This window comes from Pygocentrus nattereri, chromosome 5 (assembly GCF_015220715.1).
Source record: "Pygocentrus nattereri isolate fPygNat1 chromosome 5, fPygNat1.pri, whole genome shotgun sequence".
Classification (NCBI taxonomy): Eukaryota; Metazoa; Chordata; class Actinopteri; order Characiformes; family Serrasalmidae; genus Pygocentrus; species Pygocentrus nattereri.
Window position 1 is genome coordinate 27818761 of NC_051215.1, and position 68700 is coordinate 27887460.

Sequence of the window (68700 nt, forward strand, 5' to 3'; positions counted from 1 at the left end):
GGGAGAGCTAGTACCCCCTCGACTCCGGCCTTAGAGCCCCCACAGCAGGGCGAATGGGTAACGTCTCGGCGGCATAGTCGAAAGGCTAAGGCTAATGCTACTGCAAAGGCCACAGCCAGCCCACCTGTACACCATGCTCCCCCAGTTCACGTGTCAAACAGGTTTGCCCCGCTCAGTGAAGCACCCGCTGAGGAGCCTGTTAAAGGTACTCTGGTGATAGGAGATTCTATCGTCCGGCACGTGAAATTAGCTACTCCTTTAGGGGCACCAGCGGCTAGAGTTATCTGCTTACCGGGAGCCAGAGCACCGGACATTAGTGGCAACCTTAGGCTGTTAGCAAATAGGAGATATTCGAGGGTAGTTATTCATGTAGGGGCCAATGATATTCGTCTGCGGCAGTCTGAAGTAACTAAGGCTAATATTAAAGAGGTGGTTAAACAGGCCCAGACGCTGTCCGAAGAGGTAATCTGTTCTGGCCCCATCCCAATGAGGCGTGGCGATGAAGCTTACAGCAGGCTTTCTTCGCTGAACCGCTGGATGTCCAAGTGGTGTACGGACAATCATGTGGGCTTTATAGACAACTGGCTAATGTTTGAGGGCAAGCCTGGTCTTTTAGGTAGGGATGGTGTCCACCCCACGCGGGATGGTGCTGCCTTACTTTCGTGCAGCATAGCACATAGTCTCTTAGTTAGTCGGCAGAGTAGCAGTAGCCTTAGAAGCTGCTGACAAACCGGAGCCGGGACCAGGCCGCAGACAGAGAGGCTTAACCGACCGTCTGTGAGCTGCAAAGAGACGTTACCTAGATACCAATGTATTCAGACTGTGTCTGTCCCCCGAGTCAAACATAAATGTCAAAAAACTCAAACAGTAAATCTAAATAACCTAACGTATATTAAACAATCATATCCAGACTGTAGCACTAGCACTTCAAAACTAAAGATTGGTTTACTTAACATAAGATCTCTAAATTCAAAAGCAGTAATAGTGAATGAAATCATAACTGATCAGAAATTTGATGTGTTGTGCCTCACTGAAACCTGGATTAGACCCGATGAATATTTAGCATTAAACGAAGCCACCCCTGCAGGCTATAATTATATACACAACCCCAGATCGTCCGGTAGAGGAGGCGGGGTCTGCATAATTTTTAGAAATTCCCTAGCTGTCAATCAGAAACACTATGATAATTTCACTTCTTTTGAGCTTCTTTACATCAATATAATTAATCCAACTACAAAACAGAATGCATTTTCTTTAATTAATATTTACAGACCACCAGGACCCTATGTAGAATTTTTAAAAGAATTTAGTGATTTCGCTGCAGATTTAGCAGTTTGTAGTGATAAAGTAATTATAGTAGGAGACTTCAACATTCATTTTGAAAAAGTTGATGACTCATTAAAAAAGGCTTTTGCATCAATTCTAGACTCAGTTGGTATTGCTCAAAATGTAACAGGACCTACGCATTACTGTAATCATACTCTGGATCTGGTTTTGACCCTGGGTGTTAGCATAGATAACCTAGATATTCTTTCTCAAACCTCAGTAATCTCAGATCATTATCTTATTTCTTTTAAACTTCATCTTAGTCATAATATACGTACATCCCCCAGCTACTCTATGAAACGTTCAATAACGCCCTTTACCGCTCAACAATTTACTGATAACCTTCCTGATTTATCAACCATAGTGTACTCTCCAGGTAACCCAGCAGAACTAGACAAACTAACTGATTGTTTAGAAAATACCTTCCGGTCTACTTTAGATGGTGTAGCACCACTTAAACACAAAAAAGAGAGACAGAAAAAACTTGCGCTGTGGTATAACGACCAAACTCGTACTTTAAAGCAATTAGTACGAAATTTTGAGCGAAAATGGCGATCAACCAAACTGGAAGTATTCCACTCTGCTTGGAAAGACAGTATTGTTGAATATAGAAGAGAAATTAATAAAGCCCGCTCAGAGTATCTGGCCTCTCAGATCGAGATTAATAAAAACAACCCTAGAGTTCTCTTTAGTGTTATTTCTAAACTGACTAAAAATCAGGCAGGTACTGATCCTCAGATTCCAGCAATCCACACTAGCAATGCTTTTATGGACTATTTTGATAATAAAATCGAAAATATTCGGGACAAAATTCAACAGATAAATAGCACATCTTGTCTGTTATCTGGTGTGGCTGATATAGAACAAAATCCAGCTACCGAAGTCAGGTTGGAAGTTTTTAACCCACTACATCATTTAGAACTGGAGAAAATTATCTCCTCATCAAACTGCACAACCTGTACACTTGATGCAGTTCCCACAAAACTATTAAAACAGGTATTACCAGACATAATTAAACCACTATTAACAATAGTAAACTCATCATTAAACCTGGGGTATGTTCCCAAAGCCTTTAAACTAGCAGTAATTAAACCTTTGATCAAGAAACCAAATCTTGATCCTAGTGTACTATCTAACTATAGACCTATTTCAAATTTACCATTTATTTCTAAGATTTTAGAAAAGGCCGTGGCCCAACAACTTGGCTCTTATCTGCAAAGAAACCAGATCTATGAAAAATTCCAATCTGGATTTAGGCCTCATCATAGCACTGAGACAGCTCTAGTTAAGATAACAAATGATCTGCTTCTTGCCGCTGACCAAGGCTGCGTTTCTTTACTGGTACTTCTTGATCTGAGCGCAGCTTTTGATACAATAGATCATAATATCCTCCTAGAAAGATTAGAGAAAATGGTCGGTATAACTGGAACTGCCTTATCATGGTTCAAATCATACTTGACCGATCGTTTTCAGTTTGTGAGGGTAAATAATATACCCTCCAATTATACAAAGGTTAGATATGGAGTTCCACAAGGCTCTATCTTAGGACCGTTATTATTTACGTTATACATGCTCCCCCTGGGCAAAGTTATTAGAAAACATAATGTTAATTTTCATTGTTATGCAGACGACACGCAGCTCTTCATATCAGCCAAACCTGATGACAAACAGAGAATAAAGAAAATGGAGGATTGCGTAAAAGATGTGAAATCATGGATGTCACACAACTTTCTTCTATTAAATAGTGATAAAACAGAAGTTCTTCTATTAGGCCCTAAAGCTGCTAGAAATAAATTATCACACCTAATGTTGAATCTGGCCGACTTCTCAGTCACACCTGGTTCAACAGCTAAAAATCTTGGCGTTATCATAGATTCAGATCTAGCATTTGATAAACACATATCTAATGTTACTAAAACAGCTTTTCTACATCTCCGTAACATCGCCAAGCTAAGAAATGCTTTATCCTTACATGACGCAGAAAAATTAGTACATGCCTTCATTACGTCAAGGCTAGACTACTGTAATGCGCTACTGTCAGGATGTTCTAGCAGTAACTTAAATAAACTTCAGCTAGTTCAAAATGCTGCAGCCAGGGTCCTTACTAAAACTAGAAAATTTGACCATATTAGTCCAGTCCTATCAGCTCTTCACTGGCTTCCAGTCAAATTCCGCATAGACTATAAAATTCTCCTGTTAACGTATAAAGCCCTACATGGGCTCGCTCCTGAGTATCTGAGAGACCTTATCTCCTATTATGAACCACCACGATTACTTAGATCACAGGGTGCTGGCTTCCTAGTAGTTCCCAAAATTCAGAGAAGCTCTGCAGGAGGAAGAGCTTTCTCTTATAAAGCGCCCCAACTCTGGAATAATCTCCCCGATAATGTTCGGGACTCAGACACAGTCTCAATCTTTAAGTCTAGACTAAAAACTTACTTGTTTAGTTTAGCTTTTGGTAGTTAATGTTAATTCCCTTTAGATAAGGCTGCAGATCCAGGGGTTCATGGACATAGTGAATTGTGGGTAAACTGAGATGCTGGTGCTGCTGTCACTCACTACATGCAGTCACTCAGGTTTGTGGACGGTGGAGTGGGTGAATGCCAGTGTCTCAGGGAGCCTCCGTGTCTATGTTACCTTCTGGCTCTCTCCCTTTAGTTAGGCTGTCATATTCAGACCTGCCGGAGTCATTAGTCACACTCTGATAATTTTTTACATTTTCTGTTCTTCATAAATCCAGTCTAAACTAATTCCTAAATCTTTCCTTCCTCCGAGTTACTGACTGTCCACCGGTCCGGCCCAATACTGATGGATGTCCCACCCTCAAGTCCCCCTGTCCCCCTGATTGACCAGACTGATGGAAGTTTCTGGAACGCAGCTTCTCCACTACAGATCACATCCAAATCTATATGAACTCTAATTGTTTCCACTGTTGATTATACACACCTGAATATATTAGAACTGCGTGGATGTAAAATTGACTTTTCAATGTTTAACTTATAAGTTGTCTGACCAGTGGTAGGATGGTCCCCCCTTTAGATGTGAGTCTTGGTCCTCCCGAGGTTTCTTCCTCCTCCAGCTCTGAGGGAGTTTTTCCTTGCCTCAGCGCTCACGGGGGTTCTGTATATTCTGTATATTATGTTCAGTGTTTTGTCTGATTCTCTGTGCTGTGATTCCCATTTTTGTAAAGCTGCTTTGTGACAACATCAGTTGTAAAAAGCGCTATATAAATAAATTTGATTTGATTTGATTTGATTATTTAGCTATGCAGCTATCATTTTGGTCCTGCTTTATACAATGTTGCTAATAACTGTGCAGTTACACATTAATTATAATGTTACTACTGGTGATGTATCGTCAGTTTTAATAGCATGTTTTCATTTATGTAATTATACATGTGTAATAAGGTGAAACTGCTGTTTTTACATGAAGACTTTTCTTACTGTCACAAAAGGGGTATAATAATCAGCATTATGTACTCACAATTACACATATTACAGTATACATACATATATCAACAAGCATATGTAAGTATATATTGATATATTCTCTCATATGACTACACATGTGTAATTGGGTGTGGGTAATTACATCTATATGAAGATGGAGCAATAATAATACATATCATTAAAACTATTTAGATTACAGTCAAAACTTTGGTTAGGTTACCATATCACCACACGTGTTCTACTACACCTAGCTTATTATTTGGACATTTGGCATTTGCTGTGCAGATGCAGTGCACATAGTCTCATAATGTAGGTAATAACATACAGGTTACAGTGAGAACAGTCTTTAAAACATCAGTTTACCCTGTTATGCATGTTTAACTACATGAGAGATAATACATTGTTACTACTATCAAGATAGACTTGTGTAACTACATGAGCAAAAGCTGAAGTTGATGCATGTGGATTTACATAAACTGTGCCTCTATAATCCATCTGTAACAGTGAGTGACATGACAGACGCTGACTTTTGAACTTTATACTGGTAACAATCTGGATGGTCCTTTACTTCTTTGGCCTGGAAAACACAATGTCTTCTATTTCCATAAATAATGTAAGAGGATGACTCATCAGACCACAGCGCATGTTTCCATCAGTCCATTTCAAGCTCAGAGAAGGTGGCATGGATGCTGTTGACATGTGACTTCCGCTGTGCGTAATACAGCCTTAACTTGCATTTGTGGATACAGTGTTTATTGACAATAGTTTTTCAAAGTGTTCCCGAGCCCATGCTGTGATAACAATCACAGAAGCTGGTGTCTAACGCAGTGGGGTCTGAGGTGTCAAAGGTCACATGTATTCATCTGTGGTTTTTGGCCTTTTCCTTTATGCACAGAGATTTCTCCAGTTTCTTTAATGGAAATGGCTGTGGTTAACACGTATTTTCAGAAGAGGGAAGAACACAGGGTGACATACAAGAGTAGAGGGAGGTGCACACAGGTGGATTATATCCTTAGCAGGAGATGCCACCTAAAGGAGATTGGAGATTGTAAGGTGGTACCAGGGGAAAGTGTAGCAAGGCAGCATAGGGTGGTTGTCTGTAGAATGAGATTAGAAACAAAGAAGAGGAAGAGAATGAAGACAAAGCCAAAGATTAGATGGTGGAAGCTGAAGGAGGAGGATGGTTGCATGCAGTTCAGGGAAAAATTGCAACAGGCCCTTGGAGGCAGTGAGGAGCTACCTGAGGACTAGGAAAATACAGCTAAGGTGATGAGAGAAACTGGCAAAAATGTGTTGGGTGTTTCGTCTGGTCAGAGGAAAGAAGACAAGGAAAGTTGGTGGTGGAATGAGGAAGTCCAGGAGAGTATTCAGAAGAAGAAGGCAGCTAAGAAAAAGTGGGATAACCAGAAAGATAAAGGAAGTAGGCAGGAGAACTGTGAGGCTAGTCGCATAGTGAAAAGAATGGTGGCAAAGGCAAAGGCTCAGGCCTAAGATGAGCTGTATGAGAGGCTGGACAGTAAAGAAGGAGTAAAGGACTTGTATTGTTTGGCTAAACAGAGAGATAGAGCTGGAAAGGATGCACAGCAGGTTAGGCTGATAAAGGACAGAGAGGGAAATGTACTAATGAGTGAACAGAGTGTTGAGTAGATGGAAGGAGTACTTTGAAGAACTAATGAATGAGGAAAACAAAAGAGAGAGGAGGACAACGGTGGGAGAGATAGTGGATCAGGAAGTGCAGAGAATTAGTAAGGTGGAAGTGAGGGCAGCTTTAAAAAGGATGAAGAATGGAAAGGCAGTTGGACCAGATGACATACCTGTGGAGGTATGGAGATGTTTAGGAGAGAAGGCAGTGGACTTTTTAACCAGGTTGTTTAACAAAATCCTGGAGAGTGAGAGGATGCCTGATGAGTGGAGAAGCAGTGTACTGGTCCCCATTTTTAAGAACAAGGGTGATGTGTAGAGCTGCAGTAACTACAGAGGTATAAAGTTGATGAGCCACACCATGAAGGTATGGGAAAGAGTTGTTGAAGCAAGGCTAAGGTGAGAGGTTCAGATCAGTGAGCAGCAGTTTGGTTTCATGCCCAGAAAGAGTACCACAGATGCAATTTTTGCATTGAGAGTGTTGGTAGAGAAGTACAGAGAAGGTCAGAAGGAGCTACATTGTGTCTTTGTGGATCTAGAGAAGGCATATGATTGGGTGCCAAGAGAGGAACTGTGGTACTGTATGAGGAAGTCAGGTGTAGCTGAAAAGTATGTTAGGGTGGTGCAGGACATGTATGAGGATAGTGAGACAGTGGTGAGGTGTGCAGTTGGAGTGACAAATGGTTTCAAGGTGAAGGTAGGGTTACATCAGGGATCAGCTTTGAGCCCCTTCTTGTTTGCAATGGTGATGGAAAGGTTGACAGATGAGGTCAGGCAGGAGGCTCCATGGACCATGATGTTGGCAGATGACATTGTAATCTGTGGTGAGAGTAGAGAGCAGGTGGAAGAGAATCTGGAGAGGTGGAGGTTTGCACTGGAGAGGAGAGGAATGAAGGTCAGTAGAGACAAGACGGAATACGTGTGTGTGAATGAGAGGGAGGCAGGTGGAAAGGTGAAGATGCAAGGAGTAGAGGTTGTAAAGGTGGATGACTTCAAATATCTTGGGTCAACCATCCAGAGCAATGGACAGTGTAGAAAAGAGGTGAAGAAGAGGGTGCAGGCAGGATGGAGTGGGTGGAGATAGTGGATATAGTGGATATATTGGTCAAAGAATGTTGGAGATGGAGCTGCCGGGTAGAAGGAGAAGAGGTTGACCTCAGAGAAGGTTTATGGATGTAGTGAAGGTGGACATGGAGATGGTTCGTGTAAAAGTAGAGGAGGCAGTGGATAGGGCAAGACGGAGGCAGATGATCCGCTGTGGGGACCCCTAAAGGGAGCAGCCGAAAGAAGAAGAAGAAGAAGATGCACTGTACAGGGTGATATACTGAAAATCCTTCAATCCCTGGCTGAGGAATATTGTTCCTTGCTCATAAAGGATTAGGCCTTTCCTGGATGCTCCTTTTCTAAACAAGCAAAATCGCATCATGTGTTTTCACCACATTCCTAGTCTTTTAGTTCTTGTTCCAATTTTGGAATGTGTTGCAGGCATTCATTTCAGAAAGAGCACATATTTACAAAAAAACAGTGAAGTTAAAACTGAATGTCTTGTCTTTGCACTGTTTTTGTTTTTAAAAAAAGCATAAGCATTTGGGCAGTTACTGCACTGAAATAAATAAAAGGACATCTCTTTGTCACACAGATGAATACAAAGCTCACATCATGGAAGGACCCACAGCTTCACAGCTTATCCTCCATTCTGTCAGGTGTGCCTTCATGTGTATCTTTTGTACCATATCTGGAGCTCCAAATTCAAAATATATTCAGTTTTTAGCACCTGCTAAAACTGAAAGCTTGAGGTAATAGCGGATAGCAACATTACGGCAGCAGGGCTTGAAATTGGTGAATCTGCACCTGTGAGCACCGTTGCAAGGGTCAGCTGTTGGAGTAACAAAACATAATAAACATACAATATTTTGCCTTGCATTCTTGTAGTCCTTTGCCTTGCAGATTTACTATACTCACAATAATGAAATACTCCGACATAAAAAAATCAGTGATTCATGACTCTTACTCCAATATTGATAACGGCCAAAGCTATATTCAATTAAAACTCAAATTTCTTGCTTTCAAAGGACTGGCTAAACAAGCTAACTAATGACAATAATGGTTACCTTTAAATGCTTCACTATAAATGATCAGTCCAGGCAACTAATACAATAAAATAAGACACGTCAACTACGTTTTGATAAGCTGTTTTATTTTGAATATACTTTTAGAACCTAATGAGCATTTTAAAACTGTATATAAAAATGGTATTTTCACAAGGACTAATAAATTCAAATAAAAAATTCTAATCAAATGAATAAATTAATTATTTTTTTAAATCTTTTAAAACTATTTTTAATTAATATTCACTCTCTAGTACTGTCAGGGAAAGAACAATCATGGACCTTTCATGTTAAGTTTTGGGTTTATTTTATTTGTACTCAGAACTGGATCTTAACATTTCCACTTTTGATGGGAATCACAGACTCTCAACAATCAATATAGAGGATATGTACCTGTTAATAAGGCATTGAAATAGTAACAAAACATTAACCTTCATTTTAATTAATGTTTGGTCTGTTATTCATACTTGATACCTGCATAGAAATATTCTTTTCTCATTCTTGCACTCAAAAAATGTGATTAGAGTGATAGAGGGTGTGCTAGTAGGATGCTGCTCAGGGTCCCAAAATGTTCAATGTTCAGGGTCTGTAGTCACAGAGTTTGGGTACAGTGGCTCAAACAACTACATTTCACATTTTATTGTCTGTAGCCCTTTCTCCACCCTCCAGTAATATATAGCTATGGGCTTCAGTAGTTATGGTTAAGGTCAGTGGCATAACCACCTGCAGGGTAGTTGCACTGGCCTCCAGAGTGTGTTGGGCCATAGCCAACAGGAGTCATATATTCCCTGTTTGAGTGGAGCAATCGATGATCTGTTCTTCTGTGACCAAGTGTGAGTGACGAGATCAGTGGCCTAACTGTACTGACCTACAGTGAACTCACCTCTTTCTGTACATCCTAACAAGCTTTAGTTGTGTTAAATCAGGTCTGCTTCTCTCAACTACAGCACTGTTACAGCACTCAACCAGTCAATTTTAGTACTAGTGCATTCCCAAGCAACATAAGTCAGGGAAAGATGTAGGTTCACGTGCCCTGATTAAAACAAAAGTAAACTGAGGATGCTGTTTGGCATTGGACAGTGAAACGCTGAAAACGCTGAAGTTATCCTCCCAGGCTAGTTGTTTTTAGCAGCTGGCTAATTTGAAGCAGGGTTCTGTCACTTGCACAACACAGCAAATTGACATCATTATAGATCATACAAGACACAAAAGCACCAATTTCAGTTTAAACATACTTAAACGGACTCCATGTCTAGTGTTAGATATATTGGGTTTACCCATCAAACTACCATAGAGAATGGATGATAGTAGAGAATAGAGATGGATGTTATAGGAGTGATGGCAGAAAGATGGTGTGATCCATCACTGACGTACTGAACCTGCTAATGTTGGCTTATTCATACTAAGTTGACGTTGCTGTGAAACTAAACAGTTTCACACCGATTTTGGCCACTTGTTTAGCACATGTAACGGGATAGCCAAGCCTCGTCACCAGACAGCTAAAATAATGTTTTCTTTCTTAAATTATGACTATTACAAAAATTGTGTTTGTGCCTTTCCAGCTGGTAAAAACAGCTAATCAGAAACTTTCTCCCACTGTCCCAAGATTTATGACTTTTTCCACTGTTTGGCAAGTGTTTGGCATCTTCTGACCATAATGGATAGTTTAAAACAGCAATTAACCACTCAGGAGCAAAAATCAGCCTTCAAACCTGAACAAAATAATGATCTGACATGTATCGTGATATGTATCGATATCGAACAATATAAATTTTGTTTATAGTGATAACATTTTTGGTGATATCACCCAGTTCTAGACCTCTAATAGTGCTTTTCAACATATCATCTATATCAGTACACTGTTCTATTGGCACACCACGTTACTGCTTTATCTATGCTATAAGGTCCAATGAGTAACTGTGTTCCTGTCACCAAACAGGGCTGGGTTTCTCAAAAGCATCTTAGCACAAAGAGGATTCTTGAACCACAGAGCAAATACTACACTGAACTCTCCCTCTATCTGTTAAGGTGATCTTTGCACTAAGATGGATTTGGGCTTTTGGGATGTTTTTTATATTTCAATTAGATTATGTGCATTTTACTCATGGTATCCAGGACCTTGCACTGGCATATATGCAATGTAACAGACTGGATACTTCAGACACTTTGAAATAAATGTTTTATCCATTGAACAGTTCCAACATCCATTCAAATGTACAAATCTGGTTTCTGTCTCAATACCACTGATAGTGATGTGTAATCTGTGTCACGGCGTTTAATATGTTTTAATGATCGCAGTTCCTTCCGCCAAATTATAGTTCCCTAACAAGCGGCTCGTTGCTACGTCACAGTAACGGGCTCCGCCCACTCGCTGTACAGCCGGGTGTTCTGTCGAGTTGTGCTACGCATCGATATTTGCTACTTTGCGCTTTTGCGCATGCGCAGACCCACAGCCTTGTCATAAGTTTCCACGCCCATTAATCTATGCTCCCTTTCTGTCGAGTATACGTTCAGGTGAGTAATTTCTTATCTTTTTTTTCTTATCCTGACCTATAAACATTTATATAGGCTCCTTAATAAATGTTTTGCATCCTGCCTGCTCTCATCGCACTTTTCTGCAGAATGTAAAAACTAACTGATAATGTCATATGCATATATGGTTTGTATACAGTAGTTATAATAAAGAAGTTATAATAAACTGCATATCCATGCTTCCCTTGTCCATATGATGCACGCAGAGTAAGTAGTGATGTAAAAAGTTATGGGTCTGTACTGGAAGCATTTTTCGATAAGGGATGCATTATTTGACATGTGATATTAGTCTATCGAGATATGCTACACATGGAAAATATTTAATAAGGAAGTTATAATGGATTTAAATCCATGCTTCCCTTGTCCATACAGTGCACGTACTTGATTTTGTAATTAAATGCGTCATAATACTGAGTTAGGCTCTATTTAATGGGAAACACACAACTGGAAGTGCAAACCGATAAGGTAGCATTTCTCGATGGAGTAGCACAGATCGATAGAGTCTGCTGACGATTAACGCTACGGTAGCATTTTTCGACAAAGCAGCACAATTCGACAGAACACCGGAACTAACTGTTGTACGGATGTTGAATAATAGTTCATTGTATAAATTAGTTTCAAAGTTTTTTGTAGTATTTTTACATGTGCAGCTACCGTTCCAACTTATAAGAAGCCAGAAAAAAATAAAGATTGTGACTTACCGTGTATCGTGAAAACGTCTTGGAGCATCGTGACATTACGTTCCTGCCATATCGATCTCCTCTAGTGTTAGTCTTAGTTTTATAGTCTTCAAGTAAGCTCGTTCTCTCTGACGCAACTTATCAAAGCTGAACGCTGTGGTACATATCGTGATATTGTACAGGGCGAGTCAAAAGTCACAGGACGCCGTTTTATTTTATTTTATATGCTGTCACAAGCCTCCACGATGCAGTGCTGAAGGTGGCGTTTGTTGCGGATTTTCTCAGCATATGCAATTTGTTTGAGATGACCCCAGAGATAAATGTCGATAATAGAATAAAAATAAAATGAAATAAAACGTGTACTGTGACTTTTGACTCACCCTGTATTTATCTGATCGACACCACACCGAAGGAGTCCAAAATCGTTTGCGCAAATGCGACGCAACCACAGTCCACACGAGTGCGAGTGCGTGGTGCGCTGCGGGCCATGCGCGCCTCTCTCTCAGTTCCACTTCCTTTACAGCGCCGCTCTGAGAAACGGGTCCGGCGGGCTGCTGCTGCTGCTGCTGATTATGCCCCTCACACGTGTTACATTTCTCCGTGTTTGTGCGTACGCGTGTGTTTTGCGAGCGATTTAAGCGCATCCCCAGTTCTCGGTGAGCCGCGCTTTTCTACGTGCTCGTCTTCGTCTCTTTGACCGGCAGAAACTCCAGCAGCAGCGTCGCCTTCCTGTGTGCTTAGCTAGCCCTGATTACAGCAGCTAGCCGGCTAAAAGTACCGGGCACACGGCGTTAGCTAGCTCTCTGACCGCTTCGACTCCGCTCTCGCTTGGCCAGTGAAATGCTCCAGAGCTGCCCTGAGCTCGAACAAACGCCGTAGCTCTGAGCTGTGTCTTCGTTTCGGATTTAAACCGGTTTCTTTTGTAGTAGGAACGCGTTGTTCTCTTCGAGCACCAACACAATAGCTCGGTGGGATCATGGGGGCATACCTGTCTCAGCCCAACACGGAGAAAACAACAGCCGACGGAGGGAACAAAAAGCTCAGCTACGGCTGTGCTGCTATGCAAGGCTGGCGCATTTCAATGGAGGTAAAATATGTGTGTACATGTACGTGTAGTTGTATGTTGACTTCCAGTTCGCCAGCTTTTTTCCCCCGAATTTTCCGTTCCACCTTAAATGGTGCAGCAGTTACATTCTGGCGCCTCAGGAGCCAGAATGTAATGGCTGCACCATTTAAGGTGGAACGGAACATTCGAACCCGCAGCTGGTGAATACGTAGCGTTAGCTGGCTTCAGCTTGGGGAATGTTATTGAAGTTAACTTGCCGGTCGTGTTATTTTAGCTTATAAGCTAACTACATGTCCGTGCTGTGCAATTTTAATGAGTTTTGAAGAGAGGGGTTCGTTCTATTGTTGCAGCGGGTTGAATGTTTTACCGAGTTGTGTTTGAATGGCCGTCTCCAAGTTTCGCGCCAGTTAGCTAACTTGGCTGGGCACGTTCTGCTCACCACATGGCTGACTGCATTGGTCTGTGGCCTTTCATTGCTAAGTCGCACCCCTCGCCCATTTTGCCCTTTCTGAAATTTCATCTACTTTCCAGGATGCCCACAACTGTATCCCAGAGCTGGATGAGGAGACTGCGATGTTCGCTGTATATGATGGCCATGGGGGTAAGGAAGTGTGACTGTGCCTAGCCACCAACAACTTCTACCTCAGTATCAGAAGGGAAAAAAAAAACATTTGGAGGCTCTTCCACTGCTTTGCTGGCATGCAGTCTGTATGGAAAGGCACATTTATCACATTTTGATTTTCTAAGAAAAAATAAGTCCCATGTTTTGCGCATGTATGTCCCTGTACAAGTGGGGAAAACGATGGAGTGGATTTCAAGAGCCGATTCTACAGTTTTGTCAGTTCTGGATTTAAAAGAATCAAGACACAAGGAAGGACATTTGACATAATGAAGAGACTTGAATAAATTGAGTAAGAATTAAATAAGAATAAAAACAGAATAAATTATGGCACTACAGAATATCTCTCATTGTGTACGTTAGTGTGGGCAAATGTGAACATCTCGAGTCTAAAGCATCTGATTCCCAAATGCCTGGAATCGGAGACTTGACTCCCTGCCCTAAGATACTATGTTTGAGTAGTATTTTAAAAGTTGGAGACTTTGGCAGTTGATGAATGTCTCCTTCCTCCCAGGTGAAGAAGTTGCTTTGTACTGCTCGAAATATTTACCTGACATCATAAAGGAGCAGAAGGCATATAAAGATGGCAAGCTGCAAAAGGTAAGCTAAGCAGTATTTTTTTGCAAGCGTAGACTGTAACAGCTGTGCAGTCAGTGTTTCTTCCAGCCACACAATCTCTTTTGACCCTCTCAAGGACAAAATGTATGGTCTCTAAACCGTTAAGTCATAGGAAACGGTCACAGAGCTGTTCGTTTTGTTTACACAGATGTTATGTAGGTTCTAAAGCAGCCGCTTTGGCTTGTGTTCCCTGTTTGCTAGGCACGCAACAGTGGTTGCTAGGATATTGCTGCTGGTTGAATAAAAAGGCTTCTGCCCTCACTGAGTGGTATTTAATTTGCAGCATTTAAATTGGCATCATTTGCTGATCTGCTAGCATGTGTTGACATGGATTGGTGTGGTACATAAATTAAATGGGGACCACAAGTGCCTCTGTTCTGATGTGACTCAGCAGTGGTTCCACACTATGATCCTCAGAGTATCAGCTCCTCTCTTGATAAACCTGAAAATTTGACTCTTCTCTTAACTTCTGTGCTGTTTGTATGTCTTCAGGCTCTAGAAGATGCCTTCCTGGCTATAGACAGTCGAATCACCATGGTGGAGGTCATCAAGGAGCTTGTTCAGATCGCCGGCCGCCCCCAAGAAGAGGCAGCCTCCGAAAAAGTAGCAGATGAAGATGATTGTGAGTAAATTGTTATGAAAATGCATGCTCACTTCAGCAAATGCAAAATAAGAGGTAAATGACATAAATAGGAAAATTCCACGTTGACTTTTCAAGCTCACATGTTACTTATTGGTGCTGTTTTAGCTGTTACACTCAGCATTTTTCAAACGGCCCTGTGAAAGATCATCCAAGCTAGGATAAGTTATGTGGGAGCTTGAAACGCCCGTGTGTGCTGTGTTCCTTCACCCGACTTTGGGACATGTACACTTTTCCACAACTTTTTGTCTCTCCCCATGAAGTGGATAATGAGGAGGCTGCTCTTCTGCATGAAGAGGCCACCATGACAATCGAGGAGCTGCTTGTCCGATATGGGCAGAACCTGAACAAATCAGCCAAGAAGCCCAGCCAGGATGTCTCCAAAGAGCCTGAGGATGGTGAGAAGTCTCATACTGAGAAGGGAATCAATGGCGAGACAGAATGCGAGGCCTCTGAAACGGACAGCAACGGAACAGCAAAGGCGAGTGAGGCTGGAGAAGCAGCTGGAGGCTCCAAAATGAGGGCTTGTAGGAGAGCAGCAGCCTCCAGTGGGGGAAGCTCTGGAGTGGGGGACTCCTCGTCCTCCTCTGGGGGAGAGAAAGCTGCAGCAACAGGAGATGCCGGCCCATCCTGTTCTTCTGCAGCACCGGCCCCAGGAAGTGCCAAGTCCAAGTTTTTCGAGGACAGTGATGAGTCTGACGATGGCGAGGATGAAGAGGAGGGCAGTGACGAGGAGGTGGGTTAGAGCAAGGATTAAAGTGCATATACAGATTGATTTAAATATAGTCAGCTAGGAATGTCTTCTCAGGATTCAGGGCCTTGTGAAGGTTTGGGGATGCATGATTGTATTTGAACCATATGAATATTGGCAGTTATTTGCTAACATATAATATCAGTATTTGATGGTTGTTTCACTTTAACCTATGTTTCAAACTGATATTTGGTTTATGTATTGTAGGCTAGTAGTGTTTAGATGATGCCAGGTTACTGTGCTAGAATGTTAGCATTTTGTTAATGCTGTATTTGCTGGTTAGAAACAGATTTGGTAATGTTTTGTTTTCACCCTTCCCTTTCTGCTGTGGTATTCATTGATTAAAAGGACTGCAGTGAGGAGGATGGTGAGGATAGCAGTGAAAATGAAGATGATACAGAGGAGGAGGAGGAGGAGGAAGACACTGATGAGGAAGAGGAAATGTGCTTGCCAGGGATGGATGGAAAAGAAGAGGTGAGATTGTCAATCTCTTGCATCTAAAGTTTCCATTTCAGTGAGTGGAAAGTAGCTTTTTAAAATCCACATGGAAGCAACTTTTTGATGCAGCAACTCATTCCTTGAAATCAGAGCCTGGAGGTCTTTAATGAGGGACCAGTGTCTGTTCATAATAGGGATGCAATTTTTTCCTACTTGTACTGATACCTGAGACTTAAGTATTGGCCAATATGGAACACTGATGAAGACTGCTGGGATAGGCTCCAGCATCCCCCCGCGACCCTGACGGAGAAGCGGCTTAGAAAATGGATGGATGGATGGATGATGCTAACCTAGCTAGCTTATAAGTTCTAAGGTTTGTTCAGAAACCTTTGCTACTGCTTCAGTCTTCCGCCCTCCCTTCCTACTACTGCTAGTGTGTTTTGCAGATGTGGAGGAGTCGAGGAGAGGAAAGGAGCAGGAGGAACTGGAGAGAACAAACTGTAATGAGGCCAATGGGACAGCTGATCCACTTAATCAATTCTAAGTCTATCACAACAATAATAAAATACACAAAACAGATTTTTTAAAAAAAACGCATAGTCAGGTATTGTCACGTTGTCCATCCTCTCTGGGTGTGTGTAGTGCAGTGATGTTGCACTTAAATTTGTAAAAGTCTTCCTGGGTAGTTTAACAGTGTGTTTAACTACTCAATGCATAAAATATTTTTGTGCATGGAGTAGTTACAAACTGAACAGTATACAGAGAAACCTGTCGTGTATTCATAAGCACGCCACAGGTCCCATGTCCCATGCACTCATGCTTGCATTTATGGCATTAGACTGCCAGTATTCGATAAATATTAGTCATTCAGTATCAGTACCAGCTGTTTCCTCGGTTTTATTCAAGCACCAGGGCATCGACAGAGGCATGTCCCAGCAAGTGGGCTGCTGTGCCAAAGGCTGAACCAAGGCTAAAGGCTACCATTACCCCAGGAGATTGGCAGTTCCTTCCATACATTTTTCTAATGTTCACTCCCTCAGTAACAACCCAGACTAACAAACTCAAGACTGTAACTGACTACACAGCAGGAGATGAGGTGTTGCTCACCCACTCAGGTAAAGGACTCTCTTTAGGGTGTTTTGCACAGTGCATACATTGTTAACTGGCTTATTTGTCATATACTGATGACATTAGCTTGAAAAGAATTCCAGCTGATGTCACCCACTACCATTGCCTTCCTACAAAATACCGGTGTTTTGCTACGATTATTTTGTATGGCTGTTTATTAACCAATGCTGACATGTCAGGTTTCATCTACTGGTGTGCATGTGTGTCAAATTGCTTCATGGTGTCAAGTTGGCATCCATGTCACAGAAGTGTAAATTGCTTAGTAAGTCATTACAGGTTATATTGACTTGTAATATAAGTACAGGTTATTCATTTTTCAAGAGATATTTCTGAGATCAGATAAGATCAAATTGCATACAAAGTTCAAAAACTATTGAGTTATTGCTCCTAACAACCGTGCAGGACCTGGTAGACCACCAAAACTGTTCCCATCAGATTAACATAACTTTAAGCTTTGATCCTTGACAGAAAGGCACTTTCCACTCTTGGTTCAGATCTGAAAAAAAAAAATCAGCAGGTGTTTCTGTTCAGTTGAACAGGCTTTTTAATTTTTATAAAGAATTGAAATTGTCTTGGAAAGTGCTTTCCTGAAATGAATGTGACCCTTGTTACATGAACACCATTAGTTTGATATTAGTTTAACTGTTAAGTCTGTTGGGAGCTAAGGTACAATGTTGTAAACAGCACAGTTCGCTCTTAGCTTATTGCCAATAAAATCAGTATTGACTGAGGTAGATTGAAGTTAAAATTGCTCCACTGACTCAATTTTTGAGAGCACTTTGTGCCGTACATGTGTTCACAGCATTATGATACCAAAACAAACTGTCAAAGTGCAAGGGCTGCACTTTAAGAGGATGAAACGTCCCTCCTGTTGTCAGAAATCACTATGTTGACCAATTTAGATGGAAGGAAAAGTACACTAACCTTTTTAAACAGTGGAAAACTCCTATGGGTAAAAATGAACTTGACTTTTATATTACTCAAATGTCTTGGCTTGTTTTAGTTTCTTAACCTAGACAAGGATTTATTGAGGTCATTATGTGCATGTAAACAAAGTAATTTACCAGCTATGATGTCGCCTTTACCTGTTACTTATCATTGTGGTGTTCTGGCTAAGGAGCTGTCAAGTTTGCTTACTCATCTGTCTTACAAACTAACTACTCTTATGAAAAATAGATGTATAAAAGTTATTAATGTGCATTTTAATGATCATTGTATAGAAGTGTTCTCCCTTTCTTTTAATTGCAGTTTAATTTAGTTTGGTACAGATGGAATGGATTTAAATTGCATGTTAAATCAGTGTTTTCTTAATCTCTATTCTGAGAAGGCAGTGTTGAATATGTTTCAGGGAAGCTTTTTTTTTTTTTTTTTTTTTTTTTTTTTTTTTTTTTTTTTTTTAAGTCATTGGCTGTGGTGTCAATCTCTCAGGTCAGCAGGTTTTTAGCCATGAACATCTTCTGGTCAACTAGTTAAGCAGTAGCCAATTCCAAAAAAATCATTCTAAATATAGATCTGCTCCAAGTCCATGTGTTTCTGTTTGTGAAACACTGTGAAAGTGACTAAATGAATGAGCCATTTTCCTTTCATCATAATTGAACACATTTTCTTGTTTGGAGGAAATTAATTGAACTTGATTTCAGAAACGTCTTTATGCACAATGTTTATTAATGTGAGTCTAATTCTAAGTTTCTCTTGTATTTTTGTCCTTTTCTCAGCCGGGCTCAGATAGTGGAACTACAGCTGTGGTGGCCCTTATCCGTGGGAAGCAGCTGATAGTAGCTAATGCTGGAGACTCTCGCTGTGTGGTCTCAGAGAGAGGAAAAGCAGTAGACATGTCCTACGACCACAAACCAGAAGATGAACTGGAGCTTGCCAGAATAAAGAACGCAGGGGGCAAGGTGACCATGGATGGCCGGGTCAATGGAGGCCTTAACCTCTCCCGAGCCATCGGTGAGTAGGTTCATCATTATTTCACTGTGATTAAATCTAAAACTTGTTAATGGTTGAAGCACTTCTTGTATACTTCTCTTTTATGTGTAGAAGACAGTTACATTAATTGTCACTATGTTGTTTTTAGGGGACCACTTTTATAAGAGGAACAAAGCCCTTCCACCTGAAGAACAGATGATCTCTGCTTTTCCGGATGTCAAAGTGCTGACTCTTAATGAAGAGCATGAATTCATGGTTGTTGCCTGTGATGGCATCTGGTGAGACTTTCAAGACTTTAAAAAAAAAATCGTTGGTCTTGTCTATATAATTACTGCAGTGCTCTCATGTTTTCGTCATTTGATTTATGCTGAGTGTTGAATGCCTGCAAACTTCAACTACAATAGTCTACCTAAATGTAGACTATTCAGAATCTTAGAAACCTGCATTGTATTAATGGTATGTTTTTGATCATACAGTAATAACTCGAACTATCTTGTAGACACCACAATGTATTTTAAGATGTCCAAGATTTTGAGTTGCCACATATGCCATAATTTTCTGTAATAGATTTGTCAAAAATCCTCTACTTTAAAACTTGCTATATTTAAAGTATGAGGCATTCTGGAGGTTAATTCTATATATACAGACTTCAGATGAACAGATCTAGTATGATGAATTAATTTTACATATTTATCTGAATCCAAATTGATTATTCATATAATGTTTGAAATCTGATTCGACACTTTTAATGGAGGAGTCTGGTTTAATTGACTTACAAGTACCCCCCCCCCCCCTTCTCCTGTAAAGTTGCCGTTTTGGAGATATGAGGTTTTCTTCCAGCAACAGCGATATGCATGTTATGTATGTACATGTGATGTCTTGTCACAAATGTAACTTATCTTACAGGAACGTAATGAGCAGTCAGGAGGTTGTGGACTTTGTAAGTGAGAGATTGAAACCTGAAGGTAGTGAAACCAAACCACTATCTGCCATTATTGAAGAGGTAAACACTAAATCAGTGCACAAAATGGACAAATGTTTTTTATTAAAAATGGTGGCAGTTGAGGTCACTGTCTTTAGTAGTTATCATTCATTAGTTATGTCAGCTGATTGATAAACATTGTTTCCTTAACCACTAAAGCAGGGGTCCCCAATTACATTTTTTATGGGCCACATTTAGCCAACACCACAAAAGCAAGGGCCAGTGCATTAGTCGCATAATGTTTCATAATTATTCAGACTGCACAGTAATTAATTTTGTTGTTATAGTGCATGTCATTAATTAGGAATGTCAACTGCAGCTGCATGATTTTACTCACCATTCAAAGAGAGAAGTGACAGCGGTGGATTAAAACGAGACCTAAAGTTTGGGCAGTGCTCTGTTGTGGCAATGCGAAGACACTGATCTAGGGGTGCACTGGAGAGCCTGTTTCTGTCCTGGCTTTTGATAATGTTCATTCAAGAAAATGATGACTCACAGATAAAGGTGGAGGGAAATACTGTGAGAAGCAGCATTGCAATCAGTCTTGCCTGGCTGAACTGGGGAATCATGTTTATCCAGAAGTCAGTCACGCTAACATCCTTGTGCTGCTCTTTGAGCAAATCTGATTTTGACATTTTCAAGATCTCCAGCTGAAGAGATGCCTCATCCAGAGATGGAAGCAATCTTTTGGCCTCAGCAGTCCACTGGTCATCTGCAGAAGCGGAAAACGGTTGACGCAAAAACGAGCATTTAGGGCCACAGGCCGCCTATTGGGGGGAAAACTGCACTAAAGGGTCATTGGAAAGGAGCGTCCCCCCCTTTAGGTTTAAATAAGAGAAAGCAAAGATAAACCAAGACCTATTCCATTCTGTACCAGACCTGGATATGCAGTAGACTGGTTCATCTGATCAGTATGTTGTTGTACTGGCTTTTTCTTCAGCAGGCCACAGCATTTCCTTAGTTTGTTTTGATCCTAATTGCCTGTATGTGTTCTATACTTTGTATTACTGAATAAGCTATAACACAGCTAAAGGAGTAATGTTTGCTTTACAAAGCTATGCTTGATGGGAAGTGCTTGTCATAAACAAAAGGCAGAATTATTTGGAAATGATTCTCTGAATCTGTTCTTTTTCTAGCTGCTTGACCACTGCTTGGCTCCAGACACATCTGGGGATGGTACAGGCTGTGACAACATGACCTGCATGATCGTCACCTTCTCCCCACATGCTGGCAGCAATGTGGCTGAGTGCACAAAGAAGCGGAAGCTTGACGAGCAGGTGCCTGAGGAGAACTGCAGTGACGACAAAAAATCCAAAACTGAATAGAGCCACTGTCCTAGAACCTGAGGTTCTTTTAACGCTCTTTTGAAGACGAAATTGGACGCTATCTTCTTCTCTGTATACAACCCTCACTGGAATTTTTTTTTTTATGGATTGATTCCCCAAGAAAGAATGTTTTAGTATTAAATCATTTGAAGTTGCAAGGAGATCGACTGTAAGCCAGCCATCTTTTTCTTGTTTTTGTAATAATTTGTTTAGGAGGCCCATGTCAACATGTCCACTTGGATGAGTACAGCTGTATCTCAGCAGAGGTGCAGCATTACACAAGTCTGTGAATCCTTATGTACTCTCTGTTCACATACCCTTGTATATAGTAGTGTTTCCAGCAGCGTATGATTTGCCGCCCCCCCCCCTTATTGTGTGTATTCGTGACTTCCTCTTGACACCCATATGTAATTGTATTCAAATACATTTTTTGTAAATTATGCGATGAATGCAATTTTTTTTATATAAATATAGATGAAGATCATATTTGTTCTATGAAGCCATTTAGCTTAAATCTTAAAAATGCAATCTGGTTTGAAACAAATTACAATGACATTCCTTTTGCTTTGGTTTTGTTTAAGAAAACATTGACTTCAAGTTAAGCTCTGCAAGCACAAGTCTCAGTAATTGATGTGGCAGTTGCAGAGTACATCGTTCCATGGTGGCTACAAATGGAGGAAAAATTATTAAAATTTGAGATTATCTGCAAATAATCATTTAGGCAGTGCAGCTATGAGATGGGGCCCCTGGTACAAAGGGATTGCCACTCATGTTTTACGTTTTCAGCCTCTCGTGTAGGTCAATAAGGTTTCTATACAAGGTATTTTGGAAAATATATTTTGGTACTTTTAAAGCATCTTTGTGAATTCTCCAAGAAAAGTTAACATTGCTGAGAATGACATCTTTTCCTGAAACAATAAACAAGTGGAGACATACTTGTCTCATGCTTTTCATTTTTACATCGAAGACATGGCAGGTGTACTTGTTTGCATAACTTACTTTTTTAAAAAGAATATTAAGGCTACATTTTGCAAATGAATACTCAAACTTTAATGAAATTCCATTCTACTTTTTTGAAAAACACACAGTAAAAGTAATTAAGTTCTTATACCACCACTGTTTTGTGAACATTTCCTATATGGCCCAAAGTCATACGTTATCATTCATTAAAGGTTCGGTTACATAAACATTTTGGAGACAGGAAGATTCGTAATGACAAATATTACTTCATAATTTACTATAAAATGCTTATAGAAAAAGACAATTCAACACTTCAGATGTATGATGGATAAATACACTGAAGTGTTCATTTTGGTAAAAGTGAAAAAGTTCACCAGAGTGGTGCTCGCCTAAACATTCCCTCCCAGTAGCATGACTCTGCCATCTGTTAAAACAGGAAAATACACATTTAAAACACTAATTCTGTCTTACCATATTAGAACTATGTTTTGAATTTGAACTGTGACTTGGCTTATGAACTCAAATAGGCACTTTCAATCAAACTGTATGTCCAAATGTGGGTGTAGACACCTGCTCATTCAGGGTGTCTTCTAAAATCAAGGATATTAATGCAGAGTTTCTTCATCTTTGCTGCAGTTACAGCCTCTGCTCATCGAGTAAGGCTTTACACTAAGTGTAGAAACATTGCTGTGATGATTTGCAGCCGCAAGAGTATTAGTGAGCTCAGGTAAAGATGTTGGATGATTAGTTCTGGATCACAAACGTCACTCATTCATCTCAAATGAATAAGCTGGTGCTAAATCATCACTCCAGAGAACACGGTTCCACTGCTCTAGAGCTCAATGCTGGGGGACTTTATGCCCCTCTAGCTGATGCTTGTCATTAGGCATGGAGACCTTACGCTTGTGTGGCTGCTCCATAGCATCCCATTCTATTGGTCGGTGCTGTTTTATGGAGATCATACAAGCAGACTGTGTGCAACAAAACCTGTGTTAGCAACAGGTGCACCTTAAAATAGCTAAATTGTGTATTTCTGTATTTCTTTGGACATACTGGGTGTCAATAGTTCAGAGATGCTAATAAGGCATATAAACACTCACCTGCATTCTTTTGTGAAGAAATATTAGCTTCTGGTTCAACAAGTCAATGTCCTGCAAAGACACTGGAATTAGACTGGAATTAACAGAAAAGTAGCTTTTTGCTACTGAATGTTAATTAGGACTCAGTTATAAGAGACTGTTATGACTGTTCTACCTTTGTCATTTTGTCATGTTGTTTTTGCTTGATTTGAGGAAGCAGTTCCTCCAGCCTTTCAATCTAAAATGACAGTGAGGACATTAAAGAGGAGTTCCACCAAACTTATTTTTCAAACTAATTATTAGCATAATTCAATGATTGAGACATAAACAAAGTCACACAGAGTGGTTCAGGGTTCATGATGTCTACAGCACACATACAGGCATTTTACTATCCAACCAATGAACCGACACATATCCTTTGAATTTAGATGTAATATATATCACAGTAAAATATTGCCAATTCTGAAAAAATATGCTTTCTTTGGGGAATATTTTACCCTACAGCACACTGCATATACCTCTCCTGCAGAAATGGATATTAAAAGATATATTTTTTTAAAGTTTTAGGCCAAAATCTTAACTCAAACCTATCATAAGACAGTGTCTCAGCTTATTAACAGATGCAATAATTGTGAGGGAGCTTTTAAGAAGCATTAAACTCTTCAGACATCTGGTTCCTATCATCACTGTTGTGATCAATTCTGTCTCTGTACGTTTCTCTAGAATGGAGCATTTCACACCAAACCACTCTGAATGATTGTTTCCATCATGACCATTTACTCATGCAGACATAAAAAAATGACCAGACTAAATCAATGGAGCATACCTTGACCTACAACTCATCTAACAACAAAGAGAGATCAGTGTCCAATAGTGATGCATGCAGTATCTAAATGAAAATTAAAAACTGTGATTTTCTTTCTTTAGAATTCAGTAAACACATACGATTTCAGGTAGTTTTCTTACCCTTCTCACAATACCCTGCAGTCTTGACTTCAAGCTTCTATGAATGACTGTCATGGCGATACTTCTGGGCCTTGCATTAACTTTATACAGAAACATCATGAGTCAGAGTCAGTTTGAATGCAGAACTGTAAAATCATTAAGCTATTACAAAACACACTGAAGAATTAAAGGGCCCATATAATTGCTGTTAAAAATGTATCCATTTTTTATTTTTTGGCATAATTTCAGAAAATCAGCTGCCCTTTACACTGTGTGAAAATTTCATGACAAGTGGACCAACAGAAATGCTCCAGAATTGCTTGAAGTAATTCCTCTCCACTTTAACTTACGTTAAAAGTAAAGAAAGTTTTTGCCTTCTCCTGTAAAGGTGCCTTTTTCGAGAAAAAAAAATTAGGTTCACCAGGAGAGGGCCCTTTAAATCTTAATTTCTTTAGCGGAAAAAACATTATACCATCATAATCATACCATGCTGGAAGTATTTAGCCACCTCCAAGACATAGGGCCTGAAGAGTAACAGATAAAAAATCTTAATGAATGGGAAAGATAATGTTATACGTAATGCAACACAAAAAGTAACATTAGAAAAAGTCTAATATCCTGATCATGTAGATAAACACAGTAACACATGATTAAAGTAAATATCATAGAGTTCTTTTTAATTAGGTTATATTCCCAAATACAAATGGACTTACATCTGCTTGCTGTTCACTGGTATGCAACTGTTCAAAGGGATTAAAAAGCCTCGGCTGTTTCGTATCTGGGAGGAGACATTTCTATCATTTAGCAAAATGTGATCCAGATATACTTTTATAGAAATAATAAAAAAAACACATGAAATAGTTCATATTAACGAGGGGTCAGTCATGTTTTTCAAAATACCTTGAATGTCACCTCAGCAATGTCCAGTCTGAACGAATGGGCTAAGATCTGTGAGGAAATTGAAATATATTTACCTCTTTCCATCTTTTTGACAGTCGAAATACAAAGTGAAAATGTATGAATACCACTTCAGACAGGAGACAGGAGAAGAAGGACAACAGCATAATGATGATGACAATGACAATGATGGTAAAGATGATGATGATGACAGTGGTGTGATGAGGATGTCCCAGTGCAAAAAAAAAAAAAACAATAAAAAATGACATTGTAATTGGCTCAATTTCTTGCAATTGTCAGGTCTCAAACAAGTAGACACTCTCAAAGCAAACCAATCCACCTACCAGCATCTAGGACTAACTATTAAAGACTAGTTATTTCAGATTTTAGAATAAAGTAATAAATATATGATGTTGCAGGTTGTGTGGGAAGGTAAAATGGTTGGCATTTATGAGCTGCATTATGATTTAAAAGGAGATAAACAGATGTCAATTCTGTGTGTGTTTTGTGATGGAAACTAACTGGTAGAATATACTAGATGGCCAAAAGTATTGATTATTGAGTCCAAGTATTTCAGGCAGACCTACTACTAACGTGTATAAGGTCAAATCTCAAACACTGGCAGCAGAACAGTTTCTACTGATTCATACTGTTTATATGACTCTAACTTTAAACATGGCACTGTTTAGGATGCCAATTTGCCACAAGTCAGATTGTGAAAGTTCTGCCCTGCTAGATCTGCCCCCTGTCAACTGGAGGTGCTTTTATTATGAAATCAAATCGAATCAAATTTTTATTATGAATCAAATTTATTATGAATCCTGCAAACTCACAGAGCAGGACCATCAAGCACTGAAGCGCATAGAACATAATCACCTATCCTCTGCTTCATCAGTCACCAAAGATTCCAAACTGCCTCTGGAAGCAACATCAGCACAAGAACTGTGCATTTGATCTGGCAAAGCAGCTGCACACAAGCCTAAGATCACTATGCACAATGCCAAGCATCAGCTGCAGCTGGTGTAAAGCATGCCACCATTGGACTCTGGAGCAGTGGAAATATGTACTCTAGCTTGACAAATCACACTATCTAGCAGTCTGATGGATGATTCTGGGGCTGACAGATGTCAGGAGAATGCTACCTACTGGGAAGTGCTAACAGTAAAGTTTGGTGGAGGTGGAATAATGGGCTAAGGCGGTTAACACTACAGCAAACAAAGATATTTTAGACAATTATATGCTGTCAACTTTGTGGCAACAGTTTTGCAAAGGCCCTTTCCTGTTCCAGCATTTCTGTACCCATGGGCACAAAGCGAGCTCCATAAAGACATGGTTTGATGAGTTTGGTGTGGAGGAACTCCAATGGTCTACACAGAGTCCTGACCTCAACCCCATGAACACATTTGGTAGAAAGTGGAACGTCAAGTGTGAGCCAGGCTTTCTCACCCATATCAGTGCCTGACTTCACAAATACTTTTTTGAGAGAATGGGCACAAATTCCGTCAGATACACTCCAAAATCTTGTGGAAAGCCTTCCCTGAAAAGCAGATGCTGTTATAGCCGACTAAGGGGAGGGCCCACTACACATAAATGTCCATGGTTTTGGAATAGGATGTCCAACAAGCTCATATAAGAGGGATGATAGGGGTCTACATACTTTTGGTCATATAGTGTATGTTATTAAAGGGGAATTCAATAGATTTTTCAAAACTGCTGCATGATTAAATTGTTGATAGCAGTGGTTTGATGTGAAATAATTAATTGTGGAGAAATGTTCCAACTCACATTTCTTTAGTGATGATGAAAGTAAGCATGGGTGGTGTTGTCTACAGTGCAAATATATTCATTTTATTTACTATCCTAAAGGACCAGTGAACCTAACGTGTCTTTTTATTTTTTTTTAAGATGTAATGTTGATATCAGTTAAATAGTCGTAACAACCCATTTCATTTATATTTTTGGGTGAAACCTCCTCAAAACTATCATAAAACAACATCTCAGACATGTCAGCATATTCATAACCATTTTATGTCAAATCTTTCTGTGAGGGAGCTTTCAGAGGCATCAAATGCCTCGGATGTCTGGTGCCTATCACCACCGCTGTCAACAATTCAGACTCTGTAAGATTTGTCTGGGGCAGAGCTTTTCTCATCAAACCACTCTGAAACGACTTTGTTTACATCTTACCAACTGAATTACACAGAAACTTTGAAAAATCTGTGAAAGAAATTAGAGCTATGAGTCGTGGGTGTATAACTGTGTCCGTACCCCATTTAAAATTTTTGTGGGACCAGTCATCATGGGTCCCCTGTGCCCCCACCCCTCTCCCTCCAAATACTTACACCACTGTATGATGAGATGACAATGATGATGATGATGACCCACCTGTCTAACTGTGGTCATTTTTGTCCCTCTGGGAATGTGGACCTCTCTCAGTGCTGTAACTCTGTCATCTACAAAACAAACCAGTAATCTCTCAATACTGGATAAATGCTCAGCCAGCTGCTTTATTGCACTGCTTCATGAAGTTTGATCAAAATTAAAATGAACTTTAGTTCAATAACATTACAAGAACAGATACAGGTGTATATGTTCTTTTTAAACACACACACACACACACACACACACACAACATTTTGTTTTTAACAAATTTTCCTGCCCATCTAGAGGTTCTATAAAGCATGTGCATATAATCAGTATAGCGCAGTAACTTTAGTTTTTTAATGTTAATGTTTAGATTCAGCTTAATAATACTACTTAACCCCTGATAAGGTCATTCAGGTTCTCTCAAAGTTCTACCTACACATTTTAATGTCAGTAGCATTTTTTGATTGAGTGATTTAGACTATCAAAGTCTCCTTCCTTTAGTTTTGCACTTCTGGTAGGCAGGGATCCAGCACACTATGTAGTTTTGTGAAAAAGATATAAAAAGATGTATCCTGCCTTCCACCCAATGACTGGGATGGGCTCCAGCTCCCCCAGTGACCTGGTAGGATAAGCAGCTTAGAAGGTGTGTGTGTATGTGTGTGTGTGTGTGTGTGTGTGTGTGTGTGTGTGTGTGTGTGTGTGTGTGTGTGAGTGAGTGCGTTTTCAGGGTTCTTTATTAAAGAGAATTGTTCTATTTAGAGCCATAAGTTCTATGCTGAACCAATTTATGCTTAAATTATTCTTTACATGCTCAGAAAAAACTATAACGTTAACTGGCACTGGGTCACTGTGGCAGTACCCCTCTTGTCACTGGGGTGGGTCCCTCAAGGGTACATGTAAGTACCTTTAGTCAGGGCACATAACTGCCTAAAAAATCCACTGAAATGATATTTTCTAAATACCAGTCTCCATTCTTTTTATTTTATTGTTCTGTTTTAAAACATTAGGTTTCCAAATATGTCCTAAAACATATTTAAGGTTCACAATTGGACCTTAAAACCACTGTCGTACATTTGAGGGAACATTTACATTAAAATTAAAAATGTATCTGCACAGAACCTTTATTTCTAACAGTGACTGTTGAAATGGTTGTGAATTGAAGGAAAATGTGCTGTATATGGTTCTATATAGAACCTTTTTTGAAAAGGGTTCTTCTATTGTTCTCAATAGACCGATTGCCTTCGCTCTGCTGGCCTGCTTTGTCAGACACACCTGTGCTCTCTCTGCTCTATTAGCTTTCAGTCAGCCACTGTTAGCCTCCAGAAACACTCAGACACACGCCGTAAGTTTCCCTAAAACGTTTCTTAAAGCTGTCGGTTGAGTTTAAGGTAAAATAAAGATGTTAAAAAAACAGAAACTGAGATTTCGGACCGACGGCTGGTTGCTACCGAAGGTTGCTATGGCAACCAGGACGTTGGGGCTTAAGCGTCTCTGTTCTCCGAAAATAAATGCAGTTAAACGATGAAAGAGATTAAAACGTTTAAGCAGCAAACTAACCGTTAAGGTCGAGCCTCTTCAGCGCCACCCAGACCGCCGCGTGTTTGTTTTCCACATTCGCCATTAAAAAGTTTTTCGCTGGGCTCTCAGGAGGTTTGTATTCGCAGCAGCAGCTCCAGAGAAACAGCGGTGTGAACTCAACTACACGAAGACCTGAGAGAGACAGACGCTCCGAGTGGTCAGTTAATTCCAAAATAAAAGCCAGGATCGAGGACAAGAGAGCGAACTAAAACCTCAGAAAAAAATAGAGTGATGTAAAATTATCGGTACTGTATTCAAATATTTAAATGGCAAAACGAAAATAAAAAAATATCCCAGCCTTTGAGATTTGTAACAAGTACTTTTGGGTGTCTAAATTGAAATGTAAGCTGTAAAAACTATGTTTTTTGGTTCTTTTAGACATGTATTTGAGTAAATGCAATGCAAATATTCAGTTTTAATAAAATACCAGTAAAGTACAAACCTGCCAAAGCACAACACTCAAGTATTTTCCTTCCCAGGTCCATATTTTAGTTGATTTGCTAATTGCTGGGATCTTAGCAAATAACAAAAAAAGGACCAATCAGCAATTATTATGATTATAAAAAACAGCAACCATCTCCCTTTCATTTGACATTGTACGTTTTGCAACCAAACTGCTGCATTTATGTTTGTGCATGTAAACCTACTGTTAATATTCAATGAATACGGAGCCCCACTGGTGACATCCTGTATAAATAAAGTGCATAAACATGCTTCAATATGGCCAAAAGCTTAATCATTGATAAAGAAATAAAAAAGTAAAGTAAAATATACATTTAAAAAGAGGTAAATACATGCAAGGAAAGATGAGAGAGAGAGAGAGAAAGAGAGAGAGAGAGAGAGAGAGAGAGAGAGATCGAGTTTGAGCTGAAGAAAGCAGTTAGATAAATGATATGTAAATCAGCTTCCTGTTTCGGATTCAGTGGGTTACAAATGGTAACTAGGGCTCTCATTAAGCTCAGTGTCAGTGTTTTACATTAATCAACAATATGAAGTCCATCTGGGTCCATCATTCCAGTGATGCTCCCAACAATTATTCTCAGTCTGGTTCAACGACTCAAATAGTTTTAACTCAAATAGTTTGAAATAGTCTCCAATGGCTTCTCCAGAAGGTCAAGAGATAGATGTCAGTTGTAACCAGTTCTTATCATTGTATCATCATGACAGGCTTCCAACAGCAGTCATTTACGTTTATATCTCGTTTTATACATCAAGGTTCTATAGAAAATATAAAGTACTATATGAATGAATCTTTACTTGACTTGAACTCACAGAGACATACAATGAAAAAATACATTAGATTTTGAACAAAAGGCCGTTATTCATCAGGGTTAGTATAAGTATATATACATTTATATGGAATAAGGAATATAGTGAATAACATAATAACCATGAGTGATTATTAAAACATTATTGTACTTCACTTAATAAGTACAGGCGTATGCAAAAGTTTAAACACTCCCAGTAAAATGACATATTTTGTTGATAAAAATAATATGTTATCACATTATAATAATGATATGTTAACACATCCCACATGCTCTAAAGGGAAAAATGTAAACATGGCAATTTCCTACAATTTTTACTGCACAAGCTTAATTTATTTATTAGAAAGAAATAAAACATGCTATTTTCACTTAAAAAATCAACAAAACATTTGACCAGGAGTGTCCTCATTTTTGTTGTAAATTGCATTTGCTCTCCCTTCATGTTTTACACACATTACGTCAAGATGACGCTTATGATTAATGCATTCTTAGCAGCAATATAAACCTGTCCCAAAGTTCAAAGTGCAGGTTTTTGTATTGTTGTGCATGTTTATGTGCTTTTAGATGTAAAAGCAGAGTCACTGCAAACACAATATAATAGCAGAATATTTTTCTTGAAGTACAGAAGTCATGACACGGTGCCAACGCCACTTTGTGAGATAGTGATGTCATCCGTACAACTCACTTTGTAGTCTGTTACAAAAACACAGTGGCAACAACTTATATTACGTTGAATGGATCCTTTCTCCCTCATTACTACTACACTAGTTTAATAAACTGCAGTAAAAAAAGTTTGAATCAATCAATGAAGTTGGACACTTATTCATCATCAACCTATATCAACTTGAGCAAGGCTGAGTCTGGCTTCTTACTCAAAGCCTTCAACATGAACACAACATTTTGAAAAGTGCAGGGGAGAAAGAAACCATAAACACTAGGCTTCACAATTAATTCTAGGTCCAAGACTGTCTTAACCTGCTGTTACCAGTCAGTGCTTTTGCCGTATGATGAAGAGCTTCATGGTCTTTATTTTTAACTGTACAGAGTGGCTGTTTTTCTGTAGGGTTTCTCCAGAAAATCAAGAGAGTCTGAAACGTTTGTTTTCAGTGGCTCAGTGGCCACCATTAACATAACGTTCATCCGTCCGTTGCTTATTAACAAGAGTTTCAGAAAACACGTTGGTGTCAACTGATGAAGTGATATACGGTCTTCACTAGAAATTCAAAGTGCACTGTGGGAGATTGCCCCACTAGAAAAACAGAATAGACTAGCATTGCTGGTCCCCAGCACAAACACCATATTTTATGTCTTGGATGCAACAACACCAGACCAGCACCAGACCAGCACCAGACCAGCACCAGACCAGCACAGACCAGCACAGAATTCATGCTGGTCTGGGCTTTTTATTTCAGCAGGGTAAATTGCTCTCAAAATCATTCATTCTATAATCATTCTGTTTTATGATTCAGACACTGAGCAAAAAATGGTCAAGGTAACCAATAGTGCAATAAAAAAAATGGTTTGGTGTGAAATGCTCCATTCACGAGTCAGACCTGTTCACAGTAGTGGTGATACGAACCAGGCATCTGAAGTATTTAATACCTCTAAAAGCTCCTAAACAGAAGTTTTTTTTACAAATGGTTATGTATATGCTCCTTGATGTCTGAGACATTGTTTTACATCAGTTTTCAGATAAGCTTTTAGCCTAAAACACATTTTTAAAACATCAGAGGCTGTATTTCATGCAGAGCCCTGTAAGACAAAAGGCCTCTTTTTTATTTTTTACTATTATATCATTTATCGAACACTACTCAATACAATACTGATAATGTTTTGACATGTTAGTTTAGGTTATTAGTTGATCAGCATTTTTTCATGAGTTATTCTGATAAGGACTTTAATTATGAAGACGGATGTACTTTTGCCCAGGGGGATATCAGATTGGGTGTGTGTCAGATATGAAATGAGCCAGTGAAGAGCTGAAGAGCTGAGGTTGGACGTGAGCTGAGGCTTAGTGCTAACTATAAGAGAAGCGTACATATGTAAAGCATAGGGGTGGCCAAGAACAGCTGGATAATAAAGCACCATGACTTGTGCTAAAGCGGTTCTCTTTTAATAGCAGTAAATGTTGCAATATTACATCTAAAAACCCAAAAGATGTGTAGGTTCACTGGTCATTTTGGATTGTAAATAAAATGGCTATATTTGTGTTATAGACACCCTGGTCCCTATTACCATTGTACATCGGTAGAATTCTCTACAATTCATTATTTTACATCAAACTACACCAGATGATCTCAACTAATGAATTATTTAGAAAGTTAAAAAAAATTGGTGGAATTCCCCTTTAGGCAAAAGTCCATATCGCGAGTGTGGGCTGTGGAACAGGCCAAAGGAAACGCGACTAGAGGAGAATTACCACTCTGTTTCTCAAACGCTAGAGGGCGCTCCAAAGCAGTCCAAAATGAATGGATTAAGATGAAGCATTTGAGAAAAATCGCAGTTTATATATGCTTAAATATGTTTAATATAAAAGACTATACAATTCACTTCCTGAACACAGAACAGCATAAAACATTTTGACACCGCTGTTATATTTTTAGAAGCTTTTTCTAACTCGAGTTATGGGAGTTTAAAATAGGTCATGTACATTAATGACATCAGGGAGCATGAACAGCCAATGAGCTGCTCCACTTGCCAACCAATCAGCACTCAGTAGCAGTTATGCCAGCACCTTGCTGCCCAAAACTCGTTTTCTGTAGAAAAAATGAAATATACAGGTATGTTTTCTTTGCTTTTTTAGTGAAATGCATTGTGGGCAAGTGACTAGAAATAATTTTTTAATTTTTCGTTTTTAGCCATTTAGCTCCTTTCTTCCCTAGACTCGCTCGCGGGCGCCCTCTGGCGTTCTACACTCGTTTTGATATAACGGGTGAAAGACGAAGAGGCCAGGCTCCTCATAAACCCGCTCTGACACGACCGCCCAACTGGGACTTTTCTTTTAAAATCGGGTTTCCATTTAACGGTTCTTCCTGCTGCCTTCAGTCTCTCACTCTGTTTAGGGTCCGTCAGGCTGCGGCGCTGAGCGCGGATGCACGGTGTCGGTGTGTTTACTCGCTCTGTAATGTAGAATAACCTGCCTATTGACACGGCGATCAGGGTGAACATACGATCAGTGACCAGCAGCGGACCAGCCTGACTTATTTCAGCATGAATGAGCCAGAAGGACTGCGGTTCCGGAGGATAAACAGACCTCAGATAATAACAGACGAGACCCATGAACCCCAATACAAAGGCACGAGGTAAGCAGCGAAACAGCGTGCTATCAGCCATAAAGCTGTTTTATACATTACGTACTTATTTAAAAGTCTTAATTATCTAAATATTGAGTAACAACGTGTAGTGTGGCTGAGGCAGGCAGGGGCTGAATTCTAACGCTAGCCTGCTTACCTCGTTATTCAGCTGCATAACACCCGTCTAATGATGATCTGTGGGGATGAAGTGGTACATATTCAGTAATAGTTCCCTCCAATTAAACATGTGAACTACTTTCTGCGCTCTCAGCACGTACAGTGGGAAGGTGTTCAGAGTTACTTTGCTCACACTGGGTGGATTCCTGCTGTTCCCGCTGCTGGTAGTCGTTTTCCTGCTGGAGTCCCCGATTCAGCCGGAGGCGTTCAGGTAAATGCTTGAGAGGAGGTGAAATATTTTAAGGGGAACTCCACCAGTTTTTCAAAATTCATCAATAAAGCAGTACTTGATATGTAAACAGAGTCTCTCAGAGTGGCTTGGCATGACATGACATGGTTCATAGCAGTGAAACTTACAGGCTCTGGTTTCTTTACAGCGCTGGTGATAGGAACCAGGGGTTATGTCTACGAGACAAACATAGCCATATTATGTCCTGTCCAAAACCACCAGTGATCCTACACGTGTCTTCTGATTTTTTTTATACTGTATGTAATGTTGACGATGGTACAGTAGTGATACATCTGAAAAAGTACGTTTTGTTTGGGGACTGTTTTGCCTTACGGTGCCGCCCTCTGCCATAAATGGGTGAAAATATATGGATTAATCTACATTTTAAGCCAAAACTGTATCAAAAGACCATGTGTCAGACATCAGGCAGCATATTCATAACTGCTTCATTTAATACTTTTTTCTTTGAGGGGGTTTCAGAGGCATTAAACTCTTCAGACGTCTGGTTCCTATCACCACCACTGTGAACAATTCTGACTCGGCAAGTTTCTCTAGAGTGGAGCTTTTCATATCGGTTCATTCTGAATCTCATCTCAGCTATGGAAAATCAGTGGAGTTCCCCTTTAAAGGAAATAAGTGAATGATTTACATGCTCCAGTATGTACGAGCAATGCGCTATTTATAGAAAGCGTACATAAAGAGCCATAAAGTGAACATAATGAGGTTTCACCGCATGCAAGTTCTGTTGACCTCATTTATTCTGCTGCAGAGAGTAGCCTAACTACAGCAAAGTAAAAGCAGTGCTACTTTTGTGAACTGATGACTCAAGTAGAAATAAAAGTAGCTACCAAAGGCCTTAAGTAAGTTTAATTTAATGTTAAAAAAGTCATCATGTATTGAGTTGCCTACAGAGCTCCAGTGGAACTTTGTGCTTGTACTGTCTGTCAGTGAAGGAACACTTTGTGATCTGACCTTGAAAGATCAAAGAACCCCCTGAGGTCCACTTAGGATGTTACTATTGTTTTATCCACCAAAAGCAGTCTTAATTAATTTGAACATTACCAGTTTCCAACCTCTCTTCATCCCTTAGAATTGCATAGGCTGTTTTTGTTTATCACAATATTAATGAATCAATAAATTGCTCACCACTATAGTCCGAATCTCAGCTTCTCATTTTAAGAGGCAGTGGTAGTTGCCTAACGGCTTCATTGCTGCACTGGCATGTCATAGACCTTCTTGCAAAATGTCAAATGGTGCACTTTCACAATGCTTCCTGTGTTTCATTACCCATCACTGTCAGCTTCCAGGTTTTCGAAAGGCTCTCAGACAGGAACATTTCTGCTAGGTGATGAATTTAAGTCTGTTGTAATGTTTGTGAGGTACACATTCTGCCTATATATCTGCAATTAATATAGAAAAACAGTTTATTTATTCTTTTCCCTGACACCATAAGGAACACCTGCATTGACTGCCTCATATGGTGAGTTCTGACCCTCTCTGTCGTTTTTGGGTCAAGCCCTGCGCCACTGCTGAATATTTAAGTACCCTTGGCGCTAAAGGCTTGCAGAACCAATCTGCAGTGATCCCTCATTTAGATTCATCTCTCAATTCTGTGTCAATGCTTAATGATTGGTCTTGCTGCTGCTGTTGAGCAGTGCAGCCTGTCTCCTCTAATTTTTCTAGTCTAAATCCAGCCTGCACTGGGATTAGATGCCCCTAAGAACCCAAGACTTAATTAATGTTATTTTTCCCTATCTCCCTTTTATGTCCTTTTCTTTTATGTCTTTTTAATCCTGCTCGTACCCGCTAGCCTCAACGAGCCACCCTTCATGACTGGCTGCTTTGAACCCAACCTAAAGCTGAGACAGGCGGAGAGACTGTTTGAGGATCAGCTCATTGGGCCTGAATCTATTGCCAATATTGGAGGTTAGTGCATAGTTCCAGTGTCCTTTTACCCAGAGAGTTTCACTCTGTCTGCGGTTGTGCAAAGAGTGGCTTAGCTAAAGTGGTAATAGCCAAGTAGGTGAAAGGTTATTTGGCTATGTTGTCTCTTTGGTTAGACTGTACTATCTGTTCTTTTGTGTTTGAAGGGAACTTCTGCCCCTAATAGTATTGCATGTGAAAATATACCTTTTATTATTGTTTTGTGGTGTTTATTAGTGCCAAAACTTTGGAAAGTAACACCTAAAAAGCTGTTCTTGTTTCCTGCAGATGTTCTTTACACTGGTACTGCGGATGGAAAGATAGTGAAAATTGACGGAAGAAAAATGAGTGTTTTGGCAACTCTTGGCAAGCCGCCATGTGGTAAACAGACTTTAAAAGAACATACTTATTTGATTCCTCACTGTCTGTGTGATGTAACCTTTCAACTGGGTCTTTGTCTATAGAGCTGTCGTTGTTAATGAACATCCTTGTAATGGCTCAGTGCTGAGAAACGACTCGTCATTCTCAGTCATACAGCGCTCAGAAGTAGTGCTGGGACGCCTCGGTCATCATTGGTTTTGCAGAATTATTTAATTTGTTAATAAATTTGTGGTTAAACTTGTGGTTTACTATATTCAAAAGTACATTATTCCCAACATATTATAGTTTATCGATCAGTACTCTGGGTCCAAGTAGGCAAAAGCAAACTAGAAAACTTTAATCTCCCATTTTACTCAAAATAATGGACGCTAATTCAAATACACGTACGCATCATGTTCAAACCAGAGATGTCCAGCAGCACTCCTGGAATTCACCTGACTCAAAATTTCATAATTATTATTTGAAAAGATTCTGCTTTAGAAAACCTGAATATTGATATAAATGAATCTGCCAAAAATACTAAATAAATCTTATCGCTGAGGTCGGAAGAAAACATTGTTTCTCTATCGTATCTCATAAAATGCTTGCTGTTCTTGATATTGTGTGTAAATGTCATGATAAATGGACCAAAAGAAATCACCCAAAATTACTTGAAAAAAAGTTTTTTTTTCTTTTCCTGTAAATTTACCGTATTGGAGATACGAGATTTTCTTCCGACAACAGCGATACGTAAAGGAAAGACACTAATGTTTCACTGCTTTTACTTGCCAATCTTAAGTTTTCAGTTAATTACTGGGATCTTTTAGAGTTTAAGTAAACCTGGTTGTGATTGCTGGTTGTTACAACTTTTCTGATGGATACACATAAATAAATGACAACTTTAGCTTGGAACGTACTAAATAAACACTACGTAAGTTGTATACAGTTTCCCAAAACTACGTTTGAGCACTGTAATTATGATTTCTCAATCAACACACCCTCAAAAATGAATCACTGAGTCATTTAGTGAGCAGGCCTGCCCTGACTGGCATGAAGATGTTGGCTTTCTCAGATCCTCATGTGCATTGTTAGTCTGTGAGCAGTGCATGTGTTCCTCCAGATCTGTGGTGTCTCACAATGCCGATGTGCTGGCAACCTGAGAAAGTCGGAGCTGTTGTAAAATATGCAGAGGATTGTGATGACTGCGCCATAAAAAACTGCAGAAACGCCCACTGCATGCAAAGCATTTTTCCAAAGGACAGTGTGAAGGACAGATCCAGCACTAGACATAGCCCGGTCGAATACCTGAGCTCATTTCCCTTTGCATGTTGGCACCCATGAAAGTAGTCAGGGTTCTCTTGGAGAAGGAGGTGGAAACACTTCTCACACAACACTAGTGTGAAGAGTAAACACAAACGACAGAAGCAACAAAGGTGGAGCTTCAGGTTATGATGTTTGACTACTCAGTGATCATCACTGTTTCTAGCTCTACCCACCCATCACATTTAGATACGCTTGGTACCCCGTCAGGAAGAGCCATCAGATTCAGCATGGGTACTCAGGTATGGCGTGGGTCACTAGGCTGTGGAAATAACAACAAAATACGTGATCACGAATTTGTAACCATACCGTTCTTTGCCCTGTTGTCCAGAGGAAAAGCGCTAGAGACATGTGTGTTCTCTAGTTGGTGGAACTGTTCTTTGCAGCATGCACTGTTAAATAAGCATCATATAAATAAAACCATTTTTGTCCTCTGCTCTAAAGGGTCTCGAGAGCAGGAGCATGTTTGTGGACGGCCTCTTGGAATCAGAGTGGGTTCCAATGGCACCTTGTTTGTAGCTGACGCCTACTTGGGGCTGTTCGAGGTTAATCCTGTCACAGGTTGGAAATCTTTCTTTTTCTGTCGTCTCTCTCTGTTTTGCTTTATTGCTGTCTGTCTGGCTTTCTCCTTTTTTTTTTTTTCTCCTTTCCGTCTTTCTCACTTTGTCATTTTCTTTTGTTCTTTTTGCTGTATTTCTTTATTTTGCAATTCCTTTCTTCCTAGTTTTGGCTGTTTCTGGTTGTCATTTTTCTGTTTCTTTCCATCCATTTCTTTCCATCCTTCTCAATTTTTTGTCATTTTCTCTATCCATTTGTCTTTCTCTCTTTCTATCCGTCTGTCTCGCTTTCTTTGCCAAGTGTTTCTTTCTTTTCTCTGTTTTTCTCACTGTGTTACTGTCTTTCTTTCTTCTTAGTTTCTTAATTTCATTATGCTTTTCTTTCTTTCTTTATCAGTTTCTTTTGTTTCTTCCTTCTCAATTTCTGTCATTTTCTCTTTCCATCTCTTTCTTTCTGGCTGTTTGTCTTTCTTTGTGCATCTTTTTTTTTTCTTTCTGTCTGTTTTTCTCACTTTGTCTTTCTCATTGTGTTAATACATTTCTCTTTTTCTTTCTTTCTCTCTTTTTTCTTTCTTTCTTTTTTCTTTCTTTCTTTTTTCACATTGCCCTAGTGTGGTTATGAAGGTGCATGTAGTAAATGGGTTATTCCTCTCTCCGGCATTCAGGCGAGTCAACCCTTCTGGTCAGCACTCGGAAGATGGTTGGGGGCCGGCGTTTATCCTTTATCAACGACATGGATGTGACTCAGGATGGGAAGAAGGTGTACTTCACTGACTCTAGCAGCAGGTGGCAGCGTAGAGACTACCTGAGCCTCATCATGGAAGCTACAGCTGATGGACGGTAAATTGGGCTTAAAAATACCTTACTGCCCACAATGCTTAATCTTGTTCACAGTCTGTTTATAAGTGTGCTATAATTGCAATTTCCAGCATTGATCTAGAAACAGAAATAGAGACATTGTTTTAGTTTTAGTTCCACTGATTCGTGCAGTTAGTATCTTTTTTTAGTGAGGCAGTTTTGGCAGTTTGACTATTGCTGTATTTACTGAATTGGTGTTTCAGGGTTCTGGAGTATGACACGGAGACCAAAGAGGTTACTGTGATGATGGAGAACTTGCGCTTTCCTAATGGAATCCAGTTGTTTCCTGATGAAGAGTCTGTTCTTGTTGCTGAAACAACAATGGCAAGAATAAGAAGGTAAAGACTCTCTTTTACTTTGTTAATTGACAGTTGAATAAAATTTTCTTTTGCAGTTTTGTCTTTTCTGGGAATTCTCATGCTGGACTTTTTAAGGGCCAAAATGACTTTGTCCTTGTTTTTCATTCTGTGCTTTAAAACATGACCTTGACTTTGATGAAGGACGTTCTTACTAGGGATAATTGATTTCATCAATTTTTATCAAGAAGTTTGAGAGAATGTTTCCAGAATTGAAAGAGCTGAAATTTTAATTATACTGTTCATTATTAAACACTGATTGAGAAATTTAACCTAATTATTTATAGTTTGTGCAGTCCTGCATGCTACACTAATTTTTTAAGCCTCAAGCCCAAAAAAAGAACATGGTGGTCTTCTTGGAGGGGAAAAAAGACATGTAGCTTAAGTTTATAGAAAATAATCACATTTCATTTGTAACTGCAATATTAGTGAGAAAAATCTCAATTAGATAATCGTTCAGCCCTAATTCTTACCAAATTCAGTCAGCACATTAAACACGATTAGTATTCCCTCTTCCTTTTTCAGCTCTTACATGCTCAGCCTGGGGTCATTTCATTGTCACAGTTAAAATTCTTCCGTCAGCCTTCCTGCTCTATTATTTCTCATGAATAAGTTCTATATGTAAATGCACTCCTCCCCCTCTCTCTGCTGTCATACTTCTCACGTCTGCTAGAGGCAATGCGAGTTCCCCCTGAGCCTCACCTGGATAAATGATGCAAGCTTGCTGTTGCCTAGGTAACCAGATCCTTCACTAGGCTTCTAGTGTTGAGAGCAGAATGGCGTGTTCGCTCTTATAGTGAAGCGAGTGTGGGCACAGCGAGGGGGAGAGTATGTAGGAAATGCTTTCATGTAGCCTCTTTGCCTGCTGAAGAGGCTAGTGTTACACTTGCCGCATGAGGAACTGGACTTAACTTGAAAGAACATCTGTTTCCATTAAGAGTGAAGGAGAATAGGAAAGAGCATCTAGGGATTGGTTTAAAAGAGTACTTTACCCAAAATTATTCCCATCCTTGTTTAAAAGATTCAGAAAAATTTTAAACATTGTATTGAAATTTAAAACTGTATGACTGATAAGCCCCTCTGTCGCTTCCATGCATCTCATTTGCATTCCTATCAGAGTAAACTAGGTGGGGTGGGGGTGGGGCTTGTGTTATGCACAAATAATTTTTATAAATTAATAATAAATACTAAGGGATGTGATTTGGGGTGATATTTTGTTGTGGCAGGCTTTGAAAAACTTCTGTTTGAGAATATTTCTTTATTTGCACCAAACCATCAGAATTGACAATTGTCCTGTAGCTGAAAATATGTGAATCATTACATTCCTATTACGCATGCATGTATGCTGTGAGCATGGTGCGTTTACATGTTGAAAGAAAGCGGTGCACAACCAACAGCGGCATGCACCCATAAAAATGTTGCCATCATTGAATTCAGAACCATCAGCCAACTGTGTTTACAAAGCATCACTGGTGAAAACAGGTGATTAACAAAGGTGAGCTTTAGCAGTGTTTACATATGAAGCTATACTATGTAAGTTTTGGGGATTTTGAGACCTCTTTGGTGTATGTAGAAGAACATTTTGTAATTAGTTATGCTTTGGACCCTGTATCACTGAACAGAAGACTGGTGAATGAAAGAATATTCAAGGAGAACTGAGAAATCGTTGTGCTTTCCAAGGATGTAAGTGAATTATCTACTATTGATTGACTGCCCACTGCCAACATGTAATTTAACTTTTTGAAAAATATATTGTATTCAGACACCACAGTAACAAATCTAATCACATTCTGCATTTTGTGTATCGCTACACCTGTATGCTGGAAAATACTGAGATCCTTGACTTTTTCAATTCTCCACAGGGTTCACGTGGCTGGACTCAATAAAGGAGGCATGGATACTTTCATAGACAATCTCCCTGGTTTTCCAGACAACATCCGGCGCAGCTCCTCAGGGGGTTACTGGGTGGTCATGTCAGCTGTGAGGCCTAATCCTGGTTTCTCCATGCTTGATTTCCTGTCCCAAAGGCCTTGGATTAAAAAGCTTCTATTTAAGGTATGTGCTGTATAGTGAGGGGTAAACATACCACTAGGAGTGGCTGATATGACAGAAAAAAATAATGATATCATTGTCATGGTAAATTATGGTACGGTGTGGATGGTATAAAGGTATATCTCTGCATGATGCCGTCCTACCATGAGGATTTGACCGTATCCTGAATACTGTGATAAGCTTAAGTGCAGCAAACCACAAACAGTCTCGCCCTAGTCACAAAAAGTAAACATGAGCTTGACCAGTTTTCACAAGTCTTTTATAGAAGAAGACAAATTTACAGAAACACATTTCAGACTGAAACTGTTCCTGTGCTGCCTGTAGTATGCTCATGTGTCAATCAGGGTAGCACACCATGTTCCACATTTTCAGCCAGGGCATGCAATTGTTACTCTGCTGTAGTTTCCTTTTTTCACTCTTATGTCGCGCTGTCTTGGGCAACACAAATATAACATTAACTGTTGAATGAGACAAGGACAGACCTATCAGCTCATAAAACCCTTCCAAAATCAGCAGTGCTGTTTTGGACTGTTTCAGTTTTCAGTGTATATATATGAGCGTAGAAACAAGGAGGTGGTCACAATGTTATGCCTGATCAGTGTACATTTGACCCCCTTTTACTGTTCTTCAGTAGTCAAGACCCCTGCGGACCCTCACAGAGCAGGTACTATTTGGATAGTGGATTATTCTCAGTACTGCAGTAACACTGACGTGGTGGACGCATGTTAGTGTGTTGCGCTGGTCTAAGTGGATCAGACGCAGCAATGCCGTTGAAGTTTTGTTTTTTTGGGGTTTTTTTTTCTGTGACCACTGATGAAGAACTAGAGAATGACCAACACAAACTGTACAGCAGCAGATGAGCTATCGTCTCTGATTTTACATCTACAAGGTGGACTGACAAGGAAGTAGTGTCTAATAGAGTGGACAGCGAGTGGACACAGTGTTTAAAAACTCCAGCAGCACTGCTGTGTCTGATCCACTCATACCAGCACAACACACCAACACCACATCAGTGTTACTGCAGTGAGAATGATCCACCACCCACTCTGTGAGGGTCCATGAGAGAGTCCATTTGGTCCATTTATCATGAAATCTTACACAATGCTAAGGCTAACTGGAGTTTGGAAACTATGCAAAGTATGTGATTATTTCTAGCAGTGGGCATATCTAACAGCTGCATGGGGCAGTAGGGTGCTAGACGTTTTGCCTTACTCATTTTGGGTGTATATGTGTGCTTTCAGCTCTTCAGCCAGGACATGATGATGAAGTTTGTGCCTCGCTACAGCCTGGTGGTGGAACTACAGGATGGAGGAACGTGTGTGCGGAGTTTCCACGATCCCCACGGCATGGTGGCTGCCCATATTAGCGAGGCCCATGAGTACAATGGCCACCTCTACCTGGGCTCCTTCCGTTCACCTTACCTGTGTAAGCTAGACCTCAGCAAAGTGTGAAATAACCCTCCTGTTCAGCAGAATAAGGAGCCACTGAGGCATTTCTTGGGGCTGCTTTTCCTTCGTCATTTCACGCCTCTTCCAGGAAAGAAGCAATTAACACTTCTGGCACATTAACTGGAGCCACAGCAACCGATCCCTTGTATTCCCATCCAACAACCCCAATCCCTCAGACGCACTGATGGATATGATACTGTTACCATGTCCTTTTTAGCTCTTACATATGCTTGAACTTTGATTCTGCTCTGTCATGTGGGTGTGACTTTACATTTAGTTGTCCTGTTTTACATCTTGTGGTGTGTCATTAGCACATCTGGAGAATATGCTAGGTTGCTTTATTTGAGTTGGCATTTCTATTTTCGTTTTCCTCCCTGTGAGAGAGAGCACATTGAGCACATGCTCTTTTGTTTTATTTGCACTGAAGAACTGTCATCTAGCCCTTAAAATAGAGCTGCTGTTTTCCTTCTGCAAACTGTGACAAATATCAAAGCAGGTGATGACTTGTGAAGTGAACTTCCAGTTACAGTGCCAAAAAATGTTGCTTGGGAACACAAACACTTTTACAGATTCATCTGTCCCAGTACTATCCCCTAGCTTGGTCTAATACGTTTAAAATTAGTTTTGTATAATTGCATTTTCAGTGTTTTTTTTATTTGATACTTTGTGTCATATTTTGTGCTTTGCACAGTTTTTGTTCGTTGGTCTGATCTTCTTTAGACCTTGCATTAACCCTGTGTTTCAAGTCTGGAGATACTTTAGCTGGATTCTATTTATACTTTTCACAAAAATGGATCCCTAGTCTGACTAGATGAGATGCAATTTTACTTTCCTGCTTAAAAAGCACATGCGTTATTTACTGTAACATTCTGTTGACATCTGTTCCTACTAGTCATCTGTTGGATACCTTCATCAGCCCAGAGTGCAAGAACAGACTACAGCTTTGCGTGTTCTCCATTTAGCTTTTCCTTGTTTAGCCTGTCACCTGGTGGTCAAGATACCTCTCAAGATGCATCTCTGACCACATCAGAATATGATACAAGTGATCCACTCGTAATCTTATTACAATGCATCCTGGGTGTGCGTAACATCTAGCTTTTTATGCAGTAAAGTGAAAACCAAACACGATCTCTGATCACCAGAAACTTGTGTTGATGCAAGGTGTAAACAGCCTCCCTGAGCTTCCGTTAGCCAAGACAGTTTTTCTCTGGAAATGGTATTAATAAGTAGCAATAATCTCTTTCTGGATGCTTACACCAGTTAGTTGATCTGTGGCACCTCGGTCACGCACATTTCATGGAAGAGACGGTGTAGTTTGACCAAGGAAAAAAAATGAAATATGTTCAGATGAACGTAAATTCTTCACTCACTACTACAGGTGGGAATTTCTAGGTACATCAAAATTGGAAATCTAAATTCTTAATGCATCCTGATTTTTGTTAATCTTTACAAGTAGTGTTAGTTTAATTTGAACATAGCTATGTCTACTGCTAAGTCTGCTGCCCCACATCCTTACATTTCACTATCAAATGTTTTTTTTAAACAAAAAAAAAACTTTAATTTTGTTCTTTATGGCACACTGCACACAGTATGACCAACGGAGTTTATTTTTCATCAGAAAAGTTTGGAACCGTTGACATTTTTCAATAAAAACACTTGTGTACAGTCGTATGCATACATTTGAATACCCCTGGTCAAATTACATCTTTTGTTGATTTTTTAAGTGTAAAGAAATTAACATCTTCTGCAGGATATATAATAAAATTTTCTGTTGATTTTAGTTCATTTTTATTTATCTGCTGGGTGTACACTGTAGAAAGACTTGGGTTCAGACTAAGATAATGACTTCATGTGGAAACAAGTAAATTAGTGTTATTCAACCTAAATAAATGTTTTGGATGAACAATTGCTTCCATTTAAGTATTAAATTAAGTTAGTGATTTATTTAAAGTTTGAAACATATTTTACCATACTGGAAAAAAATTAATGTGCCATAACTTTAGTCCACATTCTTTTCCCCAATATGTTAAACAGTAATTGTGCTTCAAAACATGCAAAAGTGTGTTCTCTGTAGAGGATGTTAAAAAAAAAAAAAAAAGCAAAAAAACAATGTCTTTTGACTTGGAGGCGCCCAAACCTTTGCATACGTCCACATTATGTTTTGTGTATCAATGCAGAATATTTTATAAGAGAATCGTGATGCATTAGTTGTTTTGCCCACCCCTTGTCACCAGTCCTGTTTAGCTGGATCCAGGGATTATATGAGATCAGACTGTATGCAGCTTCTAAAAGAGCTTCCAGTGCTCTGAGGTTAAGGAAGAGTAATGGGTCTAACAAAAGTAGCTTCTCTGAACAGGTACTGGACCTGAAAGAGACCCCCTCCCTGATCTAGCATAGTGTTACACATCTGCCTCAGCACACAATAACATGCAAGCTAGATATTCTGAACTTACGGTCAGTCGGATGAGCAGAAGCGATAACTAGTCATTGAACATGATCAAAAGTTTACATCCACATCTTGTTTGAATTCCAACTGCATATTTTATTCTGTGCCAGCTCACTGTTAAATTAGCATACAGTGCCATTTCACATGTACAGGTGTCTTTGAAAATGGCATATTAGGACTTGTCGAGAGGAAGGCAGAGGCAAAATGTGGTCTTCATTATCTTCAGCCATGGTATGGCCCACACTTCGAAGTTACAGAGGAATGTCTGAAAGATAAACAAGAATCCTGCTAGTTCATGTTTTGCTAAAGGTATCTCTGTAGAATAGCAGCTGCTCGTTCAGATTATTGAAACCTTGTTTCGTACAAAGGATGCACTACTGAATAAAAATCAGTGAAACGAACTGCAGTGCACTTCCTTTTCTGAAGGCCAGACAGTTCTGTCTGTACATGGCTTTAGTGTCAAATCGTCACCTCTTCATTTTCACACTTTAAAAAAAAAAAAAAGACAGAAAACCAAGCATGTACTATACCTGCTGCAACAAACCATGTGGCTGAAAGGCACAGTTAGCAAGGTCAACATCACTCTCTCTCTTCCTGCACACAGTCCGAGATATCTCAACCTTCAGCAGGTACTTGATACCTTTAACAATCTGCAACAGAATAGTGGTAGCATGCTGTTAATTGCATGGTATACTGGGTCTTGCCACATGTCCAGGATTCAGGATTTTCTGAGATCATTCTGGATGTTTATCCTCTGTAATAGAAAAAAAAGGAGTTCTGTTACTGAACACAATGTTCTCTCTTTTTTTTTTTAAAAATAAACTTTTATTGCTTTTCACAATAAGCAGAACTGGAGGGTGAGGGGTGTTGAGGCAGGGTGGTAACAAGCAACTTTCAACATGTCAAAGGCATATATTAAAAAAAAAAAAAACAGCATCAAGATAAATGTGACAAAATACAGGTAAACTACCCTGGAAACAAATTACTATTTGAAAACATATCAGGCTTCTTTTTAAGCAGTGTTGGATCTTCTTGAACAGAATGACATAAATTAGCTACACACTAAAAAAAGATGGTTCTTCAAGGGTTCTTTAGTAAAGAAAACCAGTTCTTTATAGAACCATGAACACCCAAAGAACCCTTTGCATGATTAAGTTCTTTGCATCATGAAAGGGGTTCTTCAGATTGATGGAGATTGTTCTACATGGCTCCAAAAACGTTCTTCCATTGTTACAAGCTTGACATCACATCAATAGAGGAGTCATTTTGGTGCTATATAGAACCATTTTCAATAAGGTCCTACACAGGATCGTCTACAACACATTCTCCATCAATCTGAATTGATCTGAAACCATTTTATGATGCAAAGAAACCTTTAATCATGTAAAGGTTTTTTGGGTGTTCATGGTTCTATATAGAACCATGTTCTTTACTAAACAATCCTTGAAGAATGATCTTTATGGGTGTACCAATAGTGGATGGCTTTGCTTTGTTAAGCCTGGCTGTTAGATGTTACATGCAAACTTTTATAAACCAGGAATCCAAAACTTTGTGGGTTGTTCTAAAGTTGTAGGACAGTTTTCTGGCTGTAAAACCTGCCATTAGCATCTTTCGTTAAATCAATGAAAAATGAGAATTTGAATCATTGTTCAACAGATATAGATGAGGTGACAATGGAATATTAAGTAATCTAGATAGCATATGCCCTTTAAAAATCCATACATAAGCAGAAATGTAGTGTGTCACAGAGCTGCACATGCTCTGCACATGAGTTTAGTATCCCAATAGTATCCCAATCTAAAGTAAGGCCAATAGAGGAAAGTTTTCGCTCCCATAGCTGTTCAACTGCCAACTGCTTAACATGATGTTATATATGAGCAATTCCCTGCCCTGTGGATTGTCTGAGAGTCTACCATTCAGCGAGCCAGAGGAGCACTGATAACACCCTGTATGCCTAAAATGAACGTAAATAAACCGTTATTTTCACATACGTCTCCTACTGTAGTGACACCTTGAGAAGACCAAAAGAAATTACTGAATGGTTTTCCCCCAATCAATAACTGAATTATGCAATAGAGGAGTGAGTTTGTATTCAAGCAAGGAATGGACCACCCACAAACTCCACTTTACTCCAATTGCCTAGGGAGTTGGACACTATACATACATTGGGTAACGCATCATCCAACTACATTTAGTAAACAAGTCTTACAGCCTATGAGATGCTGGAGCTGCTTCTGATGTGTAAATGTATCCAATCAAATTATAAATACAAAGGATGGGTTTAAATGACTCCCTATGTAGGTCCAATTTTGGAAAGGTGCACTGTTGGAGTCAAATTCAGGGCAGCACTGTGGTATGAAAACTGAGATGAGGTTCTATAGCTAAACTGACCCAGCGCAAAAAAAATTTATTCCACCCCAATAAGAAAATTACTTTAAATCAATTAAAAAGAAAAACAAGGACAATGTATTTTTCTTGTGATGCTTGTATAAGTCAATGCTCTCCACCACCCCACCCACCAGCATCTCACATTAACCTCAATGTTTACATTAGGCTACTTGTTTAAGATTTCAGAATTATTAAATATTGAATATGATGTTGCAGGTTCTAAATGATCTGTTTGAAAAAGGCTAAGCTGATAATGAATCAGTGTGAGATAAACAGATGTCAGTGGCGTCTGTTCAGGAAAGCTAACTAGTGAGGTATGTTAAGAAAACAGCTCTCGGTGAGTGGTTGGTGTGCAGCATCTACATGAGGGGGGCCAATACAGACTTGGTGATGAGGCCTCGCTGTGCCACAGGTCACAGCATGAGCGCCCCCCTGCCCAACTCCGACCCAGTAGTTTCTCCACTGACTTGTCTACCAGTGTGCCCTAATCTATTCACTGAATTTAGTAACTAAACATTGCAACTAAACTATGGGAACCCCCACCCCCACATAAAGATTTTAGAAAAAAGCCAATATACATCAAGACTGATATCCACCAAGATAAAGTGGCAAATTTAAGACACACATGAATGCTGACATTAGTTCCAGGATGTGACGTACCTGTCTTTGGGCGTCTTCAATAGCTGATGCCTTGAAAAAATAAGCATCGTTGGTCCGGTTGTTGAACGAGTAGGTTGCAGTTTGTACAGCCTTTTTAACATCTGTATCATTCTTGCTGACGTTCAGTGGCTTGCCAGGAACCAACCTACTCTCAAAGGCATCAGCTGACCATTTTCCTGGAAGATATTCACTCAATATGTCACTGCCTTTCACATGGAAGGACCTGCATTTAGTCTTAGTTACTGTTTGAGGCTAAATTTCAAAGTGGAGCATTTCACAGACCATTTCTTCATATCATCCCTCATGAAAAAAGGCCATTAGAGCCATTAGGATTGAAACCCGAAGAGCTTGCATTCCAAAGGTAATTGGCTTGAAGATAAAGAGACCACTATTTTCCTGTAGAGCACCTTTAGATTTCATTGGGACATTAGGAAACTAATGTAAATGTGTCTGGAATCAATCCCACAACACCTGTTAAACCATTAGAAAGTTTAAAGTGTGATATTAACCCATCAGGAAAGCACAAAACACTACCACTTCTGGACAACACCAGGAACCAACAGCAACTTCTAATGGTTTCTATGACTTTTTTCAGCAGGGTTTGAAAAGACACCAAGGCCAAAGGCCAAACCAGCAGTTTCACCCAACCACATTGAGAAAACACACAGCAAAGTGAAGGTTAAGAGTGATTTAATGGACTTCTTACCGATTGAGCAGAACCCAGCCAGAAGAAAGACAAGCAGCAAATGATAGCAGACATCCATGTCTGAGCAACCTCTCAGCTTTGCTCAGCAACTTCCTGTGCAGCAACACTTCAACCACCCGCCTTAACTGGCTGCAGTCCTCCACCCTGCACTCTTATAGGGCTCTGATGGAAGTTTTACACTACAGGCTTCCTCCAAACAACAAGAACAAGCGTAGGTGAAATCAATTCAAGGTATTAACTCAGTACTTTGGGTCAGTGTTGGTTCCAGTATCCAGTAATGAGCAGTACTGGACTTTTGTTGAAGGTCACCTCAGCTCTTTAGAAATAAAAGAACTCACAGAAATGTACTTATGCTGGTCTAGATGTTTCTGTTATTATAGTCTGTGTGAACTTCAAAGAAACCATCACTGAACAACACTGAATATAGACGGTCTTACGTGAGTATGAAAGAAGCCAGCAGACCCCGGCGGTTTCCCCCCCACATCCTGCGCTCACGACCGCAGCATTTCCACTGACTATAGCAGTTCTGACCATGAGAGCACAACGAGGTGAAATGCAGCCTACACGAGCACAACTTGCTTTTTGGCAGTAAAATTGCTCCTCTAAGAATGAATACAGGCTGTGTGTCTGTAAAGCATGTGAACAAGCCTACCAGAAGTGTTCACACTTGGGGTGATAGAAACCAGACGTCCACCTCTAAAACCTGCTTCCTAGAAAGATCTTACACAAAATGGTTACGAAGACGATGCCTGACACGTTGTCTTACGAAAGATCTGTGATGAAGGTCTGACCTAAATCGTCTTGCTAATCCAGATATTTTAATCCATTCTTAGTGGAGGGCTACATGCAGGGCGTTATAAGGCAAAATAGCCCCCAAGCAAAACGTAATTGTTTAGCTATTTTCAGATTTTCCGCTGTAATCATCAGCACTACATATAAAGACTCAAGAAGACACGTTGTAGGTTGACTTGTGATTTTGGATAGGAAATAAGTGGCTGTATTTGTGTCGCGGACATTGCGACCCCTGGTTCCGATCACCACACTGTAAAGAATTTTGAGTTTGTAACTTTCTCTGAAACGAACCATTTCATGTCAAGCCAGTCCGAATGGCTTTATTTACTTGGCAACGGCGGAATTATTCGGAAATTCTGAAGAATTTGGTGGAATTCCCCTTTAACTAACCCTTACGCACAGCGGACGGACAGCGGTAGCGTTCTCAGCGCAGCCCTCCGTTTTAAAAGCTTTTGCAAGAGTGCTTTAAGCCTAAACTGTTGTTGTTGGTGAGGGTTTTTAACGATGTCATAGTTGCTGGCTTTATAATGGCGTATTTAACAATTTTGATTAATGAATCCTCTGATAGCTCAACTTCACGTCTGTTGTTGCCGTTACATTTCCGTCCAGCAGGCGGAGCTGCGCTGCCACTGTAGTGCTGGTGCTGCGTGCCGCATGGGGAAAGATCGTGCTCTCGCTCCACTCTCTGAAAGGTAATTGCAGCTGTCAGATCGTGAATAGAGAAATATCCATTATTAAACAATCAGGAGGAAACTGAGAAAACTCCAGCGGCTGGAAGCCCATGCGTGCGTTATCTAGATCCAGCAGCCCCGCGTCATGTAAAATGGGCCTAAAGATTCATCTCGTCTCCCCTTACACAGCTGAAATAATGTAGACACGAACACAATAAAGTGCTTTCCAAATGCCTTTTCAGAGGTGGGTGGAGGATGGTGGGCTGTTCTGTTATGTTCTGTGTAGAACAGATAGCACTGGGGTATTCATGGCTCTGTCCGTCTTCACTCCTTAAAGGGACACCCCGACCAAAACGGAAAGTTTAATCATCGCTCCATCTGTTGTAAACAGGCCTGCTGACTGCTTACAGAGGTGCTTCAGTGTTCCTGAAGCCAGATTTCATGGTTTGAAGATTAGGAGGGACCCCAATGGGTGATGTACGTTGAAGGTGGAAGTACATTTTGAAAAAGTACCCTTTTAATTAGATGGATCTTCAATGGTTCTTTAGTGAAGAAAATGCTTCCGAACACTCAAAGAACCCTTTGCATGATTAAAGGGTTCTTTACATCATGAAAGAGTTCTTCAGATTGATGGAAACTATGCTGATGGTTTTAAATAGAACCTTTTTTCTTTTTAAAAATGTTTATAAAAGGGTTCTGTACAGCACCCAAAAGGGTTCTGCTGCTACAAGCTTGACGTCATAATAATAGAAGAACCATCTCAGTGCAGTATAGAACCCTTTTCAAAAAGATTCTATATAGAACCGTTTACAGCACATTGTTAAGAACCCTTCCATGGTGCAAAGAATCGTTTAAACATGCAAAGGGTTCTTTTGAGTGTTTGGAACCGTGTTTAAGGGTGCACAAGTGAGGTGAGGATGTGTTTGTTTGTTTGTTTGTTTGCTAACTGGCTACTTCTTTAACAGAATTATTTTGAAGCGGTTTATCCAATTGAGGTAAATGCTAAATATAATGCGAGCTAGCAGTCCAGATGTGTTTATTGTCCTCTATCAGTGGTCAGCACTCAGGATAGTTGGGTGGCATAGTGTTTGCCAGTGGTTGTATGATGTAGTTGCATAACGCATGCTGGATGAAAACAATACAAAATTATGAATCCTGTCAATCCTGCCTTACAAAATATTGCCTAACACGTCGAATTACATGTTAAATGCTCCTTTTTCTGGCCAGGACTGCCCTTTAATAGTGTACTTAACACATCTCTTCAGAATTCCTGCCTTTTCTTTTCTACCTAACTTGGACATCCACAAGAAACCTGCATTATAGTTTAATCAAACGATCCTCCGTCCTTTTAGCATTTTAAACCTGATCAATGGCAAAGAGTTTGTTCATCACAAACGTATTCATAGGATTTTAAAAGACCTCCCTCTCATCTTGACATCTTGGCTGGTAAACCTGGGTCACACCTGTCAAAAAGCAAATTCACAGCTCCGAAAGTGGGAATTGGGTCCAGTCGGGCTGGATCTCAGAGTGTGTGCTCTTCTCGCCTGTCTTGTGTGATCATGATTCAGCCTCTGCCGCTCCACTTCAGCATGAATTGGGTGCTATTTTTTGCTGTGCTGCGGTTGAAGAATGTGCAGCCATAGCCTCCTCTACAGATGAGTGGATGAGGCTCACCAGCTCACTCTTGCTGAACCCCTGCCACCAAAATCTCTCTCCATCTGTTGTTTCTCGGCTCATGCCCCAGCAGCCCCTCTTTGAGGGCTTTTGCTCTATTTTTTTGAAGGCTGACCCTGGCAGGGTAACTCCCACCTAATGCTGCCAGGGGCTGCTCTTAACGCACAGGCAGGTGACTGTCATAGTGTCATAATGTCGTTCATGCTTGTTTGACAAACTCTGTGAACCTTATTAATAAATATTACAAATATAGTAGGTGATCTGCACTTTTTGCCCACCTGAAAGATGAACTCTTCACTTAACTGCACTGAAATGTAAAATGTGTACGTGTGTTTACTTATTTATGTTTATCTTTAAGCCCTTCTTTTATATAGGCAAATCTTGATTGGCTACACAGGGGTAAACTGTTTTCTAATCATTTTAATCCTAATGATTTTTAGTGTTTTTATCTGCTGTTCGTTTTCATGTCAAACCTGTAGTCAGAGGCTAATCAAAATAATTATTCCAAAATAATGGCCCTTAATCATCAGAGCTGTGTAGAGAAGAGTTCAGCTTTGACTGTATTTAATGAACTTCTCTGTCTGATTTATAAAACTTTTGTAAGACGTGAAAGCAAGCAGAGAATTGAGTGCAGATGATGAAGCAGCTTCAGTGCATAAAGTCAAGTGCTAACCTAACAGTAGCTCATTTACATATTATTGATATGAAGTATGCCCATTTTCATGCAGATTTTTCAGTTAATAGCCAATAAAATGACACTGTTCTGTATTTCGTGACCCAAAGGCTGTGGGAAGGTAGAGTTTGGAATGAATGCACTGTTCCCTCTACTAATCAAACTATATGGTATTAGAAAAACGACTGCTGAAAAGAAAAAATGGGAAATTAACAAAATGTCTTTTTTGCTGGTAGAACGACGTGATTGTGTACTTTGATTATGTTCTTCAAATAACAGTTAAATGCTGTGTTACTGCACTGTGTGAGATGAATCTGTACCAGCTGTCCAGTCTTTTGTGTTTTTATTTTTATACATATGTGTTTAAATAGAGGGCGGTGTAGTTCCAGTATTCGTTTATACCTATATATTATGTATTTATATATATATATATATATATATATATATGTATTCACATTTACAGCATTTAGCAGACGCTCTTATCCAGAGCGACTTACAAGAAGTGCTTTGTCAATCTAGAGAATGTATCTTTGCTAGTTAGCAATAGCTTAGAGAAAAAGACAGTCCTGAGCTCAGATACTGCTAGAAACAAAATGTCACTGCAGACACCAAGAGAAAAAGAAACAGAGTTGAACACAGAACGCTGTGCCATTCAATGCAATACAATAACAATAAGATACAATACAATAAATAAAATAAGTGCAGCTTATAGATCAATGCTCATTTAAGTGCTGTGTAAAGAGATGAGTCTTCAGTCTGCGTTTGAAGACAGCAAGAGACTCTGCTGTTCGGACGGCCAGTGGGAGTTCATTCCACCACCTGGGTGCCAGTACAGAGAACATTCTCGACGCTTGTCTTCCGTGCACCTTGAAGGATGGCGGGTCAAGCCGAGCTGTACTCGAAGCTCGAAGGGCTCGTGGTACAGTTCGAGATTTCACCATTGCCATCAAGTAGGTAGGGGCTGGTCCATTTTTGGCTCTGTAGGCAAGCATTAGGGTTTTAAATCTGATGCGCCCAGCTACAGGAAGCCAGTGAAGGGAGCGCAGCAATGGGGTGACGTGGCTGAACTTGGGCAGATTGAAGACGAGTCGAGTTGTCGCATTCTGGATGAGTTGCAGAGGCTTGATGGTCTGCATGGGAAGACCAGCCAAGAGTGAGTTGCAGTAGTCAAGCCTTGAGATGACCAGAGACTGCACTAGCACCTGGGTGGCCTCTCGGGTGAGGAAGGGTCGGATCCTCCGGATGTTGTACAGTAGATACCTGCATGACTGAGTCAGGTTCGCGATGTGAGTCGAGAACGATAACTGGCCATCCAGGGTCACACCAAGACTTCTTGCCTCTGCAGATGGAACAATCAGGGAGTTCTCGAATGAGATGGCAAGATCATGAGGACCTGTAGTCGCAGGGATGAATATCAGCTCAGTCTTGCTGGGATTGAGCTACAGGTGGTGGGCTGCCATCCATATAGAGATGTCAGACAGGCATGCCGAGATGCGACTGGAAACCTGTGTGTCAGAGGGAGAGAAAGAAAACATTAGTTGAGTCAAAACAAGTTAAAACAAGTATAACCACTTTTGTACTGGATTGCCATCTGCACAAATTATTAGGATTATTAGTATTTTTCTTATTTTCTGTTTTTATTGTTAATCTTATTATTGGTATTATAGATAACATTGATACTCTTTTATGCTTAAATTTACACACTCCTGTCAGACATGAGTTTGATCGTACAGATACGCTGAAGAGGAAACATGAATAACAAAACTGTCTGTGGAATGTGTGTGTTCTTATTTTACTATCAGGGCCAACAGGTTACAGCATATATGAAGCTGTTCTTGTCAGTTAGTTACATATTATTCACTTCTGACTAGGCACATTTTTATCCAGATGTTGCTCACATCAACACATGGCTTGTCACAACACTAAAAGTACCAACACTGTAGAAACAGAAATGAAAAACAGTGTTTGTCCAGCCCACAGACACTTAGACGAATCACTACATAAAACTACACGCCTACTATTGAAGCCCTGTAGTGTGTTTTTTAAACAGCCCATTGAGGTTGAATTCATTTCTCCTTTAAGTATTTAGCATTAGGCATTGGCATTAGAGCAGGCAGGCCTCTGTTTTCAGATCCAAATCCCTTTTTGACCTGCCAGACATTTGAAAAAAGCAGCAGTCAGAGCTCTACCCACTGTCTTTAGCATCTGTTTTGAACTAACACTGACTTTAGGCTAACCTTACAGACTATGTACCAAATATGTCGGCGTGTCATCCCCTGTAGATAACTGCTTAGCTAGCTTTCCTCACTCATTAAAGGCAAATTTGCATACTTGTGTTACACTCGTGACACTGTAAGTCAACACTAATGGGTTTTTATATTTAGTGTTATTCATGCCCTTTTAGTTGTAGAAGCACAGTTCTGAATCACTGCTGGATGGTGTTCTACAATTGGACTGGAAATGCTCAAACACTACTACCACACAAGAAGAACTACTTCTAGCCAGTGTCATCACACAGTGTGAGTGAGTGCTGTTTCAGGATAGATTTATTACAGAATCTGATCAGATTCATTCTTTTTTCAATCTGATATCCAATCCAGCATTTTCTCCTGATATCGATACCAGTCAGTACCGATTTGCCATTTCTATTAACAAAGCACTAGTGAATCAGGAATGTGACATGGTTAAAGATTGGCCTGCATTATTTTGACCATGTCATACATTTTTTCTTACATTAAAGTTTTTTCCCGCAGAAATCATTTTCATTATATTCTTTATTTAAGCTCAAGGAGGTAAAAAGCAACAAAATGACAACAGATCAAGTAGATGATAATAAAACCCACTGATAAAACAACAAGACAATACCATAATAAACTGGCCCTAAAGGCTTACAGTACAAGAAAAACACATGAAATAATACACACACATGCACACACACCCCTTCTAAGCCACTTCTCCTTCTGGGTCGTGTGCAGGGAGGGGTGTTGCTGGAGCCTATCCCAGCTGTCATCGGGCGGAAGGCAGGATACACCCTGGACAGGTTGCCAGTCCATCGCCTGGCAGACAAACAGACAGACACATTCACTCACACACTCAAACCTAGGGGCAATTTAATATGTCCAGTTGGCCTGACTGCATGTCTTTGGACTGTGGGAGGAAACTGGAGCACAAGGAGGAAATATGAAATAATAAAACCACTAAAATCAGCTGTAACAGGCAGTCCATACTGGATCCCTCCTTATCCCTCCTTATAACTTCAACATGTGTGTGTGTGTGTGTGTGTGTGTGTGTGTGTGTGTGTGTGTGTGTGTGTGTGTATATATATATATTTTTTTTTTTTTTTTTTTTTTTTTAGATGCCACTGGAACAAAACTTCTTATCTCCATTTTTGTCCATTTTGGACAAGCCTGTTGCCCTTTACACTGTGTGTTACTTCATGATAAATGGTTCAAAATTAATGGCTGAAGAAGATTACTTGGAAAAAGTCTGATCCCATTGACTTACATTAAAAGTACTTTAAAAGTAAAAATATCATTTTGTAGAGACAAGGTTTGATATTCACACATACATAAATGTGTTGTTTTATTATATCACAAAAACAGTGATATTTTGCGGTTTTCATACATGGACTGTATGAGATTGGGAGTGAGAAACTTTTTTCTCATTGTCTTGTCTTGACTACAGTGTATGTGGTACTGGTTGTTGAGTGATTGTGAATATGCATGTACTTACAGTCAATAACTGCCCTCGAACAGGGATGCTGGGTTTAGACTGGGTTTAAAAGAGCATTGGTTTGTCAGTGACCTCCACATGATGACTGAACTCTTCAGTACCAGATAGAGCCTGCATACAGGACCGCATGACAAGAGAGAAGAGAATGAAGCAGTGAAGCGATAAGCTATAAAAATGTGTCTTCTGTCCCAAGGTCACCAAGGCATAAAGACCAGGGCAGGCCCATAGAGAGCTAGCCCAAAGCAGTGGATGGAGCCAGGATTACAGCTGCAGGGCAGAGTTACAGGCTTGCCTGAATGAAAAGATTGTACAATAGAAGAGTATGACGGGTTTGCCTGATTATCAAAATGAAATGAATGCAAAATTCTACTCATGAAAAAGGCCCATTTTAAATAAGCTTGCTATATTTTCTAGTGTTTATGCCACTTTCTTATCTATTGCATCATAGCTGGTGACCCACATTGAAAATCCCCCTTTTAATTGCTAAATCCATTAACACTGATTTATTAATCTTCTTTTTCAGTACAATCCTAGATGAATCTGAATTCACCGGGTTTCCATGTGGAATATCGTGTCCCTCCCTTTGGGCCATCTGGCATTTAAATTCCTGGTAAGTAGCATTTTTAATAAGCCTAAGGCATTTAAACCCATAATCCCCAATCCTGCATCAACAATTAATAGACTGTAAGACCACTGGGAAAGCATCTTTTCCATAACTGTGTGCTATGCTCATACAATAAAAGAAATTATGCTGGCATTTTCACAAGCGTACCTTTGGGGGACTCAGAAGACCACACACTCTCTCTGCGTAAACTACTGAGTATTTCACAAAGGCGCAAAATAACTGAGTCAATTCAGTCAGTTCTTGGCTTTGACAGTGCTGTGCAAAAGTCATATATATATATATATATATATATATATATATATATATATATATATATATATATATATGTATATATATATATATATATATATATAGTATTGTATTATCGTGTGTGTGTGTGCATATATATATATATATATATATATATATATATATATATATATATATATATACACACACACACACACACACACATATACACACACACACACACACACACACACACAAAACCCCAATTCCAATGAAGTTGAGACGTTGTGTAAACCATAAATAAAAACAGAAGACGATGATTTGCAAATCCTTTTCAACCTATATTCAATTGAATACACTACAAAGACAAGATATTTAATGTTCAAATGGATAAACTTTATTGTTTTTTGCGAATATTCACTCATTTTGAATGTAATGCCTGCAACACATTCCAAAGAAGTTGGGGCAGGGGCAACAAAAGATTTTGATTTTAGTTTTGACACGTATTCTGTGTTTCATGAAGAAAAGCCAAAGTGAAGTTTGTGTTTTCTTCTGTCTGTTAGCGTTTACATTTTAGATTTGGCTGTGAAAAAACAGAATAAGGACTAAAATGAAAGGACAAATCTGCGTTTTTTTTTTATTTATTTATTTTTATTTTTGTCACAAACGGCTCATGCTCATGTGAAAAATGACATTGCAAATGAAGGCATTTCATTTCATTTTCAATTTTGGCAGGATATTTCCGCAGATGTTTGGAAAAAGAAATGGCAAAAAGAGGTTTGCATTTACATTATATTGTTTTCATTTTCATTTCCTTTTTGGCAGGATTTGCCTTCCATACTTATTGAGTGTTGTTAAAAGGAAAGGTGATGTAACACAGTGGTAAACATGCCCCTGTCCCAACTTCTTTGGAACGTGTTGCAGGCATTAAATTCAAAATGAGTGAATATTTGCAAAAAACAATAAAGTTTATCTGTTTGAACATTAAATATCTTGTCTTTGTAGTGTATTCAATTGAATATAGGTTGAAAAGGATTTGCAAATCATCAAATACTGACTATGTATATATAACAGGTGAATGTGTGTGTATTTTATACATATATATATATATATATATATATATATATATAATGTGTGTATAATATATACATACACAGTGTATGCAAAAGTTTGGGCACCCCTCAAAATTTTCATGATTTGCCTTCATAAATCATTGGTTGTTCGGATCAGCAATTTCAGTTAAATATATCATATAGCAGATGAACACAGTGATATTTGAGAAGTGAAATTAAGTTTATAGGATTTACAGAAAGTGTGCAATAATTATTTAAACAAAATTAGGCAGGTGCATAAGTTTGGGCACCCTTGTCGTTTTATTTATTTGAATACCTTTAGCACTAATTATTGGAACGCAAAATTTGTTTTGTAATCTCAGTCACCCTTGACCTACATACACAGGTGAATCCAATTATGAGAAAGGGTTAAGGTGGCCAGTTGTAAGTGTTTCTCCTCTTTGGATATTCTCTGAAGAGTGGCAAAATAGGAGCCTCAAACAACTCTCAAATGACCTGAAAACAAAGATTGTTCAACATCTTGGTTTAGGGGAAGGATACAAAAAGCTACCTCAGAGATTTCAGCTGTCAGTTTCCACTGTGAGGAACATAGTGAGGAAATGGAAGACCACAGGCACAGTTCTAGTTAAGGCCCGAAGTGGCAGGCCAAGAAAAATCTCAGATTGGCAGAGGTGAGGGATGGTGAGAACAGCCATAGTCAACCCACAGACCAGCTCCAAAGACCTACAACATCATCTTGCTGCAGATGGTGTCACTGTGCATCATTCAACTATTCAGCGCACTTTGCACAAGGAGAGGCTGTATGGGAGAGTAATGCAGAAGAAGCCTTTTCTGCGCACATGCCACAAACAGAGTCACTTGAGGTATTCTAAAGCACATTTGGACAAGCTTAATTTTGGAATAAGGTGCTGTGGACTGATTAAACTAAAATGGACTTATTTGGACATAACAAGGGGCAGTATGCATGGTGGAAAAAGAACACAGCATTCCAAGACAAACACTTGCTACCCACAGTAAAATTTGCTGGTGGTTCCATCATGCTGTGTGGCCGTGTGGCCAGTGCAGGTACTGGGAATCTTTTTAAAGTTGAGGGTCTCATGGATACCAGTCAATATCAGCAGATTCTTGAGAATAATGTTCAAGAATCAGTAACAAAGTTGAAGTTGCGCCGGGGCTGGATACTTCAACAAGACATTGACCCTAAACCCTGCTCAAAATCTACTAAGGCATTCATGCAGAGGAACAAGTACAACGTTCTGGAACGGCCATCTCAGTCCCCAGACCTGAATATTATTGAAAATCTGTGGTGTGATTTAAAGCGGGCTGTCCATGCTCGGAAACCATCAAACCTGACTGAACTGGTGTTTTGTAAAGAAGAATGGTCCAAAATACCTTCAACCAGAATCCAGACTCTCTTTGGAAGCTATAGGAAGCGCTTAGAGGCTGTTATTTCTGCAAAAGGAGGATCTACTAAATATTAATGTAATTTTTCTGTTGGGGTGCCCAAACTTATGCCCCTAATTTTGTTGAAATAATTATTGCACACTTTCTGTAAATCCTATAAACTTCATTTCACTTTTCAGATATCACTGCACATACATACACATAATTTAAAATACCTTTTGTCCTTTATATTGTGTCAAACTATCATGATGAATGGGCCAAAAAAATGCCCTAAAATTGCTTAGAAATATGTCTGTTTCCATTGATTTATGTTAGAAGTAAAGTGTGTTTTTTTTCCTTCTCCTGTATTTTGGAGATACAAGGTTCTGTTCTGACAACAGCAATATATATATATATATATATATATATATATATATATATACCTTTATTACACCTTCCGTGCTTTTTAGGAGATTCAATTTAAGTTTTTCAATTAAATTTGCAGGGATATTTTTCCACACCTCCAATGTTCATTCTTAGAAGTAAACTTTATGATTCTCACAGATTGTTTTTCTTCTTTGTCTTTTTGTCTTTGTTTTCTTTTGTCATTGAGGGAGTCTTGGCTGCTGCACATCCTTTCAGACCCACAGTGCTGAGTTGTCTTCTCACAGTGGATGGATGACTGTGGATTGTTTCGCTTGATTTTTCTCCTCTCTCTCAAAGATTAAAGCTTTAAGTGCTATTTATCTGATGAGGACAGTTTTGTTGGTCTGATAGGTCTCGCATGGCTGTCATCTTTTTGAAACTCCTGTTATTTCACTCATTTTCCCTTCACTTTCCCCTTCCTCATGGAAGTGGATCATTTTATATTTATATTTCCTCTGAATTATCTCCTGAGAAACGAATAACTCATACTTTATGGTCTTTTTTCCTATAAATTAAATACATTTCCACTCCGAACTTTGACACATCTTTTCACACATCTGATTTTCAAAAGTGGTTGGTCTCACTTTATTTGTATAGTTCACTATAGTCCCCTATAGATTGTCTACAGATGTTCAAGTTGATAACAAACTATCTGTTGAAACTAAACAGTGGTGGCGTTGGGGTTAGGATTTGGACCAGGGTTAGGGCTAGGACTAGGGTGAGGTTTGGGTTTAGGTTTTGGGTTGAGGTTAAGGTTAGGGTTGGGATTAGAGCCAGGTTATGGTCCATTTAGTAGATATTTAGTTAAATGTAACTTGAAAGTAAATTACGGATTTACAAGGCATCTAAAGTGGACTATTAAAATAAAGTGTTACCAAATGTTTCCTTAAAGAAACATTAATTGGAAGGTTGTTCAGGAAACCAAACGTTTGCTCCAAAGAGTCCATATTGGCATATTTATTTTTAAGAAAGTGCATAACCATATTGATACAGTATCTTCGATGTACTGCTGTACTTTACGTGGCATGTCAGAAGCACATATGATCTTGTGATCCTGCTGTGAAGAACTGAGCTTTTTCTGCAAGTGCTTGCTTGGTCTTTTTGGCTCTCTGCTTGGTCAGGAGGAAGTAATTGAAGTGGAAAGGCTGGACTTTGTCAGCTCTTTTGGTGATTTTGCGATTGGTTTGTCCTCAAAGACCTGGCTCAGGGTTTCCAAAGCCTTTTGACAGAAAACGTCCTGCAGGAGAGTTGTCACAAAGATGTCCGCCTGAATACAGATTTAAGGAAAGACTTGCAGCTCTCGCTTTAGTCTCTGAATATCGCTTAGTTCTGACAGTGCAGTGGTTGTTCAAATAATAAACAAGCACTTCATTAACATGGAGGGTGTCACATCTGACCCAGCGCAATGCTTAATTGAGCATCTTTTGTCTTGGTCGTCCTTGAGGCTTAACCATAACTCCTCCAGTGCGTGTTGTGCTTTAGCCTTGATGCCTTAGTCATCTTTGGTTGATTGCTTACTGCATTCAGTCACTGCTGAAATGAAAGATCATTATTGCTCATGTATGATCTGTGAAAAAGTCAAAGACCATCCTTTTATTTAATTTACAATCAAAAAACTACAAATGATTTATTTTTCAGTTCAAGGAAAAGAAGCATAAAACATAGGAAAAATAAAATTAAACCGAATCCTCAACAACTAATCAAATCAAATTCATTTATATGCCGCTTTTTATGACTGAGGTTGTCACAAAGCAGCTTCACAGAATTCCAGTAAAGACAAAGTTTTAACATGCATGTAAAAACCCCCAGGTGAGCAAGCCAGAGGCGACGGTGGCAAGGAGAAACTCCCTCAGAACTGAGGAAGAAACCTTGGGAGGAACCAAGGCTCACAAGGGGGGACCCATCCTCCTCTGGTCAAACTACCTACAAATGATTATATTACTAATATTAATAGCAGTAGTATTTAATTAGTAGTAGTAATAGCTAGGAGTCTATGAAAACTTCACTGTAGGGTGGGCAGCTAGTCCAAGGCAGGTGGCGGTAGCTGGGGTGTGGGCAGTTGGTCTGAAGTGGGTAGCAGGAGGGCTCGACAGTCAGTCGTCCTTCAGTGTCCAGCCGGACAAGTGGGCGGTCATATACTCGGAAAAAAGCCATGGAGAGGGAATTAGTTTTATTCTGTCTGTTTGTACGTAAAACAGGGAATGTGAACATTTCCAGAGTGCGGCTAATGACTCCGGCAGATCTGACTATGACAGCTTAACTAAAAGTGGAGAACCAGAAGGACGCACAGACACGAGAGCACTCAAACAGTTTGGCATCCCTCCGCTCCACCGTCCACAAACCTGAGTGACCGCGTACGAGCAGCAAGACGACAGCACCAGCGTCTCAGTTTACTATAATTCCCTGTGTCCATGGACCCCTGGATCTGCCGACTTTAGCTAAGGGGGAACAATTAACTACCAAAAGCTAAACTGAACAAGTGAGTTTTCATCCTAGTTTTAAAGATTAAGACTGTGTCTGAGTCTTGAACATTTTCTGGAACATGATTCCAGAGTTTGGGGGCTTTATAAGAAAAGGCTCTTCCCCCAGCTGCAGCCTTATGAATTCTAGGAACTAATAATAAGCCAGCCCTCTGTGATCTGAGTAGTAGTGATGGCTTGTAATAGGAAATAGGAACAGCTAAATCTGATATGTTTTTTTCAGTATTTATTACAGCTTCTATTCTTTTCCACACGTTTAAATCCAGGCTCCAAACGCTCATATCTGAGCAGCTTTCAGCTCATCTAAAAACACTGTTAGCTCTACTGCACTTCTCTCCCGTAACAGCACTTTAATATCCTAATTTAATTTTTAATTTGATTTTTCAATTCAATATTTAATTTCTTCCTTTTTAAATATATTGTTTTAATTTTGTTTTAATAGTGTTTTAAATTTCTATTCTCCTCTCATCTTTTAAAATTTTTATTTGAATCATTATCTTTGCATTTTCTCATCTATACAGCACTTAAAATGACCCACAGTGCATATAAGGTGCGATATAAACTTGCCGTGCTGGCCTTTTCAGAAGAACTGCTTTCAGGTTTTCAAAGAAATCTGCAGTAATATTTTTCCAGGCGCTGTAAAAAATGGCTCGTCACATCAACTTAAAAAATTGTAGTCCAGGTGATGCTGTGTGTGACTGTGTGACCCTGTAGTGTATTTGTAGAATATCCAGGAAATTATCACAGCAAGATTGAAATTTTATGGTTGTTTAATTTAATCATCACAACATTATTAATATTTAAACAGCAAAGGCTGAATTTAGTCTGACGTTTAAACAGATCAGGGTTTTTTACCTCCTGTAACTACAAAAAAAACTAAAATACAAGAAATGAACACTGGATTTTGACTTGATACTAGTGAAATTATCTGTCAATGTAGCAAGATCATTTTAATTGACATGTTAAAGTATGTTGGTTCCAGTCTAGAAATAAGGAGCTCTGAAAAGTGTTCAAAGGTTTTTATTCTTAATTTTAGCATGATGAAAAAAATGAGTCACTAATTTAAGTGAAATTCAGTTAACTCTAGTGCAGTATGATTAAACTGTTAAAAAAAAGTAGGTAACCCATATTTAATTTGAAATTAGCCATTAACATCAGGGCAGACGTCTTAAAACAGGGAACTGATTTTACTGAAATCACAACCAGGACTGTAAGTGAAATTTCAGTATTTACTGATGACTGCACTATGACTGGAGAGTCAGAGAGATGACATGGACCAATGACGAACAAAAAAGCATACACCGTTAGAACATTAATTCATTCATTCATTCATTCATTTATTCTTTCATTCTTTCATTCATTCTAAGTTGCTTATCACTGTTGTCGGAGCAAAACCTCATATCTCCAAAATGGTAACTTTACACGAGAAGCAAATAACATACTTTACTTTTAATGTAAGTCAATTGAACCAGAGTTTTTTCCATGTCATTTTGGACCATTTATTTTAGTCCATTCATTATGAAATTTATACATAGTGTAAAGGACAACAGGTATTTTCAAAATATGCCAAAAACTGACAAATGGAAATAAATGGTTTTATTCTGACCGCATTTTCGTCCTCCTGGGCTGTGGGAGAGCTGGAGTCCCAGCGCTTGTTGGGTGGAAGGCAGGAAACACACTGGGCAGGTTTCCAGTCCATCACAGAAAATGTCATTTCAATGGTTATAGTACAATTATGTTCCCTGAATAGAGATACTGAGATGTACCCTCGATAGTACCACCCCAGTTGAAGAGGGGTACAGCCCCAGTGACAGTTTAGTACCTTTATTTCTGAGAGTGTGGTGAGAGAGAATGGTACAAGTTGGTACTCTATCTAATGTAGCATGTTTTACCAGTAAATTACTCCATTTCCATTATGGCACAAATGGCATAATCATGACCCATTTAAGAATATAGCGTGAATTCAAAGTAAATAACTTTTAAAACAAGATAATTAATCTCATATTTCCAGATAAAAGACTACAAATATTGCACTACAATGTGCAGCGGTGGTGATACCTGCGCTAGTTTGTTAAATAAAAAGATCTAGGAGCCTGAATCAGATGTGCTGGACAGATCATTCCCGGGTAGACACAGAATGAAAATTTCATTCACTTCAATCATTTCACTGCACACAATTGTATCTAGTTCTCTTCCCATCCCTATCAAACTATCCAAATCCAGAAAGCTTGTAACCGATTGCTATCAGCATAGCGAACTTGATTTGTTGATGGGTATATTTTAAACGGAGAGACTGGAAAATGAATCCAATCTTCGTCTCAATCTTAACTCTGAAAGTGACTGTGACATTTTGACTCGATGGGGACGCTCCCTGAATGAGCAGAATACACACTCTGAGTCACCCCTTTCGATATTTTCCACCACATCGCTGACATGTGCTCAGTGGGCATCTGAATGAAATTAGAAGGGCTGGATGAAGCAGATAAGACTGTAATCTATTCCTCAATTAGTGTGACAGGATTTTTTCTCGGATTCTTTACCGGGACGTGGGCTGGGGGGCGGACCTCAGTCAATCCCCGCTCAATTGACAGTCAGACAGTGAATTCACCTTTCCATGAAACCTCTCCCCTCTTCTCCTGCTCACCTCACGGTGTGATATTTCTTGTTTCAGTAAAACGTCCATGCCAGTGAGTAGCCTCTTCTAACGTGTCACTGTTCCACACACATTGATTGCCTGCAGTGAGGGGCAAACAGACAAAGCTGTTAAGCTACAGGAAATGCAGTGGTTGGTGCAGAGATAAAAGATTTATTCCATGGTGAGAAGCTTACGTAATCTCAATAAAGCCCATGCCAGTTCGCAGACTGTATATGATTACACTTCACTCTCTCAGCTGTTTGCATTTGTGTATGTTAGATAACGAGGAGGCAAATGATGTCGGTGTAAATAAAGCTGGCCCAGACATCACCATGCAGCTGAGTGTGTATCATGGCTCTGCGTGGATTTAGGGTGCATTGTGATGATGATGTACACTGGTGGGCTCTGATGCATTTTGTTTTATCGGCTTTGCTCCGGCGCAGACTGTCCAGAGGTGGCAAACTGCTTCCCAAGTAGGCCACAGATAAGGGTGGATGATATGGCAAACATCACAATACTCAAATATATTTTCATAATACAGGGTACGTGGCATGATTAGGGCTGCTGAAATGAATCGTGATTAATCATATTAGTTTGTGTAGTTAATTGCGATTAATCACATTGGTCTCATTTGGACTAATTTAAACCTACAGAGAGATTCTTTCTTTTTAAAAGCAGCACATGTTGTTATGGCGATATGGGTAAATCAGCTTTATCAGAATGTATTTGTTATCTTCAGTAACTCAGCCTGAACACGAAAATTACAGCTTTTTACCCCCTTGTTTTTTGTATGTCACCCCAACTTTATCTGCAGCATTTCCAGCATTGCAGTTTTCTCTGGCTGTTTTTTGTTTTCATTTATTTATTTATTTTGTGTAATTACACACAACTCGTGGAACATTTTGTAATGTTGTGTTTCGAAGAAAACTCAGCCAAACTTTGGTGAAGGACGAGTCTCTTGAGGATGTGAGTGAATAAGCTGCTAATGTCTATTGTTATCATATCTTATTTTAGCGTGTTTTTTTTTTTTTTTAAACAATCTCTTTATTGTCTTTTCAGCATTAGTACAGAGAAAAAGAGGAAAGATAAATAACAATTTCAACTACAAATCACTATATAATATGCCAACTATATATACAAGGACAACGCAACCCTGTTTCCTCCCCCGCCCCACATTCCCTTACAGTGGTCCATGACAAATTTGCTAAAAGAGTATGATAAAACTTTGAGTAAAAATTAATAAATAAGTTGAGGTTCTGTGAGTCATTCCAATTTGTTATCCCAGTGATGGTAGAAAAATAAGAACTAAATGGAGACGAGGCACTCACGAACTCTGCAGACTTCCCCCTCAGTGCGTACTTGATTTTTTCAAATTTTAAATGAAACATAATATCATTCAACCATCCGGCATGAGAAGGGGATTTAGGATTTTTCCAATTAAACGAGATGAGGTGGTGAGCTAACAAACAAGCTAATGCCACAACTTTATAAAAAGTTGAGGGCCACTTGGTATCCTTAGGTTTTATACTAAAAATAGCAATCAAGGGGTCTGGCTCAATTAGGATATTGTAAGCCTCACTCAGAGATTTAAAAATTGACGTCCAAAAGCCATGCAGGCTTGAACATGTCCAAAACATGTGAATTAAAGTTGCAGGTGTCAATTTACAGCTGTCACAAGTGGGGTCCAAATTTGGGTATATCTTGGCTAGTTTAGCCTTAGACATGTGAACATGATGAACAATCTTAAATTGTATTAAGCCATGTCGACTGCATGGAGATGAGACATGTACTTGTGCAAGAACCATATTCCACACTTCAAGTGTGAAAGACGAGCTCAAATCCTGCTGCCATTGTGCTTTAATTATGTCTGTGGTCTGAGGATTTATCTCACCAAATGCGAGAGATTACAGCCTTAGAGTTTATATTAATCGATTGCAAAGTATCTACTGGTGAAGTCAAAGGTTCAAGTGGAAAATTCATGTACTGTTTTTTAACAATACTCCTCAATTGTAAGTGTCTACAAAAGTGGGACTTTAATTAATTGAATTTTAATAAAATGTATCCCATTCCCATGCCAAGCACGGAATGCTTGATCTATCATCAATGGAGTGAAAAGATGATTAGACATTACGGGTGCCATAACAGAGGGGTTTTGCAGACCAAAATGTTTCCTGAATTGTGACCAGATTTTCAGTGTATGGGTTATCACAGGATTACTGCCAGAACTATCCATAGAGACCTGTAAGGAGGCGGTAACTAGGAAATGAACAAGGGAATCATGGGACACACCAGTCTGGCACAGTGTGTAAATCTGACTGCCCCTAACCCGCAAATAACCTTTTGTATGTTGCATGCCCAATAATAGTGAAGAAGATTGGGCAAGGCCACACCTCCCATCTTCCTGCGTCTCTCCAGAAAGCGCCTATTCATGCGAGGTTGCTTATTGTTCCAAAGAAATTCTGAGAAGGCCCTGTCAATTAACGTAAACTGTTTTTTTGTTATAAACACAGGGATATTTTGAAATAAATATAAGAACCTTGGAACTATGATCATTTTAATTAGATTTATGCGCCCTACCACCGACAAAGGTAGGGTTTGCCAGCGTACCATATCTGTCTTACTTTTGCCAATTAAAGGTGTCATATTATATTTATAAAGAAGATTGAAAACCTTGGAAACACTATGCCGAGATATTTCAACTCAGAGTTCACTCTTCTGAAAGGAAAATCAGATGGGGGGATATTTTGAGCAGCAATGTTGACTGGAAAAAGTTCACTTTTCCCTGTATATAAAATATAACTGGACAGTTTTCCAAACACCCTTGTCTTGTTCCCTTCTGAAGGGGGAAGTATATCACGTGTGTGTCATTTGTATGTGTGCACGCCAAGGGAGAAGTATATAACAATTTAACCCAAGAGGTGAAAACTGGCCCTACGCCAAAAGTCTCAAGGGTCTTGAAAAGAAAACTCCACTCCACCTGATGAAACGCTTTTTCAGTGTCCAAAGAAATCACAACTTTGGAGTTGGAGTGATGGGACGTGGTATAGATAACGTTACAGAGTTTACGAGTGTTAAAGTAGGAATACCTCCCTTGTATAAATCCTGTCTGATCTGGGGATACGATGCATGGCAACACTTTTTCTAGATGTCTGGAGAGGCATTTAGTTAGAATTTTGTAATCTACATTCAGAAGGGAGATTGGTCTGTAA

General features: G+C 39.5%; 4 protein-coding genes and 1 long non-coding RNA gene across 8 annotated transcripts; 3 read left to right on the forward strand and 2 right to left on the reverse strand.

Annotated features, from left to right (window-relative positions):
* The first annotated feature begins 12245 nt into the window (after positions 1 to 12245).
* On the forward strand, positions 12246 to 22167 carry ppm1g (protein phosphatase, Mg2+/Mn2+ dependent, 1G). The gene is made up of 10 exons (XM_017690684.2): positions 12246 to 12823; positions 13334 to 13403; positions 13936 to 14021; positions 14532 to 14661; positions 14943 to 15415; positions 15779 to 15904; positions 18712 to 18946; positions 19074 to 19203; positions 19832 to 19928; positions 21044 to 22167. The coding sequence occupies exons 1-10, from the start codon at positions 12713 to 12715 to the stop codon at positions 21230 to 21232; spliced, it is 1647 nt and encodes a 548-aa protein (XP_017546173.2). The 5' UTR covers positions 12246 to 12712; the 3' UTR covers positions 21233 to 22167.
* A 91-nt stretch (positions 22168 to 22258) lies between these two features.
* On the reverse strand, positions 22259 to 29190 carry si:zfos-1056e6.1 (uncharacterized protein LOC107988029 homolog). Of its 2 annotated transcripts, none has more exons than XM_037538302.1 (9): positions 29038 to 29190; positions 27499 to 27566; positions 25117 to 25164; positions 24930 to 24994; positions 24703 to 24740; positions 24238 to 24317; positions 23447 to 23509; positions 23293 to 23343; positions 22259 to 22616 (listed from the first exon to the last, which is right to left on the reverse strand). In XM_037538302.1, exons 1-9 carry the CDS (start codon positions 29099 to 29101, stop codon positions 22563 to 22565), a joined length of 531 nt encoding a protein of 176 aa, XP_037394199.1. In that variant the 5' UTR covers positions 29102 to 29190; the 3' UTR covers positions 22259 to 22562. The 2 variants fall into 2 exon arrangements, with proteins under 2 accessions (XP_037394199.1, XP_037394198.1); XM_037538301.1 differs by lacking the exon at positions 22259 to 22616 and adding an exon at positions 22632 to 23163.
* Positions 29191 to 33308: 4118 nt separating this feature from the next.
* Positions 33309 to 44802, forward strand: LOC108423292 (adipocyte plasma membrane associated protein). The gene is made up of 9 exons (XM_017690686.2): positions 33309 to 33628; positions 33891 to 34007; positions 35836 to 35951; positions 36237 to 36329; positions 38073 to 38189; positions 38851 to 39025; positions 39247 to 39381; positions 41262 to 41454; positions 42693 to 44802. Exons 1-9 carry the CDS (start codon positions 33537 to 33539, stop codon positions 42900 to 42902), a joined length of 1248 nt encoding a protein of 415 aa, XP_017546175.1. The 5' UTR covers positions 33309 to 33536; the 3' UTR covers positions 42903 to 44802.
* Positions 44803 to 45029: 227 nt separating this feature from the next.
* Positions 45030 to 49890, reverse strand: LOC108423244 (cystatin-F). Of its 2 annotated transcripts, XM_037538303.1 has the most exons (6): positions 49752 to 49890; positions 49537 to 49625; positions 49100 to 49285; positions 48394 to 48569; positions 45876 to 45995; positions 45030 to 45610 (listed from the first exon to the last, which is right to left on the reverse strand). In XM_037538303.1, exons 3-6 carry the CDS (start codon positions 49155 to 49157, stop codon positions 45518 to 45520), a joined length of 447 nt encoding a protein of 148 aa, XP_037394200.1. In that variant the 5' UTR covers positions 49158 to 49285; positions 49537 to 49625; positions 49752 to 49890; the 3' UTR covers positions 45030 to 45517. The 2 variants fall into 2 exon arrangements, with proteins under 2 accessions (XP_037394200.1, XP_017546172.1); XM_017690683.2 differs by lacking the exon at positions 49752 to 49890 and having other exon boundaries at positions 49537 to 49706.
* Positions 49234 to 60598, forward strand: LOC108423260. 2 transcript variants are annotated; one of them, XR_001857553.1, is made up of 3 exons: positions 49234 to 49310; positions 57165 to 57251; positions 60564 to 60598. It is a non-coding gene; the product is annotated as an uncharacterized LOC108423260 (long non-coding RNA). The 2 variants fall into 2 exon arrangements; XR_001857552.1 differs by having other exon boundaries at positions 49251 to 49330.
* Positions 60599 to 68700: the final 8102 nt, after the last annotated feature.

Coding starts and splice junctions, on each gene's coding strand:
- ppm1g (XM_017690684.2), top strand. CDS start 12,713: ATGGGGGCATACCTGTCTCAGCCCAACACGGAGAAAACAACAGCCGAC. Junction 12,824..13,333: donor GCTGGCGCATTTCAATGGAG/GTAAAATATGTG, acceptor TCTACTTTCCAG/GATGCCCACAACTGTATCCC. Junction 15,416..15,778: donor AGGAGGGCAGTGACGAGGAG/GTGGGTTAGAGC, acceptor ATTGATTAAAAG/GACTGCAGTGAGGAGGATGG.
- si:zfos-1056e6.1 (XM_037538301.1), bottom strand. CDS start 29,101: ATGGCGAATGTGGAAAACAAACACGCGGCGGTCTGGGTGGCGCTGAAG. Junction 27,567..29,037: donor GAAGAGGCTCGACCTTAACG/GTTAGTTTGCTG, acceptor TTTGTTTTGTAG/ATGACAGAGTTACAGCACTG. Junction 24,741..24,929: donor CCAGTGAACAGCAAGCAGAT/GTAAGTCCATTT, acceptor GTTACTCTTCAG/GCCCTATGTCTTGGAGGTGG.
- LOC108423292 (XM_017690686.2), top strand. CDS start 33,537: ATGAATGAGCCAGAAGGACTGCGGTTCCGGAGGATAAACAGACCTCAG. Junction 33,629..33,890: donor CCCCAATACAAAGGCACGAG/GTAAGCAGCGAA, acceptor CTGCGCTCTCAG/CACGTACAGTGGGAAGGTGT. Junction 36,330..38,072: donor TCTTGGCAAGCCGCCATGTG/GTAAACAGACTT, acceptor TCTGCTCTAAAG/GGTCTCGAGAGCAGGAGCAT.
- LOC108423244 (XM_037538303.1), bottom strand. CDS start 49,157: ATGGATGTCTGCTATCATTTGCTGCTTGTCTTTCTTCTGGCTGGGTTC. Junction 48,570..49,099: donor GGCTGGGTTCTGCTCAATCG/GTAAGAAGTCCA, acceptor AATATCTTCCAG/GAAAATGGTCAGCTGATGCC. Junction 45,611..45,875: donor CACATGGTTTGTTGCAGCAG/GTATAGTACATG, acceptor TTTATCTTTCAG/ACATTCCTCTGTAACTTCGA.